Genomic DNA, 72,089 nt, shown 5'->3' on the forward strand with positions numbered 1-72,089 from the left:
GTCGCAATTTGCCTCCCCCCACTGTGTGGTTAGCCCCTCATCCCTCCCCCCTCCCCGTGGCTAACAGTGGGGAACATTTCTGTTCCGCTACAGGCAAACAGCCTAGCAGGAACGGGCACCTCTGAATGTCCCCTTAAGAAAAGCACCCTATTTCAACCAGGTGACCATGAATCTCCTGAGGATAACACAGAGAGATAAAGAACGGATGTTGTTTGAACGCCAGCAAACATACACTGCAATGCTTTGTTGTACAGTGATTCCCGAGTACATGCTACTGGCCTGGAGTGGTAAAGTGTCCTACCATGGTGGACAGAATAAGGCTGCCCTCCCCAGAAACCTTTTGCAAAGGCTTTGGAAGTACATCCAGGAGAGCCGCGAATGCCAGGGCAAATTAATCATTAAACATGCTTGCTTTTAAACCATGTATAGTATTTTAAAAGGTACACTCACCAGAAGTCCCTTCTCTGCCTGGCAGGTCCGGGAGGCAGCCTTGGGTGGGTTCGGGGGGTACTGGCTTCAGGTCCAGGGTGAGAAACAGTTCCTGGCTGTTGGGAAAACCGGTTTCTCCGCTTGCTTGCTATGAGCTACAACCTCATCATCATCATCTTCCTTGTCCCCAAAACCTGCTTCCGTGTTGCCTCCATCTCCATTGAAGGAGTGAAACAACACTGCTGGGGTAGTGGTGGCTGAACCCCCTAAAATGGCATGCAGCTCATCATAGAAGCGGCATGTTTTGGGCTCTGACCTGGAGTGGCCGTTTGCCTCTCTGGTTTTCTGGTAGGCTTGCTTCAGCTCCTTAAGTTTCATGCGGCACTGCTTCGGGTCCCTGTTATGGCCTCTGTCCTTCATGCCCTGGGAGATTTTGACAAATGTTTGCACGGATTCCTCTCCCCATACAGCGATCAGATCCCATACCTCCCGTTCAGTCCATGATGGGCTCTTTTGCGATTCTGGTACTCCATCATGGTCACCTCTGCTGATGAGCTCTGCATGGTCACCTGCAGCTTGTCACGCTGGCCAAACAGGAAATTGAAATTCAAAAGTTCGCGGGCCTTTTCTTGTCTACCTGGCCAGTGCATCTGAGTTGAGAGTGCTGTCCAGAGCGGTCACAATGGAGCACTCTGGGATAGCTCCCGGAGGCCAATACTGTCTAATTGTGTCCACAGTACCCCAAATTTGACCCAGCAAGGCGGATTTCAGTGCTAATCCCCTTGTTGGGGGTGGAGTAAGGAAATTGATTTTAAGAGCCCTTTAAGTCAAAAAAAAAGGGTTTTGTCGTGTGGACAGGTACAAGGTTAAATTGATTTAACGCTGCTAAATTCGACCTCAACTCCTAGTGTAGACCAAGGCTTAGGCAACAGGGTTTCCACCATTTCCTCTGGCAGATTATTTCTCACTCATAGATCTTACCATTAGTGGTCCCCTCCCCCCCCCGCCCCCAATATTCATCCTAAATTTTTGATGGCTTAATTTCATCCCATTACTTCTAACTGTATCCTTTATGAGCCTGAAACAATTCCCCTCCCTCCTTGATGTTTACACCCATCACATTTGGGTTTGAGCCTTAGCCCCCCCCCCACCCACACACAAAAGAAAAATCCATGAATTTGTACCTAATTTGATGACATTGACAAGGGCAGAATCAGAAGTTCCTATGTAAATTCTTTAGCCCTTTCTTCACAACTTTCTAACACAATGAACTTTTTTCCTGAGTCTCAATTCTATGTCACAGCCATGAACACAAGGATCCCACTATCCTAGATTTAGCGACTCAAAGACCAGAAGGGACCACTGTGGTCATCTAGTCTAACCTCCTGTATAACACACACCAGAGAACTTCCTCAAAATAACCCAGAGAGCATATTTGTTAGAAAAACATCCAATATTGATTTTAAAATTGACTGTGATTTTAAATGACCCATAGTAAATTGTTGCAATAGTTAATTACCCTTGCTGTTAAATATTTATACCTTATTTCCAGTGTGAATGTGTCTAGCTTCAACTTCCAGACACTGAATCATGTTATATTTTTCTCTGCTAGATTGAAAAGCCCATTATCAAATTTTGTTCCTCATGTAGGTACTTAAAGACTGCAATCAAGTCACCCCTTAACCTTCATGTTATTAATTTGTTTTAGGACTTCACACTCCCTCTTACTAAGAAACACTGTGTGAATTCTTATTTACAAACTCCATCTAACAAGTTCAGGCTTGCAAGAAATTGCTTCCCTTGCTGTATATCTTGTCTAGGCATTTAGGAAAGTCATGATTAGTGCATTTCCTATTCTGGGGTAATTCCTCTGAAGGGTATAAAATATCTTGGTAACACTTGAAAATGACAGTAAATTATTTATTATGCTAAAAGTAACCGCAGTTCCTAAGGCACTGCTAGACATACAGCATTACATCCACAGTCACATGAACCAAATTTGCAATGCAGAATGACATCGGAATGGAGCTCTTCTCTGCTGAGAGGGCTAAAAAGGATACTAAAAAGAATGCACTTCTGTTTGTTACAGTGGTAACTTCTGAATATGCAGGTCCTGAAAAGTCTCATTAACCTTTCAGATAAGCTTTTGGAAGTTATATATAAGTACCTATATTCAATTCTGTTGTAAATTTGTACAGAACTGGAATCCTTTTAAAGCATTTATACACTACGGACAACTATGTAAATCAGAAATATTGCCATATTACCATAACAACTACTTTGCAGTCATTTCAAGAAGAATCTGCACTTTGTTGTGCCTAAAGTAGCTATCTTGGACTAATATATACTTTTTTGCTTTAATGGCATTTTCTGAGATACATATTGAGAACTGGAAGTCATTTAGTATTTTATTTATGCTCTACCTTCATCCCATCACATAAACACTCCCCCAAAATGCTCCCTAATGGATTTGTATTTCCTTTCACTAGATATTTCAGGGCTTGTCTACACCTGAAAGGCTACAACGACATAGCTGTGCCCATGTAAACACTACCTATGCTGACAGGAGGGATTCTCCAGTTGGTTTACATAATCCAGTTCTTCCGTTGACCTAGCACTGTCTACGTTGGAGGTTAGGTCAGTTTAACTATGCCACTCAGGGGGGTGGATTTTTTACACCCCCTGAGCAACGTAGTTAAGCTGACTTAATTTTCTAGGGTAGACCAGGCCTAATTTACAAGTGCTCTGCAGTAACTGACAGCTGCTCTCAATTAAAGTAGCTCTGACTAGTAACATATTTAGTGTGTGGGGAGGGAAAGCATTCTCCCACTCAGATGGAGTACTCAGAGCACCAGAGCAAGGGCTATGCACCACCTCAGCTCCACTTAAGCCATAGTTTGAGGGATTAAGTAGGATGTAAGTGGTACAGAGTCCTGTGTTGCACAGAGATGAATTGCACTTTCAGGAAACAGAATGTTCTAGACATGTGGTGGGAAAACTGCGGGCCGCACGTGGCCTGTCAGGGTAATCTGCCGGCAGGCCACAAGACAGTGTTTACATTGACTGTCCACAGCTCCCAGTGGCCGCAATTCAATGTTGCTAGCCAATGGGAGCTGCGGGAAGCGGCGCGGGCCGCAGGGATGTACGGCCCGCTGCTTTCCGCAGCTCCTATTGGCTGGGAATGGTGAACCATCACCACTGAGAGTTGCGGGCGGCCATGCCTGTGGATGGTCCATGTAAACACTGTCTCACAGCCCACCAGCACATTACCTTCATGGGCTGCAGGTTGCCCACCACTATTCTAGACTGTGACATAACAGGTTATTTTTTTTAAAAAAGAAGTAGAAACTTCTTTATGAAAGTAGAGGTGCGACAGTAATATCTTGCATTTACATCAAATCTGTCATCTAAGATCTCAAAGTAAAACAAAAGTCACAAGTGTTTCAATTCATGGCCATGTGCAAACTGCAATCCTGGTTATATTGAACCTCCCCTCATGGAGAAGGTGTCTTCTGAAATAAATAACTTCCTTGTGTAAGAGGATTCCATAGTATACCCATATAAAATACGGAACCCTTGCAATATTGTGCAAATCCTGAATCCATACATTGCATGGATATCACAAAGCTCCTCCACCAAAATTCCACTTTCTAGGTGAGTTTCGCTTTTGACATACAAAATGGATTACGACCATGCTTTATTTTGAATTGCACAGCTCAAGCCTTTAAACAATAGATTGTCTTTGTCATAGTGACCACTGTACATAGGGGTCTCAGGTTGGGCACCCAAAAATAGAAGCATCCAAAATCACTGGTCATTCTTGAACCTATGTGCTTCGTGGAAGGTCGACTGCTCCTTCAACTTCAATGAAAGTCAGCAGTAGTGGAAGGCGCTGAATACTTGCCATATGTTGTTCAGCAGGATCAGGCCCAAAAGAAGCAGAGAGAGACACAAGTGATAGCAAAATTAAACCAAAAGCCAGGAAGAGCAAAGATGACAATAAAAATGAGGGACTAAAGAAGACAAGCCAGACAAACCAGGAAAACCTTTTGTCACCCTGCCCCCCCTAGCTTTTACCTAGAGAGGCTCCAGCCCGGCGCTCACCGGGGCAGGGCAGGCTCCCTGCCTGCCCTGCCCCCGCACTGCTCTAGGAAGCGGCCGGAACCCGGGGAGGGGGAGGGGGTGGGGGGTCTTTGTGTTGTGCTGGCCGCTTCTCCAGGTACCTCCCCCGAAGCTCTCATTGGCCGCGGTTCCCCGTTCCCGGCCAATGGGAACTTCAGGGGAGTACCTGGAGGAGCGGCCAGGGCAACACACAGATCCCTGTGGCCCCCCCAGATCCCGGCCGCTTCCCGGAGCGGTACGGAGGCAGGACAGGCAGGCAGGGAGCCTGACCCCCCCCGAACCCCTCCTGCAACCAAACCCCCTGCCCTGAGCCCCCTCCTGCACCCCGACCCCCTGCCCTGAACTCACTGCTGCACTCCACACCCCTCCTGCACCCCAACCCTCTGCCCTGAGCCCCCTGCCACACCCTGCACCCCCTGGGAGCAGGGAGGGGGCAGAATTGGGGTGGGGATTTTGGGGAAGGGGTTGGAATGGGGGCAGTAAGGGACCAGGTGGGGCCTCATGGAAGGGGTGGAGTGGGGGCAGGGCCGGGGCAGCAGGGGGGAGGGGTCAGTGGTGCAGCCCTGAGGCCAATGTACTAGTCCTCATGTGGCCCTCGTGGTCATTTGAGTTTGAGACCCCTGTTTTAGACAAAGTCAGGAGCAGTACAATCTGAAGGCATTTCAGAGATAGTGCAGAACCACAAACGTTCCTTGGAAAGGTTTATCAATCCAGTGTGCCGGAAGACTGTGGAAAGATGGGAGGGTGGCATTCTTGGTCCACTGGCAGTATGTGCTGTGAATGAGCAACAGATGGGGTCTCTAGCATCAATAGCACTTTCATGCAAACTTGCTCACATAGCAGGCGTCATGGTATTTATAGAAAAATGGTGGGAAAGGAGTTGATAAGTTTCCGTCAGTCTCGTTTGCCTGTTGTCACTAATGGGGTCAGGTTCTACCACTGGCAGCTCACCAGATTTCTGTGTGGGATTCAGCCGTTGAATCCCCAGGTGTCTAAAGCCTCCTCACCTCCCTCTGGATTCTGAACAGCATCTAGGCATTGCCCTGGTCTTTGGGCCCCGAGGCACCACTCTGGGGTGTCAGATTCTCTATCTAGCATCCAGTCAGGAGAGCTGCAACCTTATGATCCCTTGCCCAGGCCCTGGAACCAGTGCTGAACCCTAAGAATCCCACTGTAGCTGAAACATACCCTTTCCCAGAACTCCACCCAAAGGTGTGAGTCTCTGGTTTTCCTTTTTAATGGGCCACGTGGTAGGTGTCGCATATAGCACAGAAACACTTTGCACAGGATTCTAACACCCTTGTTCTTTACTAACAGATAAAGCACAGAGAGTACAGATCATTTAGAAAACAGCAAACATCCTAAATGCAATGCTCTTGACCATAGGTGCCGACTCCGTGGGTGCTCCAGTGCTGGAGCACCCACCGGAAGCTCCCTCCCCTTCCCCCCAGTGCCTCCCGGCGGCTCCGCTGATCAGCACCTCCTCCTCCCTCTCAGTGCTTCCTGCCTGCTGTGATTAGCTGTTCTGCGGCATGTGGGAGGCACTGGTGGGGAAGAGGCAGAGCAAGGGCGGGGCACGCTCAGGGGAGGGAGTAGAAGGAGGTGGAGAGGGAGTGGGGGCAGGGGCAGGGGTGGCGACTTGGCGGAAGGGGTAGAGTGGGGATGGGCGTTGGGCCTGGGGTGGAGCGGAGGTCGAGCACCCCCCGGCATCTAAGAAAGATGGTGCTATGTCTTTGGAAAAGCATCAGGCTTCCTTTGGAAAACCATCTGTGTTCAGGCAGGGTTTCCCCTGCCTCATGCAGCTCCTCTCTGCATGTACTAGTGAAAAATGGCTGAAGAATTCCAAATAGAGCAGCTTCTGCCCTTTTACAACCTTCCAGTCCCTCTATCAGAGGACCTCCTGCTTAGCCTCCTTAGGTGATCAGAGACACCTACCAGGTGACATCATTGCCAGACAGCCTCTCCCACTAGCCATTTCTTTGAGTAGGAACTATCTTATTGACTAGAATGTTTGCATTGGAATAGAGGACCATACTGATGCAATGACCATCTATTGTCACTTTACCTTGGAATTTCAGTCCAAGATGCAGGTAAAAACTCAGAGAGAAGGCAACTAGCCCCACATTCAAATGGAGTTTGCAGTTTGGTAAAGATACATACAGAGAACATAAGAACAGCCATACTAGGTCACACCAAAGGTCCATCTAGCCCAGTATCCTGTCTTCCGACAACGGCCAATGCCAGGTGCTTCAGAGGGAATGAACAAAACAGGTAATCGTCAAGTGATCCATCTCCTGTCGCTCATTCCCAGCTTCTGGCAAACAGAGGCTAGGGACACCATCCCTGCCCACCTTGGCTAATAGCCATTGATGGACCTATCCTCCATGAACTTATCTAGTTCTTTTTTTGAACGCTGTCATAGTCTTGGCCTTCACAACATCCTCTGGCAAAGAGTTCCACAGGTTGACTGTGCATTGTGAGAAGAAATACTTCCTTTTGTTTGTTTAAAACCTGCTGCCTATTAATTTCATTTGCGGACCCTAGTTCTTGTGTTATGAGAAGGAGTAAATAACACTTCCTTTAGACTTGTAGAAATAACTGTCAATTATACCCCCCTTACTCTTCTCTTTTCCAAGCTGAAAAGTCCCAGTCTCAATAATCTCTCCTCATATGGAAGCTGTTCCACACCCCAATCATTTTTTGCCCTTTCCTGAACCATTTCCAATTCCAATATATCTCTTTTGGGATGGGGCGACCACATCTGCACGCAGTATTCAAGATGTGGGAGTACCAAGGATTTATACAGAAGCAATATGATATTTTATGTTTTATTATTTATCCCTTTCTTAATTATTCCCAAGATTCTGTTTGCTTGATTGACTGCCGCTGCACATTGAGTGGATGTTTTCAGAGAACTATTCACAATGACTCTAAGATCTCTTTCTTGAGTGGTAACAGCTAATTTAGACCCCATCATTTTATATGTATAGTTGGGATTATGTGTTCCAATGTGCATTACTTTGCATTTATTAACACTGAATTTCATCTGCCATTTTGTTGCCCAATCACCCAGAGATTTCATAACCTCACACAGAACTCATGCGTTTTACACACAGCCCAAATCTGCGGAAAAAGAAAGGGACTGGTTTTCAACTGGTATATCATCCCCCAGGACACTAACAGCTAGAACTTCCATAGTCTCTGCTAGGCTGCATACTATCTCAATCTCTGTGTACAGTGAGTCTTTTAGTGTTTGTGGATGGACTGAAATTCTGAACACATGGTGTTTCTTGTTAACACTTACCATGCTACATTTATAAGCTTTCAAATGCCTTGTCATTCTGCTTTCTCACAGCAGGTGTTCCGTGTACAAACACAGCACTCCCTTGAGGAATTTAAGCTTTACGTAACTAATATTCAACTATAGTTGGTTCTGGTCACTGACTCAGAAAAATTATCATAGAAGGATTCTGTTTTTCTCATTGTATCTGATAGTGATTAAAATTGAGCCCTGGTGCCACATGAACACTGAGGGTAGAGTGGCTGGTTTAAATCAACCAGTTAGTACACATAACAAGCACGGCAGGTGTAGCTGCCTTGCAACGAATGATAGAGAACCAAACATGTATTTGGACAGACTCTCAAGCATACCCCCATATGGTATGTTATACAAATAGATTCTGAAGCTCCTATTCAATAGGTCTCCTAAAATGTATTTTAAAACTTAAAACAAACAATCAAACAAAAACTGAGCAGGAGAGGATCTATTCTCTCCTTTCCTCTCCCACCTTCAACAAGGCCTCCCTTTCTAGGCCTTTCCTCTTCGACTTTCTGCAATTTTTTCTTTTAAACTAGCTTATTTTGCGTCTCTCACCCTTACAGTTATGCCTGTTAAAAGCTTCTTTCCATTGCTGAGTTGCTACCATCAGGGCTCAGACATGTTCCAACACTGCTGGGGTTACCAAGGGGACATTTGCCCCCCATCCCTCCCCACAAAAAAATCTTCAAGGATGCCAAATGCATAAGTGCTGGAGATAGGGGATGGGGATGACCCTTCGCCCCCCACCCCCTATTAAAAACTGAACTTCAGGTCCTGACTGCTGAACATGGCTGGGAGGAAGTGTGCTGCAGCCTGGCCAGCACTCGGGTCCCACTCTGCTGCATGTGCAGGATGCTGGCTGGGTGGTACCACTCTGCTGTGCAGTGTCCCATGTGAAGTGTGCCAGTTGTGTCGTGTTTTGCGTGTGGCATGTGGCCAAGCCCTCATCTTCTGCCAGGTGCCGAAACTGCAGCCGCAGCTTCTCTCTACGCTGGGCACCGGCTGGGTCCGGGAAGCAGGATGGCTCCATTAATCAAAGGCCTGGGGCTCACAAGCTGGGAGGGCAAGAAGCTGCTGGGGAGGCAGGGGCTCTGGGAGAGCTGGACTGTGGGCAGGGGGAGGGGAACCAGACGCTCCCAGAGAGTTGGATTGGGGATGGGGGGGAAGGCAGGGACTCTGGGAAACTCAGGCTGTGGGGGTCTGAAGCAGGAGCTTTGGGGGAGTCTGGTGGAGGGGGAGGCTGGGGCTCCAGGGGCCCCAAAATACTCACTTCCCCCGACCCACGTAATGCAATCCTAGAGCTGGCTCTGTGCTCCAGGACCCTTTGAAGCTCCTCCTTCTTCAAGTGATGGTCAAGAACCTCTGGTGCTGGTTACTGGCCTCAGTGAAGGAGAGAAAATGTTCAAGGAACTGAGTTAGTGAAGTCAATAGAGGCAACAATTTTATTATTTATTTTAATGGAGGCAAACAGAGGGGAAGGGCTTAGTAGAACAGTACTAAACTATATTTATTCACATGACCCTGTCTCAGCCAATCAGATTGTTTGATCTTTGAACGGTTTAAAATACATGTGTCTATAGACACACATACTACACTATAATTAAGAGTAAGAAATATGCATAACACTGGAATTATGCAGTGCAGAAAGAAACTTGCCTCTAATGCATCTGTGGCAATTAGGTTTTTTTTTTCTTAGTACAGAAAACTTGTTCATTCGTACGTTAACTCAGCTGCTGCTCCTGAGACATTTGCTAACATCAAACATAATAATAAAAATGAAGCCCTCTAGCAGGGTGGACACCCGTTTGGGCCCAGAGGGATTTAAAATAGCCCTGGGAGAGGACTGGGGCAGGGGAAAAGCTGGGCTGATTGGCAGAGCAGCTGAGGGCCATGCCCCAAACAGACCCAGCGGGCCTTATAAAAGCCAGGGAAGCCCCGAGCAGAAGAGCACTCTCTCTCTCTCCTGAGAGGGAAGAACCTGGCTGCAGGGACCTAAGCAGAGTACCTAGATTAGAGCAGGGCTGGGGAGCTCCAGCCAGGAAAGCCCCAGGCTGTGGCCTAGCATTAGGCCCAACAGGTACTGGGGTTGCAGGGGACAGCCCAAGGTTAAACAGAGGCAGCAGGACCAAACCCAACCTTGCCGATGATGAGTGGCTCATACTGCAGCCTGCCCCAGGGCGCGGGGGCTAGCTGGTGACTGGTAGGAGCCTATGACTGAGGTGAAGTAGGGATAGTGGGGGTTCCCCTGGGAGGGGGAGACCCAGAGCTGTGGGGTACTGCCAGGAGGCAGCACCCAGTGAAAGGGGCACCGGGGACCTGGGAGGGACACGGGAGCCAGCAGTAAGGCCAGACACCAGCCTGAAGAGGGTGCTCTGGAGGGCTGGTGAGCTAATTCCCTCAGATGACCAGCAGGAGGCGCTGCCGGTGAGTCTGCGCCCCATGACAAGCCCCTTTGTATTTTCACAGTTTAAATGAATTGTGAAAGAGCTACCCAAAACACCACATACAGCGGCTGTGTTACTCAGAGGAGCAATGAAGACAGCTAATTGGTTCTGGCTTGCCCCACTCAGCATGTAGCAAGTGCCCTTTACGACAGTACCTGTGAGCACTTGCAGAAATCCAAAGTTCTCAACAATACTTTGCAGGTTCACTCTTGCTTATTTTATGTCACAGCAGACTGGCATATAAACAACTCAAAAGTTATTTTTTAAAGGGGCCACAACCTAAAATTAATACTGGTCTTTCCTTGCTCAAGAGATCCATGTTGGAGGTTAATTATGGAGAAGAAATGGGCTGAATGGCTTGAAATTTAATCCTGCAACTCCCAGACCAAATGGGGATGGGTTTGAAGGAGTCACCGTGACAAAGTTCTTTAACTCTCCAGGCTGCAGGTGTCAGGATATGTTGGGTTTTACAGAAGCTGAGCTGGCGCTGGAGCCATCATCTGTTGCATTCCTGGGCTTGTGCAGTTTGGAAAGGTGTGGATTTTTTTCAGCTGGGTGAAAACCAAAGTGCAGCTCAAGTAAGGAAAAGAGAAAAATTACCCCCTTTGCTACTTCTGTATATTGTACTCTTTTTCCTGTCAAATATATATGCTAAAATGATCATTGTAATAAACATTGTGAAAGAAGGTAAAATTGTCCCTTGTTTTACTTCCACAGTGAATCTGTATTTCTGTCATTTGTCTGCATCACAGACCTTGATGGTACAAAACAATATTCAAATCAGAAATGGCCTCTACCCACACTTTTGAAATCCCTGGCTTCTAGGTTAAGATGCAGATTAAAAACTGTAGCATACATGGCCAGTAGAGATGGATTTGGATTTTGTGTCCAGTTGTTATTGGGCTCCAAGCAACTTGGAAATTTTGAACCCCAAATTTGGGGTTATTTAGAATCTTGGATTTACACACCCGTATTAGAGCGCTAAATGGCTTAGCCCTCAGTACAAGTTACACTTGCACGGTGATGTGGACAGAAAGCAGGTAGGTTGAAAACTGAGTCTACGCCATGCTTGCATTTTGGAATATGTTATGTAATTACAGTATTGTGGATAATAATGTAATCATCCAAGTGTCAGGTCATGATGGCATTGTTGCAGCTGTGTTGGTCCCAGGGTATCAGAAAGATAAGGTAGGTGAGGTCATATCTCTTATTGGACCAACTTCTGTTGGTGAAAGAGACATGCCTTCAAGTTTTGTAAGCTTGACAATACCCAAGTGTCTCTTTCGCTGGACTTTGCCTAGGGGTTTCTTCCACCAATAGAAACTGGTCCAGTAAAAGATATTACCTCACCCACCTGGTCTCTCACATGACTCTGATCTGGGAGCTGTGTCACATTTAAAGAAGAGAAAACTCTATTTTTTCCAGATATGGTTCCATAACCAATCACACAATCTTTCAGGCTCCATCTGTATTAAGATACAAACAAACGTATTTGTGTACAAACAAGAATATTCACTGTTCATTATTACATACCTGCCAACATCTCCAGGCAAAAACCAAACAGATTTTCAGCTATCATAAACCACTGCAAAGTCTACACTGGTTATTTGCACCGATTACAGTTATGAGTGTAATAGTACCAGTGCAACCTTCAGTATAGACAGGCAAAGCTGCAGTTTTCTCACATGGGGCTTACTCAGAGTTTCAGGCAGGGGTAAACTCCACTAGCACAAAGTGGTCTGTCATTAGCTATTTGCTATTAACTAATCATGTGGTGTTCTCCTGTGGTGGTTTGTTTTTTTTTAATCAGTCATCCAATTAGGCAGCAGAAGCAATCAGACACTTGAAATAATCAACAAATAGTAAATAAGTAATGTGAATTATTCACAAACATCCCAGAGGATGAAATTTACTTCAATGAACTATTTAGCTGATATGTTCTCAGCAATAAGAATGAGTTAGTGAACCCCTAATGAAAGGAAACAAGGGCTAACTTCATCAGATAACATAGTCACAAAAAACTATTGGATCAGCCCTATTCCTAACCCTAATATCTGTAAATGTACAATGCTTACTTCCCAGCCCCAGTTACTACCATACAATGGAGTAGTTTTGAATGGAATATAAGAGTTACCAAGACAGGTGAATTAAAGTAAGATATGTTTTCCCAGCCTGCAGAAGTCTCTCTTCTCCATTGTGTCGAAGCCCCAAAGAGTAATTTCTTTTCTCTCCTGTGTTTGGAAGTGTTAATGAAGTGTTGTCCAAGCTATCATTTCTGATGTAAGGTGTGGGGCATTAAGGACATTGCTGTTTTGTCTTGAATGCAAAACCACATTTGTCTCACTTCTTCATTTTTCTTGATTTAAATTTAGTTATGTCGTTTTCCTTGTTTATAACGACTCTCCTATGGAAAACATATGCATGTGTTTGTGGCTAGGCTGCAATTGTTCTGAGTCAGAGTCCAGCTAGCATCACCTCTTGTTGAGGAACAGGTTGTTGTTTTTCCTGACAGAAGACTGGTACTGCCCAGCCAATGAGTTGGAGTCTGTTTTTGCTCAATGGATTTCCTGCCAGACACATGTACAAAGCTGCTTCTTCCTCATGTTGCAGATTTTGTTTTTCTCTGGTGACTTGTTTTGATCACTGTGTGTGTGTTCTGAGATTGAGGATAAGTCATGCTTCCCTAGCCAGGAGATAACAGAGCTTAGGCTGCTACTTGCAGGATCCTGATTTCCTCTCAATGTTGTTTTCTCTTGGTTTTGCACAAAAATGAAGCCTCTTAATCCCCAGATGCTATTTTTGCAGAGAGAGAAGGATTCTATGTATGTTTCTGTGAATGGATTCTCTCATTTGCTGATGTTGCCTACCTCTTTTAGTCTCTTTAGCAAAATAAATTAGGGGTGACACGCTCATCTAATATTTCTCAGGCCTTTTTCTGGCTATAGCGATGCATAGCGTGATATATTTCCAAGTACTTTTTTTATTTGCTGCAATATAGTTCACTTCAGAAACCAAACAAAGCCCGATAGCCACTGACCCAAAATGCAGCACAAAATCAGTTATATGCAGAAAACATTTGAGGCTTAAAAGCTTTTCCTAATTGTAGGGCAAACCTCTGCTCAAGAAAACAGAGTAAAAATGTCATCATCCAAATGGCTTTCTCCTCCTTGGAAAAACTAGTGAAGCGAATAATCAGTGCATAGCTCTTTGCTCCTTATAATTACCTCTGCGTTCAATATTGATATGGCAAGATCTAACCGTAAATATACGGTGACATCATATTTCAATTTTGAAGCCTCTTTGGTTCAATAAAGCAATAATTATGGTCAGTTCACAGCCAGCACAAGATTCCAGCAATTTTTAACCAAAGCTTTCAGAGAGATTGAATGAGGAGTTTCTTTGATATAGTTGCATTATAACTTTTTTTTATGAAAAAAGTTTTTTTTTTTTTTATTGAGATAAGTGGTAAGCTCCTTTTTTTTTTTTATTGAGATAAGTGGTAAGCTCCAATAGTCACTTGCTCTATGTAGCATACTTGAAAGTTGTCTCTGGATGCTGTTCTTTGAGATATTTGCATGGGTAAGTACAACTGAAACTTTGTGTCCACATAAAATAGTAGAGCTGGTTGGATATTTCCATTAACTTTTTTTTAAATATGGGAAATGTGATTTGTTCTTTGGGAAATACAAATTTTGCAGACTGTTTAATCTTCCATCCAGAAAATCAAAACAAAATATTTCATTTGAGGTTGGATCAACCCAAACTGAAACAGTTACATTTGTTGAGCTGAATTTTGGTTCAGTCTGACATTAATCTGCATCTTCTCGAGGTCTGTGGTGCCTCCTGGGAATTGTAAGTTGGGTGCCTCATGTTCCCTTTCCTTTTTATGGGCCAAGCTCCTTGGCTAGGCTATATCTCCCATAATGCACTGCAGTCTGCCATCTACCTGAGCCCCCACAATGATCATGAGAGTCCCATGACCACAGTGCATCACAGGTGAGGGATAGCTCAGTGGTTTGAGCATTGGCCTGCTAAACCCAGAGTTGTGAGTTCAATCCTTGAGGGGGCCATTTAGAGTTCTAGGGCAAAAATGGGGAGTGGTCCTGCTTTGAGCAGGGGGTTGGGCTAGATGACCTGAGGTCCCTTCCAACTCTGATATTCTATGAAAGTCTGTCTGGTCTGGAAAGCCTGGGCCCTTAGGAAGAGCTGGGTCAGGAGATACCCATACTACAACTCCCATTAGGCAATGCAGCAGCTTAGGCAGACACAATTTAATGTCAACATGACTCTAAAGGAGATGTTTCAACATTTCTAAATTGAAAATGTTTGAGGGAAAAATTGATATTTTGATTTTTCATCTTGATTGTGGATGAAAACAAATGTCAAAATATATCAGAATTCCCTGTGGGATAGAAATTCTGATTTTCTAACAGCTCTACAAAATAGTGAGAGACCAAGATTTTCAAAACTGTGACATTTGAAAGTCAGGACACTTTTATAGGTTCTAGAAACCTAACTTTAGGCGTCCAGTTTTGAAAATCTTAGCTATGCCATTTTATAATATCTTGTCCTTATACAATGCACTGACGTTTCTACAGTAATGATCCAAACCCATTATATTTTATAATAGAGATACTGAAGAGTGGTATCAGAGTAGCAGCCGTGTTAGTCTGTATCCGCAAAAAGAGAGTACTTGTGGCACCTTAAAGACTAAGAAATTTATTAGAGCATAAGCTTTCGTGAGCTACAGCTCATGCATCCGATGAAGTGAGCTGTAGCGTATGAAGCTTATGCTCTAATAAATTTGTTAGTCTCTAAGGTGCCACAAGTCCTCCTGGTCTGTTCTTTTTACTTTGGTCCTTGTTCAGCAAAGTCCATGAATATGCAGGGACTTAAGCACATGCTTAAAGTTAAACACATGCTTGAATGTATTGCTGAAGTGGGGCCTTAATGCATTTTTTGTCCAGTCATATTAATGGAATGCTCAGTAATGAGAGGAAGCTTTCTGTGAACGGGCAAAGATAATAGTGTGTTTTGAAATGTAAGTCTCTCCCATCAAAGTGCTGAATGACAGTTAATAAAACTCGGAATACTGTAGTTTATTTTTAACCATTAACCATGGCTAGGCAAATGCAGTCAGATAAAATGAAAACCTCTCTGACTCTTTACTGAAACTAAACCTCATTTGCGATTATAAAACATTGTTATAGTAAATTGTTCATATACTTTTCATCTTTGGGCACCTATGTACTAGTGAGGATCTGAAGCAAACTTTGCAAACTACCCAATGCAAGGTGAAAGCTTTATGTATTTATTTTTTTCTGAGCTTTGCAGACCAGTTGTGCATTCTCAAGATGCAGGATAATCATCTGAACTTTTTGCTGCATAGCTCAATGAAAGCTAAACTCTGCACCTTTTGAAACTGGTCTATCACTAATATTCATTGTACCATAAAGAAAATAAAATTGGCTAAACAGTTGAGTCATACATTTCCAAGATGTGCAATAACTTACTGAGGACAAAAGTCACTTTTCCCTTGATCATTAAACAGCCCTTTAAGTTTTATTTCCTGATATTTTACTCACGATTGTATAATACTTCATCTGGTGCAGAGAGAACCTGGTACATTAACAATTACTTGTCTTAGTCAACAGAGAAAGATAAATCATCCCTTTTTATAGGCAGGTAATTACCTCACAGGTAATTGATCATTTTTTTGAGGGGGGATGCAGAATCCATTTATTATCTAGCCTTGGTAAGAGACCAAAGGGTCTTACTGTAGAAATAGGGAGGTATGTTTCCTCTGAGTGACAGGGGCAGCAGAACAGATCCTATACCTCACCCAAAAGAGGCCATGTTTGATGTGCTATTTAAGGGCCTGCTCCTTCAGTGGTTGTTGAGAGTGCTCAGCAAATCTCAGGAGCAGGCCTTAACTCCCCTATGTCAGTTCCTGTACAGCCACAAGTCAGACTGAAACTGTGTTCTGAGGGGAACAGGATCTAGAGCAAAATTCAGCACTCACAACCACACTGTGGAAATCAACGGCTGTTCTGCTCTGATGGCAGTGGGAGACCTACACTTGTAAGGAGAGCAGAATAACAGTCTGGATCTCAGATGAGAATTTTGCCCATACTCCCCTCCTATTTAAATAATGTAGGTAGCGTTAAAAACAGTAAGTACCAAGTCCAGTTGTGTTTAATATAGCTGTACACATCTAGAAGTCTCTGACATGTAATTTCTGAGATGTTCTGCCAGTACAGGATTTTAATTCCATACCAGCAGTCTTGATGGAACTTATGTCTTATGAATGCCCTTGCATCTTACGTGTGATGCACATGCTACTGTAATATTAAACCACTGCTTTTACTCCACCGAAAAATGCTTTTCTCTGGCATTGCTTTGTGGGGAGCCAAGCAGTACCTCTGTCACTTTAAGAGGAGTCTCTATTGAGTGGCAGTAGCAGCACTGTTTTGTGTACCGTTTCAGGCCTCAAATGGTCAGTGAGGAAGACCACATATGCTGCTAGGCATAATGCAGCACAGTTCCAGTCCTTGCTCAGTGCTACTTTGAATTTAGTACATGACAGAAGCATTGTAGCAGGCCAGAGCCTGGTGGTGATGCAGCACTTTGCCAGTCTCCTCTTGTTCTTCAGACATGTACCTAGCAGTCCCACTGAAATCTATTGCCATTGCAATACGTATACTGTACAAAGGAAGGACCCCTTATTAGAGAAGCTAGGCTAATTAGCACCTTTGTTGGTAGTTAGCAGAGAGGGTAGGATGCTGTAATTTTATCAGATCCCAGTTATGCTGCTTTTGAGAGATACATAGGTGCCTGTCTCAGGGTAGAACTTGTGTCTTTGCAGCACAGCTCAAATAGTCCCTAATAAAGAAGACACACATTGTGGCTGGGATTCTCAAAGAAGCCTCAGGAAGTTAGGTATCCGAATCCCATAACTCCCTAAGGCTTCTTCTGAAAATACCAGCTATAAGCCAAATTCTTCTCTTGCAGAGTGCGCCAAAAGGAATCCATCCGTGTCCCGCAGATGTTTCTTAGGGAAGATTTTTGGGGAAAAAACAACTGGATGCCAGACATAGATAGGAGCTGAGGGTAAACCTTCATAAGCCTCTTCTGTGATACACAACACTCTGACACTCAGCTGTGCGAGACTGGAAAGCTAAAGTAAAATAGTGATGCATTGTTTTAGATGGTATGAAAAGATGGATAAAGCCTCACATGATCAAATACCCAGATGGTCTACAATAGTCCTGATTAGCTTCTTTTGTAGCAGGTTATATGTCAGTAAAGTTATTTTTTCTCAACAACGCTACAAAGGCATATTACAGACCAGATTCTCCACTGCTTTGCGTCTTGTTTCGCTATTTACATTAGTGCAAAGTGGCTGTAAAATACTACCAGATGGCAAATGCTACCATTCAGATCTATGTTGCATTTACTTTGCACAGGTGTAAGTGAATACACACAATGCAGGGCAGTGAAGAAATAGGTCTATTGTCTTTAGAAGCAGAGAGAGAGAGAGAGAGAGAGAGAGAGAGATTATTTCAGGTTTTCAGTTATACTGAGGTAAATTTCTTTCTTCAGCATATTTACATGTTCCCAAAGGAAGCACTGAACTGAAGTTTTGAACCATATGGGGGCAGCACAGGAACATATTCATAAAACACCCCTAACTTCCACTGTGTGTATAGCCTGAGCAGATAACAACAAACTAGCTTTACAGAGCTAGGGAAAGGTTGCTTATTACATGACCCATGGAAGATGTGGTTCAACCCACGGGAAGAAAAAATAATATTTTAAAAAGAAAGCTGCATCTTTCAAAGCAATGGGAAATTAACAAGATGTTAACAGACTCCTGACTTAAGCTACTCAGCAACTATTAAGAGGATTAGCTCTCTTTTTGAAAATCTTCTGCCAGAACCTGGAAATATCCTAGAATTTAGTTCACTCAAATACAGATGCCATGGGCGATTGCACCTACATTTACAACGACAGCATAAAGGGCCTGATTTTGCAGCCTTGACATGTGTCATCTTTTCTATTGAAGAGCTCCCATTGTGTTTGAACAACAAGTTTTATACCAGGTCCATAGAGTCTGAGAATTATTAAGATTGTGGTAAGATTGTTAAGAATGCTGAGATCTTGAACCTTATTGCCTGCAGTAAAGAAACCAACAGGAATCCTACTGTGAAAAAAAGATTACACACACAAGAATCATTAACATGTTTTGCAGGATTTAGACAAGACATCATACATACACAGATAGCTAATCCTGAATTACACAGTATACACCAGTAGTGTGCAACCTGCAGCCTGTGGGCCGCATATGGGCCCTCAGGGTAATCTGCTGGCGGGCCGCCAGACAGTTTGTTTACATTTGCACGGCCACCTGCAGCTCCCTGTGGCCACAGTTCGCTGTTCCCGGTCAAGGGGAGCCGCAAGAAGCGGTAGCCAGCATGTCCCTGCAGCGCACGCCACTTCCCGCAGCTCCCATTGGCTGGGAACAATGAACCGCGGCCACTGGGAGCTGCGGGCGGTTATGCAAACATAAACAAACTGTCTGGCGGCCCGGCAGCGGATGATGCTGATGGGCCGCAGACTGCCCACCACTGGTGTACACAGACTAGCATAAGTGTAACCACCAGTTGGAGGGCTACATTCAGGAATCATCCTATGGCCTGTGTTGTTCAGGAGGTCAGAACAGATGACCACAGGGATTCCCATCTTGCATTAAATGCCTATGAGACTTTTTGACCATGGTTCCTCTCTTTTTCAATATCTCTTTAAATAAAAAATAATATAAAGTCGTTCACTAATAATGTTTGCATAAAAAACAAAACAATCCGTTTTCAATGTAAGTGCAATTCATGCTAATGTAACCCTGCAGCCAGGTGAAGCCAGCGGCAACCAGGGCTGGGTTCAATATCTAGGGGTTTCTTTCCAACAATATAACACAGAACCGGCTCAAGCCCCCACCCCTGGGTGCCTCTGAGAGGCCATACTGCCCCACTCGCAAGCACAGAGTCTGAGTGTAGAAAATAAACTTTTAATGAAAGGAGGGATGTCACCTGACACTAATTAGGAAAAATACCCCAAGTGGGATTCATAATCATAAAACTGTGAGCAGGACACCCAGAGTGCATGGGGCAGTGTCTTCTCCTTCATCTGCTTGTGTCCTAAAGCCAACAGTTCCTTTTCTGTGCCCCTCTCTGCTCGCTCACCATACCCCACTCACAGTGGTTGTCCTTGGTCAGTGAGGACTCTGGATTCAAAGGTTCATATGAGTGAGTTCACCTCCCACCTGGGGAAGAAAGCACCTTGCTTGCTCCGCCATCTGAGCACTTGTTCTGGCTGGCCACCCTGCCAGCCCCTGCTCCTTGCCGTGTGGCTTCCCCACCAGTCACGGTTCCACTCCTGCCTGCTGTGTCTGCCAGCCACCTGCTCACTCTCACGGGCCGGGCCTGCTTGCTGTTCTCGCCCTCCACGCCTGCCAGCTGCCTGCTCACCACTCTTGCTAGCTGCCTGTTAGTCACCATCTGCTGCCACCTGTCTCTGCTCTGACCTCTGCAGGTCAGTCTCTTAGGCCTGGTCTACACTACGAGTTTAGGTCAAATTTAGCAGCATTATCTCGATTTAACCCTGCACCTGTCCACACGATGAAGCTCTTTTTTTGACTTAAAGGGCTCTTAAAATCGATTTCTTTACTCCACCCCCCAACAAGGGGATTAGCATTGAAATCGGCCTTGCCGGGTCGAATTTGGGGTACTGTGGACGCAATTCGACGGTATTGGCCTCCGGGAGCTATCCCAGAGTGCTCAGTTGTGACCGCTCTGGTCAGCACTCTCAACTCAGATGCACTGGCCAGGTAGACAGGAAAAGGCCCGCAAACGTTTGAATCTCATTTCCTGTTTGGCCAGTGTGGCGAGCTCACCTGTACAGGTCACCATGTAGAGCTCATCATCACAGGAGACCATGCAGTGTCAGAGTCGCCGATGAGCTCCAGCATGGACCGAACAGGAGGTATGGGATCTGAGCACTGTATGGGCAGATGACTCCATGCTGGCAGAACTCCGTTCAAAAAGACGAAATGCCAAAATATTTGAAAAAATCTCCAATGGCGTGAAGGACAGAGGCTATAACAGGAACCCGCAGCAGTGCCGCGTGAAAATTAAGGAGCTCAGGCAAGCCTACCAAAAAACCAGAGAGGCAAATGGCCGCTCCGGTTCAGAGCCCCAGACGTGCCGCTTCTATGAGGAGCTGCATGCAATTCTAGGGGATGCAGCCACCACTACCCCGACCCTGTGCTTTGACTCCGTCCAAGGAGTGGGAGGCAACACGGAAGCGGGTTTTGGGGGCGAGGAAGATCATGATGATGAGGAGGAGGAGGAGGAGGAGGAGGAGGTTGTAGATAGCTCACAGCAAGGAAGCAGAGAAACCGGTTTCCCCAACAGTCAGGATCTGTTTATCACCCTGGACCTGGACCCAGTAGCCCCTGAACCCACCCAAGGCGGGCTCCTGGACCCTGAAGGTGGAGAAGGGACCTCTGTTGAGTGTACCTTTGTAAATATTATACATGGTTTAAAAGCAAGCGGGTTTAATGATTAATCTGCCCTGGCATTCGCGGCCAGTTCAGCTACTGGAAAAGTCTATTAAAGTGTCTGGGGATGGAGCAGAAATCCCCCAGGGACATCTCCATTAAGCTCTCCTGGATGTACTCCCAAAGCCTGTGCAAAAGGTTTCTGGGGAGGGCAGCCTTATTCCGTCCTCCATGGTAGGACACTTTCCCACACCAGGCTAGTAGCATGTAGTCGGGAAGCATTGCAGAACAAAGCATTGCAGCGTATGGTCCCAGTGTTTGCTGGCATTCAAACAACATCTGTTCTTTATCTCTCTGTGTTACCCTCAGGAGAGGGATATCATTCATGGTCACCTGGTTGAAATAGGGTGGTTTTAGTAAGCGGACATTCAGAGGTGCCTGTGCCTGCTGGGCTGTTTGCATGTGTCTGAACAGAAATCTTCCCCGCTGTTAGCCAGGCTGGGGGGGCGGGGAGGGAGGGGCAGGGTGTGAAGCCAAGCCATCATCCCAGAGAATTGGGTGTGTGTGTGTGTGTAGGGGGGTAGTTGGGTTTCTGCTGCACGTGAACCTGGAAACCGCAGCCCCCTCCTTTTAAATTCCCAACACATTTTTAATGGCCAAGCCAACGGCTACTTTGTATGGGAAATGAGGGCACTGCTGTTTGAAACCATTCCCACATGTTATGAAGGTTAAAGAAGCCAAAAGACTGTGGCTTACCATGGCTGCCTGCAAGCCGAATTCTGTTGCTCTGCCCTATGTGTATGATCTCTCACACCAAACCGGCATACCCTCAATAAGAGGCAAAATGCAACCTTGTAATGAAAGCACATGTGCTATGTAATGTTAACAGCAAGGTTTACTGTGAAAGAGTGTACCCATTGTTCTCTAAAATGTGTCTTTTTAACTACCACTCTCCCTTTTTTCCCCCTCCACCAGCTGCATATGTTTCTCCGTCCCAGAGGCTAGCGAAAATTAGAAGGTGAAAAAAATGCACTCGCGATGAAATGTTCTCTCTGACCTTATGCTGTCCTCCCACACTGATAAAGCACAGCAAAATATGTGGCGGCAGACAATCTCAGAGTGCAGGAAAACACAATCTGACCACAAGGAGAGGTGGCAGGCTGAAGATGGTAGGTGGCGTCAGCTTGCTGAAAGAAGGCAGGAGTCAATGCTCAGGCTCCCTGGAGGATCAAACTCATATGCTCCAGCATATGGCTGATCTGCAGGAAAGACAGCAGGAGCACAGACTGCTGCTACAGCCCCTGTGTAACCAACCACCCTCCTCCTCAAGTTCCAAAGCCTCCTCACCCAGGCGCTCAAGAACGTGGGGGGGTGGCTTCTGGCCACCCAGCCACTACACCCCAGAGGATTGCCCAAGCAACAGAAGGCTGGCATTCAATAAGTTTTAAAGTTTTAAAGTGCTGTGTGGCCTTGTCCTTCCCTCCTCCACCACCCCTCCTGGGCTACCTTGGCAGTTATCCCCCTATTTGTGTGATGAATAAATAAAGAATGCATGAATGTGAAGCAACAATGACTTTATTGCCTCTGCAAGCGGTGATCAAAGGGGGGGAGGGGAAGGTGCTTAGCTTACAGGAAAGTAAAGTGAACCCGGGGATGGGGGCGGTGTTCCATCAAGGAGAAACAAACAGAACTTTCACACCGTAGCCTGGCCATTCCTGAAACTGGTTTTCAAAGCTTCTCTGGTGCGCACCCTGCCCTCCTGTACTCTTCTAACTGCCCTGGTGTCTGGCTGCACATAATCAGTGGCCAGGTGATTTGCCTTAACCTCCCACCCCACCATAAATGTCTCCCCCTTACTCTCACAGATATTGTGGCGTGCACAGCAAGCAGTAATAACAATGGGAATATTGGTTTCGCTGAGGTCTAACTGAGTCAGTAAACTGCACCAGCGTGCTTTTAAATGCCCAAATGCACATTCTACCACCATTCTGCACTTGCTCAGCCTATAGTTGAAGAGCTCCTGACTACTGTCCAGGGTGCCAGTGTATGGCTTCATGAGCCATGGTATTAAGGGATAGGCTGGGTCACCAAGGATAACTATAGGCATTTCAACATCCCCAGTGGTTATTTTCTGGTCTGGAAAGTAAGTCCCTTGCTGCAGCTGTTGAAACAGACCAGAGTTCCTGAAGATGCGAGTGTCATGTACCTTTCCCGGCCATCCCACACTGATGTTGGTGGAACGTCCCTTGTGATCCACCAGTGCTTGCAGCTCCATTGAAAAGTACCCCTTTTGGTTTATGTACTCACTGCCTTGGTGCTCCGGTGCCAAGAAAGGGATATGGGTTCCGTCTATCGCCCCACCACAGTTAGGGAATCCAATTGCAGCAAAGCCATTCAAGATGACCTTCACATTTCCCAGAGTCACTACCCTTGATATCAGCAGCTCAGTGATTGCTGTGATGCAGTAGCCAATGCAGCCCCCACAGTAGATTTGCCCGCTCCAAATTGATTCCCAACTAACCGGTAGCTGTCTGGCGTTGCAAGCTTCCACAGGGCTATTGCCACTTGCCTCTCAGCTGTGAGGGTTGCTCTCATCTTGGTATTCTTGCACTTCAGGGAAGGGGAAAGCAAGTCACAAAGTTCCATGAAATTGCCCTTACGCATGCAAAAGTTTTGCAGCCACTGGGAATCGTCCCAGACCTGCAACACTATGCGGTCCCACTAGTCTGTGCTTGTTTCCCGGGCCCAGTATCGGCGTTCCACAGCATGAACCTGCCCAATTGACACCATGATGCCCACACTGCAGGGGCCCGTACTTTGTGAGAAGTCTATATCCATGTCCTCATCACTCTCGTCACCGCGCTGCAGTCGCCTCCTCCTCGCCTGGTTTTGCTTTTCTTGCAGGTTATGGTTCTGCATATCCTGCTGGATAATGCAGTTAGTGTTTATAGTGCTCATAATTGCCATGGTGATCTGAGCAGGCTCCGTGTTCCCAGTGCTATGGCGTCTGCGCTGAAAAAAGGTGCGAAATGATTGTCTGCCGTTGCTCAGACGGAGGGAGGGGTGACTGACAACATGGCTTACAGGGAATTAAAATCAACAACATGGGTGGCTTTTCATCAAGGAGAAACAGAATGGCCCCCTTCAGGATAGAACTCAAAACCCTGGGTTTAGCAGGCCATTGATTTCATGGAGGGAGGGAGGAGAAAATGAATACAAAACAAATCTCATCTATATCTTGTTTTGATCCACTTCATCTATTGTTATACATCTTGCTGGCAGCAGACTGTGCAGTATGACTGCTGGCCATCGTCATCTCCTGGCTGCTCATTAGAAGACATTGCAGTACGACTGCCAGCAGGACTGAATCTCCATGAGATGAAACTTAAAAGGGAAATGACCTGGCTGAGTCACTCCCATGTTTGCCCAGGCGCACCTGAACGACCTCACCGAGATCGGCTAAAAGAGCACCCTGGAGCATGGCAACGACAGCTACCAGTCATACTGCACTATCTGCTGCCAAAAGGCAATGAGCTGCTGCTGTGTAGCAATGCAGTACTGCGTCTGCCAGCACCCAGGAGACATATGGTGACAGTGAGCTGAGTGGACTCCATGCTTGCTGTGGTATGGCATCTGCACGAGTAACCCAGGAAAAAAGGTGCAAAATGATTGTCTGCCATTGCTTTCATGGGGGTGGGGGGGGTCTGACGATATGTACCCAGAATCACCCATGACAATGTTTTTGCCCCATCAGGCACTGGGATTTCTACCCAGAATTCAAATGGGCAGCAGAGACTGCGGGAACTGTGGGATAGCTACCCAGAATGCAATGCTCCGGAAGTTGACAGTTGCCTCGGTACTGTGGACGCACTCCACCGACTAAATGCAATTAGAGCATTTGTGTGGGGACACACACAATCAACTGTGTAAAAACACTTTCTACAAAACTGACTTCTATAAAGTTGACCTAATTTCATAGTGTAGACATAGCCTTAGTGATTTTTAGCTCTTAGCAGGCTGTGCAGACACATGGGCCTACCACCAGTGATTTCAGCTCTGAGTGATTTTTAGCACTTAGCAGGTTGGGTAGAAACGCAGTCCCACCACAACTGATTTTAGCTCTGATGAAGTATTTAAAATAACAAAGACCAGGGAACTCTTGAGGAAGGTCCTCACCTCTCTTACTTTCACAGGGCTCTGGCATTCGAGCCCCTGGCTTAATGAGATCCTTTGACCTGAGGGTGACCGCCTCATTTGGGACAGGTTAAGCACAGTCCTGCTTCCCTGTAGTCATACAATAATGCCAACAACATTGGTAATAGCATTTCACTACCCCTGCATTCAGTACTAAAGTGATTTGTAACCCACCAGCAGCCAAAGTTGACTATTTTGACCAACACTGTTCTATCTGCTGGATATCTAAGCAGAGTGGATGTGTTCATGTAAATACAGTTTTCCCTGGAAGTCTCTCCCCCTCCCATCTAGCTGTCACGGGAGAGCTCATTTAGTTCATTTAGACCCTGCTTATACTAATATTCACTTAGAGCAGCCAGTTGGATAGTAAGTCTGGTAAATATTTCTCTGAACTGGATTGTTAGGGACTTAGTATAACATACTTCTGCCAAAACTTAGAAACATTACTTGGAAAACAGGTCCCCTGCTGGCTTTCAGGAGAGCAGGATATGCCACCATCAATAGCACACTTGGACTTTTGCGCTTGGGTGATGTTCTGTAAAGAAAACTCTTCTGAAATGTCTGCTAAATTGCAGCAGAATGAGAAAGGGGGAAAAATTCAATTTCAAGAGGAGATGAGAGTGTCTAAAACTGGCAAACAAACAAATTAAACCAATAAATACAGCATTGTGCTTATGATTAGTCAGGCTTCCCTTTATAAATCCTGATTTAAGGGATTTAAATTTCATTAGCCTAAACCTTTGTACCTGAATTAAGCTATTTTTTATGTAAACAGGGTGAAATTCACCCCTCTGCAAACGGTCAGCAGAGCAGCACACAGCAGGAGTTTGCCTGGGAGTTCGCCTGGAGTGAGCCCAGTGAGGCTTACATCTTGCCAACTTCTCTGAGGAAGCTCATAGTAGGAAAGTGATATGGAAGGGGGGGGGGGGGGTTCAGCTGTTGTGACCTGCACTGGATGTGCCATGTTTGTCTTTCTTCCACAGGACAGAAGCGACTTTGTCTGTACAAAGTGCAAGCTGGTCTCCATATTGGAAGAGAAGATTGAAAGTCTGGAGCAACAGATAACGACCCTGCGTTGCATACGAGAATCTGAGGATTTTCTGGACAAACGTCAGGATATGCTTCTACGGGCGCAAAGCTCTAAAGATTTAGAGCAGGTTGCACAGCGGAGCCAAGAGGCCAGTGAAGAAGCTTGGCAACATGTGACCTCCAGAAGAAGAAAGGGGAATGTCCGGGTTCCAGCAACGCAGACACAGCTAACTAACCGCTTTCATGTTCTCTCCACAGGTACCATTGCGGAGAGTGGACCAGACGATACGTCTGGGGGGAGAAAGCAGAAGGAGACTCCGCTGGTTGGAAGGCATGAGATGCGATGTCCTGAGGTTGGGGGTTCCACGACCACCACTCCCAAGAGAAGGAGGCGGGTGGTGGTGGTCGGGGACTCTCTCCTCCGGGGGACTGAGTCATCTATCTGCCGCCCTGGCCGGGAAAACTGAGAAGTCTGCTGCTTGCCAGGGGCTAAGATTCGCGATGTGACGGAGAGACTGCCGAGACTCATCAAGCCCTCGGATCGCTACCCCTTCCTGCTTCTCCATGTGGGCACCAATGATACTGCCAAGAATGACCTTGAGCGGATCACTGCGGACTACGTGGCTCTGGGAAGAAGGATAAAGGAGTTTGAGGCGCAAGTGGTGTTCTCGTCCATCCTCCCCGTGGAAGGAAAAGGCCAGGGCAGGGACCGTCGAATCGTGGAAGTCAACGAATGGCTACGCAGGTGGTGTTGGAGAGAAGGCTTTGGATTCTTTGACCATGGGATGGTGTTCCATGAAGGAGGAGTGCTGGGCAGAGACGGGCTCCATCTTACGAAGAGAGGGAAGAGCATCTTTGCAAGCAGGCTGGCTAACCTAGTAAGGAGGGTTTTAAACTAGGTTCACCAGGGGAAGGAGACCAAAGCCCTGAGGTAAGTGGGAAAACGGGATACCGGGAGGAAGCACAGGCAGGAACGTCTGTGAGAGGAGGGCTCCTGCCTCATACTGAGAATGAGGGGCGATCAGCAGGTTCTCTCAAGTGCTTATATACGAATGCACAAAGCCTTGGAAACAAGCAGGGAGAACTGGAGGTCCTGGTGATGTCAGGGAATTACGACGTGATTGGAATAACAGAGACTTGGTGGGATAACTCACATGACTGGAGTACTGTCATGGATGGTTATAAACTGTTCAGGAAGGACAGGCAGGGCAGAAAAGGTGGGGGAGTAGCACTGTATGTAAGGGAGCAGTATGACTGCTCAGAGCTCCGGTACGAATCTGCAGAAAAACCTGAGTGTCTCTGGATTAAGTTTAGAAGTGTGAGCAACAAGAGTGGTGTAGTGGTGGGAGTCTGCTATAGACCACAGGATCAGGGGGATGAGGTGGATGAGGCTTTCTTCCGGCAACTCGCAGAAGCTACTAGATCGCACGCCCTGGTTCTCATGGGTGACTTTAATTTTCCTGATATTTGCTGGGAGAGCAATACAGCGGTGCATAGACAATCCAGGACGTTTTTGGAAAGCGTAGGGGACAATTTCCTGGTGCAAGTGCTAGACGAGCCAACTAGGGGGGGAGCTTTTCTTGACCTCCTGCTCACAAACAGGGAAGAATTAGTTGGGGAAGCAAAAGTGGATGGGAATCTGGGAGGCAGTGACCATGAGATGGTCGAGTTCAGGATCCTGACACAGGGAAGAAAGGTAAGCAGCAGGATACGGACCCTGGACTTCAGGAAAGCAGACTTTGACTCCCTCAGGGAGCGGATGGGTAGGATCCCCTGGGGGACTAACATGAAGGGGAAAGGAGTCCAGGAGAGCTGGCTGTATTTCAAGGAATCCCTGTTGAGGTTACAGGGACAAACCATCCCGATGAGTCAAAGAATAGTAAATATGGCAGGCGACCAGCTTGGCTTAATGGTGAAATCCTAGCGGATCTTAAACATAAAAAAGAAGCTTACAAGAAGTGGAAGGTTGGACATATGACCAGGGAAGAGTATAAAAATATTGCTCGGGCATGTAGGAATGAAATCAGGAGGGCCAAATCGCACCTGGAGCTGCAGCTAGCAAGAGATGTCAAGAGTAACAAGAAGGGTTTCTTCAGGTATGTTGGCAACAAGAAGAAAGCCAAGGAAAGTGTGGGCCCCTTACTGAATGAGGGAGGCAACATAGTGACAGAGGATGTGGAAAAAGCTAATTGCTCAATGCTTTTTTTGCCTCTGTCTTCACTAACAAGGACAGCTCCCAGACTGCTGCGCTGGGCATCGCAACATGGGGAGTAGATGGCCAGCCCTCTGTGGAGAAAGAGGTGGTTAGGGACTATTTAGAAAAGCTGGACGTGCACAAGTCCATGGGGCCGGACGAGTTGCATCCGCGAGTGCTAAAGGAATTGGCGGATGTGATTGCAGAGCCATTGGCCATTATCTTTGAAAACTCGTGGCGAACGGGGGAAGTCCCAGATGACTGGAAAAAGGCTAATGTAGTGCCAATCTTTAAAAAAGGGAAGAAGGAGGATCCTGGGAACTACAGGCCGGTCAGCCTCACCTCAGTCCCCGGAAAAATCATGGAGCAGATCCTCAAGGAATCAATCCTGAAGCACTTACACGAGAGGAAAGTGATCAGGAACAGTCAGCATGGATTCACCAAGGGAAGGTCATGCCTGACTAATCTAATCGCCTTCTATGATGAGATTACTGATTCTGTGGATGAAGGGAAAGCAGTGGATATATTGTTTCTTGACTTTAGCAAAGCTTTTGACACGGTCTCCCACAGTATTCTTGTCAGCAAGTTAAAGAAGTATGGGCTGGATGAATGTACTATAAGGTGGGTAGAAAGTTGGCTAGATTGTCGGGCTCAACAGGTAGTGATTAATGGCTCCATGTCTAGCTGGCAGCCGGTGTCAAGTGGAGTGCCCCAGGGGTCGGTCCTGGGGCCGGTTTTGTTCAATATCTTCATAAATGATCTGGAGGATGGTGTGGATTGCACTCTTAGCAAATTTGCGGATGATACTAAACTGGGAGGAGTGGTAGACACGTTGGAGGGCAGAGATAGGATACAGAGGGACCTAGACAAATTGGAGGATTGGGCCAAAAGAAACCTGATGAGGTTCAATAAGGATAAGTGCAGGGTCCTGCACTTAGGACGGAAGAACCCAATGCACCGCTACAGACTAGGGTCCGAATGGCTAGGCAGCAGTTCTGCGGAAAAGGACCTAGGGGTTACAGTGGACGAGAAGCTGGATATGAGTCAGCAGTGTGCCCTTGTTGCCAAGAAGGCCAATGGCATTTTGGGATGTATAAGTAGGGGCATAGCGAGCAGATCGAGCGACGTGATCGTTCCCCTCTATTCGACATTGGTGAGGCCTCATCTGGAGTACTGTGTCCAGTTTTGGGCCCCACACTACAAGAAGGATGTGGATAAATTGGAGAGAGTCCAGCGAAGGGCAACAAAAATGATTAGGGGTCTGGAACACATGACTTATGAGGAGAGGCTGAGGGAACTGGGATTGTTTAGTCTGCGGAAGAGAAGAATGAGGGGGGATTTGATAGCTGCTTTCAACTACCTGAGAGGTGGTTCCAAAGAGGATGGTTCTAGACTATTCTCAGTGGTAGAAGAGGACAGGACAAGGAGTAATGGTCTCAAGTTGCAGTGGGGGAGGTTTAGGTTGGATATTAAGAAAAACTTTTTCACTAGGAGGGTGGTGAAACACTGGAATGCGTTACCTAGGGAGGTGGTAGAATCTCCTTCCTTAGAAGTTTTTAAGGTCAGGCTTGACAAAGCCCTGGCTGGGATGATTTAATTGGGGATTGGTCCTGCTTTGAGCAGGGGGTTGGACTAGATGACCTCCTGAGGTCCCTTCCAACCCTGATATTCTATGATTCTATGATTTACCTTTATTTTACAATATAAAATGCTGAAGGCAGTCCACTCTTAGAACCGAAGCCTGCAACCCTTTCTCGTGTGATTAGTTCAGACTCCCACAAGAACTGGCATGGTGCGAGTGTAAGGATTGCTGTCACAAATGGATGAAATTTCTCTCTGTGCAGAGGGCCAGCACAAATTCTATGCAATACTGAAAATCTATTAATCTTCAATACACAACCTCAATATGCAGCGGCAGAGGTGCCTAAGCCTTGTATGGGTATTTGCACAGGTATGAATTTCACCCTAACTGGTCAATTAAAGAGCAAGCTGGGAGAGATATAGATGTAGCCAAAAAATCTCTTCTATAATTCAAGTATCATTGCAAATATCAAGTGCTAGAATTAATTAACGCTGTTCCGCTATTCTGGGAGACATATTTTGTCCAAACATGAATCTTAATACTGATCCTATTAAGGTCAATTAAGCTTATGATGATTTGTTTTGATGACTATCCATGACACTTATCAAAATGTACTGTAAAGCTAGACATTCTAATAATTTGAACAATGACTTTGTTATTTAAATCACACTTCAAAACGAACCCCAGGCAACACATGTGCAAATCTAGATGGATACATCCCAAACCCCAAACAGATATGAGTGGTTCTAAAATGGCTTTCTAAATTCATATACAATTCTCCAGTCAGTTTTCACCCGCTAGCAATTTATGAATTCGCCTTTTCCTTCTTCTTTTCCGTGCCTTTGGGTTTTAACCTGCGTCAGAAACCAATGTCAGCTCGTTAGGATTTCAGTCATCAAGGGCTACATCACACTATTTCTGCACACACCAAACAGTATGTGGGAGAAGAGAGGCGGGGGGGGGGGGCCAGAGGAACATTGCCCCAGAGGAAGCACTGGAAGCATTTTTGCCTCTGTGAGCAGAATATACACTGAGTGATTCTGGGAGGCAGTGGGGCACACAAATTGTTGCACCTATAAGGGGTATAATATTCCCACCCCTATATGCCTGGCCAGCACTATCAGGTAGTGCAGAGGGAAATGCCCTATCGCTGCCCAATCTCTTCCCCTTCATGCTCCCTTTGGGATGCCATACTCCCCTAGGACAGTAAAATTCCTGTGCACCCCTGAGAACAGGGGCTGCAATTCTGCCCAGTTCTTTGGCAGCAGGTATAAAGGGGAGAGGCTCTTTATTCTCTCTCCTCCCACCGCACCAGCCACCTAATCTAGCCATAAATCATTAAATCAAGTTACTGCTTTTCTTTCTCTCAGCTTCTGAGAGCTCCAGCTGGGAGCACATTGTTTATTTAATTAGCTCTTTGCTTCCCTTGGACTCCCTCCTCCAGTAGATTACCGCTTCCTGTTTGAGAAGAAATGAGGGAAGCTCAGTTTACACAGGGTCTCCTTTGAATGTGATGAGTTCTGGCTCGGCACTCCCTGAATCTCAGTGTGAGTCCTGGGTTTGAATTAATCCAACATCTCAACACTCAGCTGATACGAAACCACGGATTGATTCCATGCCAAACACCACTGGGTTTTGCATAGTTTCCATTCTAACCACAAATTGCCCCAGACTCAATTCTAACTTGTGGTAGGTTCCCCGAGTGTCTTGAGTTTGTATCAAACCCTAAAACCAGAAGGGGCCTGCCTGATTTCTGGCATTGTTATGAAAGTTTCACACAGCTCTTGTTGTATACAAGAAGTGTCTTTCCCTCACTGAGCTAAGCAGCATTGTTCTTTGTCATGTTCCAGACTCCAGGCTTGTTTAATGTCAGCACTAGATAGTGAATTTTGCTAAGATGTGATTGCTAAATTTTACTGTCTTTCCCTCACGGCAGACAACACATGTGGCAGGTGGGAGAAAGCAGCAGCAAAGCTGAGCTCAGAGTATGAAAACATTAGATTCCCCTGAATAACAGTCCTGCTAATAGCAATAATGGCAACATATTGCCAAGAACCAATCCTACCCCATTAACATCAATGTTAATGGAATTTGAATCTTAGCAACAGGCATGCTTCTTAATAGTGATGTTTTTAGAGGGGATGTCCCACCTGTAATCAGTTTCCTGCATCTGAGCATGTGCAGCTGAGCCATGGCTTTGGCCATGGCTTCCAAATGCGTGGGCCTCTCTCTTGCTGATAAAGTTCGGGCCCTGAAGGCCCTATGTGAGTGCAGTGCTAAGCAAGTGAGAGTAGCCGAGAGGTTTTGGTGTCTCAAAGTCTGTTGCACACATTCAGAAGACCAGTCATAACATTTTACAGACGAACAGGGACAGCACAAACCAAGGTTGCAAGCCCCAATGTGAGGGAAAGACAGCTAATATTGGTGAAACCCTGTAACTTCAGTTTCAGCTTAGGCTTGGCCAAGGTCCTCAACTCTCCAGGCCGATGCTGAAACAGAAAGTGAGTCAGCTGGCGGCAGAGCAGGGGAAGGACTTTAACCCTTCAGCTGGGCTGACTCAGTCAGTGGAAAGCACAGTACAACATGGTTCAGTGTAAGGAGCATGGCGAGAAACAAGACACTGAACTTCCAGTAGCTGCTGAATGGTGGGCAGACGCCCTACCCAGCATTCTAGAGCAATACCAGCCACGTGACATCTTCAGTGCTTACCAGATGGTCTCTTCCACTGGGGCTTTCCTGACGGAGGCCTTGGCATGCTAAAAGAAGTGTTTGCAGGAGGGAAAAAAGCTGTGGACTGCATCACACTGCTATGTTGTGCAAACACAGAAGAGATGGACAAACGGCCTCTTATAGTGATCAGAAAGAGCAAGTGCCCTCATTGTTTCCCCCTCAAAGCTGCCTGAGATCCACAGCAACTCTGCCAATGCATGGGTAACAAGTTTGCTGTTTCAAAGAGTGGTTTAAGAACTGGAATAGGGAGCTATGGCTACAAGACCAACACATGTGCCTCTTAATTGCTCAGCTCATTCTGCTAAGGTAGAGCTATCACATACTGTGTTAAAATTCTTGCCTCAGAACACAACCTAAGTCATGCAGCCAATGGACATGGGTGCTGTTAAAAACTTCAAAGGCCACTACTGTGTTTGTCTGAATGAGCACATTATTGCCTCTCTAGATGCTGACCCACACCGCCAAGTGGTGAATGTTGCCAGAAAAACTGCTCTGAGTGACGCACTTCATCTTGCTAAGGAGTGTCATGGATTGCTGTTCTTCCACAGACTATTCCAAACAGCTTCAGAAAGGTGGAGTATGTCATCAGTAGAAAATGATGCCCTGGTGTGGGCATTAATGTGCTGACTGATGCCTGAAAAATCTAACTGCAGAGGAATCTGAGGCTGCTGTTGAGTCTGACAGTCATTTGGAGATGGAAGGTGAGCTTTCTGATACCGAACTTCTAGAGACAGTAGCAGCTATAAAGCACCAGTAGGCTGAAGAAGCACAAGAGGATAGTGCATCTGATGACGAACCTGAAGAGCTTTGTCTCACAGAGCAGCTATGTGTGGTGGGCATTTTTCGCAGGATATGCCAGAGTCATGGCTTTGAGAACAGTTCCGAGGCTGCACACAAAATTGAGAAGGATTTACAGGAGGAAGTGACCAAATGTAAAAAGTAGACAACACTGGACAAATTTTGTTATTAAACATTTTTTAGTTTTATTTATTTTTAATTTGTTGTAAAATCGTGTGCTGCTTTAATTTATGTGACTCATAAGGAGCACTAATGTAAGGAAAGTACCATTCAGCATACCGACATATTGCATTGCAAGTGTTTTGTAAGTTTTCTTTGGGGAGTTTTAAAAGCGTTTTTTTCTTTATACAGTACTGTAGAATTTCCTAAATTGGCTCTAAGCATTGTGGTACACTATAATGTATCCATTACTGTGTGTCATATTTGTTTTTCTTTAGTACTGAAGATTAATAAAACAGTTTCACAACTACTGGTCTGTACAATGTATCATTGTTCCATGCTCATTTTTCTCTGTTTCCCCCCCTGAAAACAGTACCTTCTACGTATTGGCAACTTCCAGGTAATAGAAACTTTTCATTAGGATCCAAGAGGTTGCTATTAAGCAGAATCTACTGTATTCGCCTTTTCTCTCTGGAGTTTAGAAGCAGGATTGCTGTAGGAATTAAGCATCTAACAGGGAGGACATAAACACAGAAAAATTACATTGTTTTAAAACTGAGAATGAGGAGGAGGCTCATGAGGTAAGGGGATGGAAGGGTAAACCTGAAGCAGATCCTGCCCTGAAGATCCTGCCACCTGAGTTATCCTTCTAAGATTGTTTTTTAATATCTAGCTAGGTGGTGCACAGATAGGTTAGATCTGCTTAAGGGGACTTTGTTGAGAGTTCTGTTCTTCCCAGTTTCAAGAAGCTCTGCTAGGATTTTTTTTATTTGTTTTTTGCTGATATTTGTGATTGAAAGATTAAACATTTAAGATCCATGATGGTTTCACTACAGAAAGATCAAAAGTATGTATATATTTCAGCTGTTTAAGTGAGAAGCATTCCTTAACGTGAAAACTGAAACACCACATGTATAGTATTCTGGTCTTCAAATGATTCTGAAATCACAGAGATAAGAAAGGTTTCAGAGTAGCAGCCATGTTAATCTGTATTTGCAGAAAGAAAAGGAGGACTTGTGGCACCTTAGAGACTAACAAATTTATTTGAGCATAAGCTTTCGTGAATGTATCTAGCAAGAGATAAAAGGCAAAAAGTCAAATTAATCCCTGGTGTAATTATTGATTTCCATGTGTCTGATTTTTCTCTGTGTCTGACACAAAGAATGTTACAGTTGTCTTGAATCTTGGTCCTTTGACATAAGAAAAGAGGAGGGTAGATTGGTTAGGTTTATCTTGATAACAAAAAGTGGTTTTGAACTTGTACTCTTTAAAAGTTAACAAACACATTGCTGCAGCATCCTAGCCCACATGTGTCTAGATTTAATAATGGGAGTGAACTGGTAATACAGATTAATTAAAGTCAATAGAAACCCTTCCATTGACTTCACTGGTCATGTGACTGGGTCTTTAATAATAGAAATTAGAGATGAAAAATATTTATTAGCTCATCTCTAGCCCATCTTTGTGCCAGTGCAGGAATGATACCAACTATATATTTTCTAGTCTTGTTTTTTAATCTAGTTCAGTCTTGTTTTACATATCCCATGTGATGAGACTGTTTTCCATTGGGAATCTTATCAGCAATTTGAAGATCATGCCTAGAATGCCACAGATCCAAAAAACAACAATCACAAGTTATTACAAGGAAAGCTCAAATTCTAGAACAAAGTGGCTACATAATACGATCACATCCAAACACCTAGAATAGATATGCAGAAGGGCGGAGGCGGGGCATAGCATGGGAAGGTGTGATAAGTCAAGGGGGGGAAATTGCACTCTGTCATCCTTTTGAATAGTTGAATAACTTTGTACAAGAAACATTTCAAATTAGTGCTTTCCTAGACAGCAGTAACTTGCATTCAGCAGCTACACATCTTGATGTAGCAAGTCATATGTTACTTTTTCAGTCTACAAAAGCATCCATGACCCAAGTTTCTGGCTGCTGTAAAAAATTCTAAAAACATTTTTTGAACACTTAAATCCACTTACCCACTACAAAATCAGACTCCACTCCTTATCAGGCAAAAGCCTGAGAAAAGAGACAGCAAACTCAAGACTTCTGTGGACTACAGGAACAGTTGCCTACCACGGTGAAGGGCCCTACATCCTGCCACCCAAACATTCAAACCTAGGGACTGCGAGCAGACACATCTCATCTGACCTCAGCTGTTCCTGGGGCACATTTATTGTATTACATAAGGAGTGACAGAGTCTTAGAAGTTTTGTCTGCACCAAGAAAACTATTTGACATTGTTAACAGTAGTTAGTAGCAAGTGTAGCTATCCCATGATGAATAAAATTTAACTGGCAACCTAGACAAAGCACCATTTCAGAAACTATTGTTAAAAGTGAAGGTTTCAACCCAGGTTAAAACCAAGCTTTAATGACATCTTCTGAGATGGTGCTGAGCCTGGCTTGTTCTGGTCTATGCTGTCAGTTAAACTGTATTCAGCACTGGTACAGCTGCAGCGGTTGTCAGCAATGGATAATTTTCCAAGACCCCAGCAGAGCCAAGACCCAAACCACTTACACATCACCACCTACATAGTGTGAACAATGCAGCTCCGTCAGCAGCCTGGAGGAGCATCCAAGGTGGCAAATAGAGCCAGACCTGTTTAAATTCCATTTGTTTTGTCTCCAGTGAAGAAGTGTGCAGCTCTGAACATGGTGGCACCTACCCTGCTTGGGGAGGAAAGATACTTTGATAAATACACTTCCACTTACAGGAGAGTTATTGCCATTAATCGCTGACATTTAATATCTGAAAGTGATTAGTGATACTACAGTATTACAGGTGATACTACTCAGCTTACCCATAATACTGAAGACATCTATAATACTGTGGTAATGCTGAGTACTTTCAAACAGTTAAATGTAAACATTATGGCCCAGATGTTAGGTGGTACAAATTGCTGCAACCTCATGGAAGTCAATGGAACGATGCTGTTTTACACCAGCCAAGAATCAGGCCCTATAACAGCAATTACTGCACCTTTGTGTAGATGTGAAAGATAGAGGGGTGAGGTTCACTAATAATCACTGTATTTTCCATTAGCTCCAAAAATTGTACTTCCAGATATTGTAACTCACTGACTCTTTAATGTAATTGTCTAAGAAATATCAACCTCTGGCAGTGATATCATAATATGGCAGGAAGTATTGCTGACTGACACAGGTAGTGGTTATTTTAATACCTGTACATCTCTTCTGGGAATAAAGTGTCACAGAATTATTTTGCTGGTTCTTTTTTAAAGCCAGAATAAAAAAGAAATTTGCAGGCTGACTAGTCACAGTGACATGTAATATACGGAATGATGAGCCACAGAAATGCAGCATGAATATTTAACTGGCAAACATGTGCTTGACTACAAAGTCAGTGTTTTAAGCAAATCCAACATGGGAAATATTGCAATTAAAACTGATAGCATTTAACAAGCAGAATCTCTTGTGCGCACTAGACTTCATTGACTGACAATTGACAAGGTTTTAAAATGCGGCATCCTGTACTGTATAATGAACAGTATGTAAAGCAAGGAGGAGCATATAGCCATTCAAGGGAACTAGTGAGAAATGAGAAAAAGGTGTTACAGTACATAGTTCCCATGTCAGAAGATTTTAAAGACATCAAAGGACTAAATAACTATTGACATGTGAATGTCAAAAAGTTTAGAGGTTCAGTTCACTTGGGATGAGCCCCAGAGAGACTGGATGCTTCTCAAACGTACCTAAATCTTTTGCAGTCTCTTCTCCCTTTCTTCCGCTACTCTCAACTGGTAATATTTGTGGAAGATTTTGATTATGGAAGGAGTTGGGGGCAGCATAGATCAGAAGGCTGGATTCTCTACCGTGGAAAATTCTGCTTTCATCCTCACCGAGAAAGGCAAGCAAATCCCAATTGTCATATTTTGGGTAGACCAGTAATGCAGGAAAGTTTCCTGGAATAGTGGAAAGGCCACGAGTGAAATATGCCTGAAGAATGAAGACTACCAGGTTGTTGTCTCACAGATGACACCCTGGCTGGAACTCAGAATTTCTGGTGGTGGAGCTGGGAGCCTAGACTCCGACAGTCCTGGGTTCCCAGGGCTTCTACGCTGCCTGTTCCAGAGCCTAGAGCCAGGGCTCCCAGGTGTCCAGCTCCACCACAGGGAACCTGGAAGCCCCAGTAGCCCAAGTTTGAACCAGGGGTCTCAGGTCCTCCAGGGTTCCTGCCACAGAACCCAGAGCTGGACCCCAATTAGAGCTGGGGCTTCCAGGGCTTCTAGCTCCACACCTGGGAGCCTGGAAGCCCTGAGACCCATTTTAAGCTGATGTTCCCAGAGCTTCCAGGCACCCAGCCACTAAGTCAGGCCCTGATTAGAACTGGGGCTGTCAGGGCTCTGTGGCAACCCCAAGGCAGTTTACACAGCAGAGCCACAGACCCTGGGAGCGCTGGGGTCCCCAGCCCTGGGACAGTCTGCATGGCAGGGTCACCCCTGGAGCTGCAGCCACTGGAACCTTGGCTCCCCAGCAGCCCTCCAGGAAACCAGGCAAGTTTCACTGGGAACCTGCCTGTGATTTGATAAAGTCTCAAACCCGAGAGTCTCTGTGAAACATTTTGGGTTCAACAAATCAGCATTTTCCTACAAAATGCTTGTCAAAGAATTCCTGACCAGTTCTACAGTGAACAGGGCTAGGGAGAAGGACAACTATAATGGTGGGGCATTGTGCATGGTTCTCTTCTTCATTAGGTTTCATTGGTTTAAACAGGATGTTTTTGTATTTGCTTTGGAAGAAGTGAAATTACATCCAAGGACTCCACATATTCATGGCACTTAAACTAAGTAATAAACTGCTTGTTTATGTATAATAGCAGCCCAGCAGACTGCAGAGAGCTACAGCTTGGAGGAAGGGAACGGGTTGTGGAAGTTAATTTCCTGACATCATATTAACAAAATACTGAAGCGTTTGCGTTTTTATCAAATGGGTGAAAATGTACGTTGGCTATTTATTAAAATTCCCTAAGGGCTGGATTCCATTACCACTGAAGCCAATGGGAGGAAGAGTAGGTTCTAAATGAGTGAAATCTCCTTAGCTGTTGCTTTAGGATTCTGGATAAAGTCTGTCTGAGCCGTCGACAAACAGAAGCATAAAGTTAATCATCACAAGAGCTGTCAGGAGACCGTCTGATAATGTACCTAATAATTAAAACAATCAATTATTTTCAGCAAACCTCTGACACAATTAACATTTTGCAGGTAATCCTTCTTTCCTTCCTACACTATCAAACACAGGCACAAGCAGCCGTAGATGATTCTGTGTTTTTCCCATTTGACATCTGTTTTGCTTGGCAGAGAGGGTAAACACTTTCTCAACCTGCCATTTCTTTCTTGATCCTTTTAGAGGTAAGAACTGCACCCAATCGACCAGCCACATGGCTTGAAAATAATGCAACATTGCCCTGAAAACAGCAGTGGCGCAATCATGGAAGGCAGGCAATTTTCAGGGCCAAATTCTGCCATCAGCAGGTTACGGAGGTTACCTGAGGACAGAATTTGGCACTTATGCCCGGGTTCTGCCAACCGTGCTCACACCAAGTACCTTACTCCGTGAGTAGTCCCAATGATCCATGGACTAAGGTAGTACTTAATGAGAAGGTGGCAGACTCTGGCTCTTACTCTTTTGGGTCTGACCTTGAGAAAAGCTGAACTCCTGAAAAGTGCTGAGCCTCCTCGGGAGCTGATAGTGCTCAGCACCTCATAAGACGCAATCAGCACCTTGCAGGTTCAGGCCATTGTACTTCTTGGGTGAAAAGTGATGTTATATTGTAACTCTTATCAGCAATAATCAAGGATATAGGATGAAAGCTTGGCTCAAATTAAATCACTAGCAAAACGCCAATTGACTTCAGTGGGGCCAGGATTTCACCCTACTGCGTACGTCCAGTGCTGCTGGACCCAGACCCTCTGGGTATAGTCTCGGGCAGCTAGTCCAACCCACTGTGCATGCTACACCTGGCCACACTACTATTTTTAGCGCATTAGCTCAAGCAGAGCTAGTGCATGTCTGTATACCAGCACTGGGAAGTACACTCCCAGCTGCAGTGTAGACGTACCCTGAGAGTCATTAAAGGGAACAAGCACAAACATGTAGATGGAAGTATAACCTTACTTGTAAGGAAGATTTTCTGTGTTCTTGAAAAGGGCCATGTAAGAGAAATTGACAATTACCTTGAATCATTGTAAATTGAAGTTCGAATTACACCAATGACAGCAGTATATTTTTGGCCCAGTGACCAAAACCAACTGAACCGTGAAATAACCGAGCAAAGAAAAAACATGGAAGAGGGCCAGAGTGGCAGTAATGGGAAATTTTAGCTGCCCAACGATACACTGGAGTATATGAACTGGAAAAAACAAGGCTGGGGGATAAATCTGTGGGGCTGGCAAAACAGCATTTTTGACTCAAAACAATATCCACTGACAAGGAAGGAAGCCACTGTTAATTGCTATAGATGATTCAGAACTGAGGTCAGATGGGGAGAATATGGGAGAAATTATTAAGGTAGATGCTTATATGATGCCTTTTATCAACTTCTTTGGCGTGAAATAAAATCTAGAAGAAAAAGAGAGACTTCTTTTTGGAATGGCTAATTTGAAGGGGCTGTCTAGGCTAGGATAAAAAGGTGGTTTTAAAAATTATTAGACATCATATTTTAAAATCCTAGTGTGGATAGGACAAGATGTATTTTAATGTGTTAGCTGATTATAGTGTTAACCCTAGTGCACGGGTCTCCTCAGCCAGCTAATGTGTGTTAAAATACAACTTGCCCTGACTACATTTGGATTTTAAAATCTGTTAGTTAGATAGACACTTAAGGTATGTTTACACAGCAAAGAAAACCCCACAGCTGGCCCATGCCAGCCGACTCAAGTTTGTGGGGCTTGGGCTATGGGGCTGTTTCATTGCAGTGTAGACTTCTGACCTCGGGCTGGAGCCCAGGCTCTAGGACCTTGTAGGGTGGGAGGATCCCAGAGCTCAGCCTCCAGCTGAGCCTGGAATTCTACACTGCAATGAAACAGCCCCACAGCCCAAGCCCCTCAAGCCTGAGTCAGCTGGGATGAGCCAGTCGCAGGTTTTTCTTTGCTGTGTAAACGTACCCTAAAAGAATGAGACAACAGGGGAAAGAAACAATGATGAAATCAGTGGTGGACCTTAAAGAAAAGTAAGTTACACACATGCTTAAATCTTTGCAGGGTCATGGCCATAGATACCCAAACTGCATATGTAAAACAGAGAGACACAAAGCAGGCTGCTCCCTAAAAATCATAGAGGCACAACTCACCGCTCCTTACTCTAGGCTGTCTGTCTGCAGCCTGACTGCAGCTGCTAGATTGAGATTACACAGTTCCCTCCAGAGCCCTCTGCCTGCATGTAGGACATGAAACCCCCTGAGAATTAACAGTTTTCAATACACCACAATCTACTTGTGGGTGGTACCTCTAAGTGTCGTATGTTCATAGGTTCCAAACTAGTGAGACCTTCTGGGTATAATACATTTTCATGTGCAATTATTGCAATTGTGTATGCAAATTGGCTATTTTCAAATGAAAATAGCCAATTTGCATACACAATTTCAGTAATTGCACCTGCAAATGTAAACCAAACTGTGCACAGACTATGGCACACCTCTTTAAAAAAATATTAGGAATAGAATGAGTCTCTCTCTCTTTTGGAAACTATAAAGACAGGATACTTAGAGAGGTAAAACCCATATGTAGATTGTGGTGTATTAAAACCTGTGTTAAAACTGTGATCACTTTAACATTTCAGGGGTTTTTCTTGTCCTGCTTGCAGACGGGGAGTGCTGTAGGGCAGCATGCACCCTGGGGCTAGTAGCAGTCAGTTTGCAGATAGCCTTGAGCAAGGTGGGGTGACTTGTGTCTCTATACTTAAGGGAACAGCCTGCTTGTCAAGTTTTCAGTTTTCAGTTCTGGCATGTTATCATTCTGAATCCTAATAAATAAAGTGCTGCCACAACCTGTCAGCAAGATTATTTGTGTTTTTAATCTAACTTCCGTGCATATGTCATGAACCTAACATAGATGGATGGCAGAATATTAGAGGTTTTACTTGTTACTACAACTAAATGGTTAATGGTTAGCTGACACAGCTGTTTATTCACAGGCACCGCAAGAACAAACCTTGGTAATCGTGTAACAACCCACGCCTGGCCCCTCTCCCCACACCTTAGTGTATCCTCATTGAGGACCCAGATTTACTATGCAAAATCTGGAGCTTTAATGAGTATTCTCTCATCAGTATTTACCACTGAGCTCCTAAGGCTGCCAAGGCATGCAAGAGAAAAATAGCTCATAGAAACACAAGGTGAAGAGATAAAATGAGGAAATGAAGGAAGCGAACAGTACATTTAGAGTCAGTTGTTCCCATGCATAGAGGACCACCATCCAGTTTATTTCTTTTGTATCTCTCATCCTCTGACAATTTTAAACAGTACAATCCAAATGTATGTGACAGGATAACTGCCACATTTAAAAGGGTACTTTTGTTGCCCAATTGTTTCTTATTTTGAGCTTGATCTTGACATTTTTGCTTAGACACAATTCCTGAATAAGGAGAAAAGGCTAAACTCTTTACGATTTCTTCATCCTTCGCCACAGGTAACACTTTTGCATAAAATATAAATATTTATGAAGATAAAAGGAATAAATCACTGGGTGGCATGGAGTCTGATTTTTACCTCATGAGCGAGTACAGTCCTGCTAACTATAAAGTTAAAGTTCTCCCCTGCTATTGTCACTCCAACCTATCATGAGATTGGCGTTAGACAGCTGCAACAGACTTTTTTAATATTAAAAATGAAAAATAAGGTTTGTAGTTGTTACTTGAGTGCTTTGTACGTGTCTATTTTATTATGTGATATTTTAAAAGCAAAATACAAATAAGTATTTAATTGTAATAAGTCTTACAGCATCTCATATACAATACCATATGTGGTTCTGTCCATTGCTATCTGACTTTGACTGTTTTCTATTAGAAGTGGCAGGAAGCCTAAGAAAAATGGGGAAAAATTGCTAATTGCTTTACTTTCTGTTTCCATGGATATGTTTCATTAATTGGTACAGTAGTTTCAAACCATGTGATTGGTACATTTTAAGTCAGTTTGTGCACTTTGGGCCCACTGATCAATGAAAGCAGTATTGTAATTTAAAACAACTACTATTCCTTTGCTGCACAACCCCTTCCCCAACACACAATACTTAGTATATTAGTGTAGGAGGAATAAAGAGGAGATCAGCTGTAATAAAGAGGAGACCAGTAATTGGAGGAATAACATACTGAATATCAGTGTAAATGGGGTACGATCTGAGTCTAAAATGGGGAAAGAACAAGTTAAGAATTACTTAGACAAGTTAGATTCTTCAGGCTGACAGGGCCTAGAATAAACATCCTACAATACTCCAGGAACTGGCTGAAGAGATCTCTGAGCCATCAGTGATTATCTCTGAGAAATCGTGGAGTACAGGAGAGATCCCAGAGGACTGGAAAAGGGCAGATATAATGCCTATCTATTAAAAAACGGGGAATAAGGACAACCAGGGCATTATAGACCAGTCAGCTTAACTTTGGTACCTAGAAAGTTAATGGCGCAAATAATCAAGCAATCAATTTGTAAGCACCTAGAAGATAATAAGGCGATAAGTAACAGTCAAAGTGGATTTGTCAAGAACAAATCATGTCAGACAAACTTAATATACTTCTTTGACAGGATAACAAGCCTTGTGGATAGGGGAGAAGCAGTAGATGTCATATCTCTACTTTAGTAAGGCTTTTGATACTATCTCACATAACCTTCTCATAGACAAACTAGAGAAATATAGCCTAGACAAACCTACTATAAAGGTGAGAACACAACTAGTTGGAAAACCATACTGACAGAATATTTATCAATGGTTCACAGTCAAGCTGGAAGGGCATATTGAGTGGGGTCCCACAGAGATCTGTCCTGGGTCCAGTTCTATTCAATATATTCATAGATTATTTGGATAATGGCATAGAGAGGTTGATGGCATAGAGATGGCAAAGTTTGTGGAAGATACCAAGTTGGGAGGGGTTGCAAGCACTTTGGAGCACAGGAATATAATTCAAAATGATCTTGACAAACTGGAGAAATGGTCTGAAATAAATAGTATGAAATTCAGTAAGGACCAGTGCAAAATATTATATTTGAGAAGGAATAATCAATTGCATAAATACAAAATGGCTGCATAGGAAGGAGCACTGCAGAAAAGGATCTGGGAGTCACAGTGGATCACAAACTAAATAAGCAAAAAGAAAAGAAGTACTTGTGGCACCTTAGAGACTAACAAATTTATTAGAGCATAAGCTTTTGTGAGCTACAGCTCACTTCATCGGATGCATTCAGTGGAAAATACAGTGGGGAGATTTATATACATAGAGAACATGAAACAATGGGTGTTATACACACTGTAAGGAGAGTGATCACTTAAGATGAGCTAATACCAGCAGGAGAGCGGGGGGCAGGGGCGGAAGAAAATCTTTTGTAGTGATAATCAAGGTGGGCCATTTCCAGCAGTTGAAAGAATGTCTGTGGAACAGTGGGGGTGTGTGTGGGGGGAATAAACATGGGGAAATAGTTTTACTTTGTGTAATGACCCATCCACTCCCAGTCTCTATTCAAGCCTAAGTTAATTGTATCCAGTTTGCAAATTAATTCCAATTCAGCAGTCTCTCATTGGAGTCTGTTTTTGAAGTCTTTTTGTTGTAATATTGCCACTTTTAGGTCTGTAATCGAGTGACCAGAGAGATTGAAGTGTTCTCTGACTGGTTTATGAATGTTATAATTCTTGACTCCAATGAGAGACTACTGAATTGGAATTAATTTACAAACTGGATACAATTAACTTAGGCTTGAATAGAGACTGGGAGTGGATGTGTCATTACACAAAGTAAAACTATTTCCCCATGTTTATTTCCCCCCCACCCCCAGCCCACTGTTCCACAGATGTTCTTGTCAACTGCTGGAAATGGCCCACCTTGATTATCACTACAAAAGGTTTTCTCCCCCCGTTCTCCTGCTGGTATTAGCTCATCTTAAGTGATCACTCTCCTTACAGTGTGCATGGTAACACCCATTGTTTCATGTTCTCTGTGTATATAAATCTCCCCACTGTATTTTCCACTGAATGCATCCGATGAAGTGAGCTGTAGCTCATGAAAGCTTATGCTCTAAATAATTTGTTAGTCTCTAAGGTGCCACAAGTACTCCTTTTCTTTTTGTGAATACAGACTAACACGGCTGCTACTCTGAAAATAAATAAGAAACAACAATCTAATACTGTTGCAAAAAAAGTGAACATCATTCTGGGATATATTAGCAGGTGTGTTGTAAGCAAGACATGAGAAGTAATTCTTCCAGTCTTCTCAGCACGGATAAGGTCCCAGCTCGAGTACTGAGTCCACACTTAGGGAAATGTGGACAAATTGGAGAAAGTCCAGAGGAGAGAAACAAAAATGATTAAAGGGCTAAAAAACATGACCTACGAGGGAAGATTGAAAAAAAAATGGGTTTGATTAATCTAAAGAAGAGATGACTGAGGGGGGACATAACAGTCTTCACTTTTTAGGCTTCTGTGTACTGTTTACTTTCTGTGGACGCAATTTGATGGTATTGGCCTCCGGGAGCTATCCTACAGTGCTCCATTGTGACCGCTCTGGACAGCACTCTCAACTCGGATGCACTGGCCAGGTAGACAGGAAAAGCCCCGCAAACTTTTGAATTTTATTTGCTGTTTGGCCAGTGTGGAGAACTCATCAGCAGAGGTGACCATGCAGAGCTCATCAGCAGAGGTGACCAGGGAGTCCCAGAATCGCAAAAGAGCTCCAGCATGGACTGAACGGGAGGTACTGGATCTGATCGCTGTAAGGAGAGACGAATCCGTGCTATCAGAACTCCATTCCAAAAGACGAAATGCCAAAATATTTGAAAAAAAATCTCCAAGGGCATGAAGGACAGAGGCTATCACAGGGACCCGCAGCAGTGCCATGTGAAACTTAAGGAACTTAGGCAAGCCTACCAAAAAACCCAAGAGGCAAACGCCCGCTTGGGGTCAGAGCCCCAGACATGCCACTTCTATGATGAGCTGCATGCAATTCTAGGGGGTGTCCCTACCACTGCCCCACCCCTGCATGTGGACTCCTGCAAGGGGGGAGTCTCATACAACAGGGATGAGGATTTTGGGGACGAAGAAGAGGAGGGGGAGTTTGAAGATGAAAATGTTCTCCCCGACAGCCAGGAACTGTTTATCACCCTGGATCCAATACCCTCCCAACTTGGGCTCCTGGACCTTGAAGGCAGAGAAGGCACCTCTGGTGAGTGTACCTTTGTAAATATAATACATGGTTTAAAAGCAAGCATGTTTAATGATTAATTTGCCTTGAAGACTTGGGATGCATTCGTGGCCAGTACAGCTACTGGAAAAGTCTATTAACGTGTCTGTGTATGGGGCAGAAATCCTCCAGGGACATCTCAGTGAAGCTGTCCTGGAGGTACTCCCAAAGCCTTTGCAAAGGGTTTCTGTGGAGGGCAGCCTTATTGCGTCCTCCATGGCAGGACACTTTACCATGGCAGGCCAGTAGCACATAGTCTGGAATCATTACATAAGAAAGCATGGCAGTGTGTGGTCCCAGTGTTTGCTGGCATTCAAGCAACATCCGTTCTTTATCTCTCTGTGTTATCCTCAGGAGAGTGATATCATTTATGGTCACCTGGTTGAAATAGGGGAATTTTACCAAGGGGACATCAGAGGTGGCCGTTCCTGCTGGGCTGTTTGCATGTGGCTGAAAAGAAATCATCCCCGCTGTTAGCCATGCGGTGGGGGGAGGGGTGAAGCGATCATCCCAGAGAATTGGGTGTGTGTGGGGGGGGTTTAGTTGGGTTTGTGCTGCACGTTATTTAGTTGGGTTTGTGCTGCACGTTAACCTGAAAACATCAGCCCCTCCTTTTAAATGGCCAATGTGTCTTTTTCAATTTTAATCTCCCTTTTTTCCCTCATGCAGCTGCAAATGTTTCAACTCTGTGACTAGCATCTCCATCCCAGAGGCTAGCGCAGATAAGAAGGCGAAAAAAAACACACTTGCGATGAAATGTTCTCTGAGCTCATGCAGTCCATCCAAACTGAAAGAGCCCAGCAGAATGCGTGGAGGCAGACAATGGCAGAGTCCAGGAAAGCACAAAATGAACGCGAGGACAGATGGCTGGAGCAACAGGAGAGGTGGCAGCAACATGATGAAAAAAGGCAGTGCTGAGGCTACTGGAGGATCAAACTGACATGCTCTGGCATATGGTTGAGGTGCATGAAAGGCACAGACTGGCACTGCAGCCCCAGTGTAACCAACTGCCCTCCTCCCCAAGTTTCAGAGCCTCCTCACCCAGACGCCCAAGAACGCGCAGGGGGGTCCTCCAGGCACCCAACCACTCCACCCCAGAGGACTGCCCAAGCAACAGAAGGCTGGCATTCAATAAATTTTGAAGTGTTATGTGGCCTTGTCCTTCCCTCTTCCCCTCATCCACCACCCCACCCAGTGCTTCCCTCCTTCCCCACCCGTCCCGGGCTACCTTGGCAGTTATCCCCCTATTTGTGTGATGAATTAATAAAGAATGCTTGAATTTGAAACAACAATGACTTTATTGCCTCTGCAAGTGGTGATCGAAGGGGGGAGGGAGGGCGGTTGGCTTACAGGGAAGTAGAGTGAACCAAGGGGGCGGGCTTTCATCAAGGAGAAACAAATAGAACTGTCACACCGTAGCCTGGTCAGCCATGAAACTGGTTTTCAAAGCTTCTCTGATGCGCACCATGCCCTCCTGTGCTCTTCTAACCGCCCTGGTGTCTGGCTGCACGTAATCAGTGGCCAGACAATTTGCCTCAACTTCCCACCCCACCATAAACATCTCCCCCTTACTCTCACAGGTATTGTGGAGCACACAGCAAGCAGTAATAACAATGGGAATATTATTTTCGCTGAGGTCTAACCGAGTCAGTAAATGCACCAGCGCGCTTTTAAACGTCCAAATGCACACTCTACCACCATTCTGCACTTGCTCAGCCTATAGTTGAACAGCTCCTGACTACTGTCCAGGCTTCCTGTGTATGGCTTCATGAGCCATGGCATTAAGGGGTAGGCTGGGTCCCGGAGGATAACTATAGGCATTTCAACATCCCCAGTGGTTATTTTCTGTTCTGGAAAGTAAGTCCCTTGCTGCAGCTGTTGAAACAGACCAGAGTTCCTGAAGATGCGAGCGTCATGTACCTTTCCCGGCCATCCCACGTTGATGTTTGTGAAACATCTCTTGTGATCCACCAGTGCTTGCAGCACTATTGAAAAGTACCCCTTTTGGTTTATGTACTCGCCGGCTTGGTGCTCCGGTGCCAAGACAGGGATATGGGTTCTGTCGGTTGCTCCACCACAGTTAGGAAATCCCATTGCAGCAAAGCCATCCACTATGACCTGCACATTTCCCAGAGTCACTACCCTTGATAGCAGCAGCTCAGTGATTGCATTGGCTACTTGGATCACAGCAGCCCCCACAGTAGATTTGCCCACTCCAAATTGATTCCCGACTGACCAGTAGCTGTCTGGCATTGCAAGCCTCCACAGGACTATTGTCACTTGCTTCTCAACTGTGAGGGCTGCTCTCATCTTGGTATTCTGGCGCTTCAGGGCAGGGGAAAGCAAGTCACAAAGTTCCATGAAAGTGTCCTTACGCATGCGAAAGTTTCGCAGCCACTGGGAATCATCCCATACCTGCAACACTATGCGGTCCCACCAGTCTGTGGTTGTTTCCCGAGCCCAGAATCAGCGTTCCATGGCATGAGCCTGCCCCATTGCCACCAGGATGGCCAAATTGCTGGGGCCTGTGCTTTGAGAGAAGTCTGTGTCCATGGCCTCATCACCACGCTGCCATTGCCTCTTCGTCTGCTTTTTCAGGTTCTGGTTCTGAATATACTGCATGATAATGTGCAAGGTGTTTACAATGCTCATAACTGCCGCGGTGATCTGAGGGGGCTCCATGCTTGCCATGGTATGGTGTCTGCAGGAGAGCAGGGTTTCAGGGGAAGCAGTGGTTGGACGACAAGTTTTGCAGACCTACTGCACCGTCTGCTGCCAGGACACAACAGCTGAGTGGGCTGCATGCTTGCCATGGTATGGCGAGACAAGAGCAGCTGAGCAGAGTTGCAGAGGAAGCAGCCCTGCGAGACCACCAGGAAAGCAGAGTGCCAGCAGAAGCACTGGATGACGATGGTCATATAGAGAACCTGCAATGTGGATTCATAGCATCAGGAGAGCAGAGTGGCAGCAGAAGTAGTGGATGACGACGATGACAGTTAGCAGTCCTACTGCACCACCTGCTAAAAGCAGTATGGCACCCGCACGGAAAAAAGGCGTGAAACGATTGTCTGCCATTGCTTTCACAGAGGGAGGGGCGACTGACGACAGGTATCCAAAACCACCCACGACAATGTTTTTGCCCCATCAGGCACTGGGAGCTTAATCCAGAATTCCAACGGGCGGCGGAGACTGCGGGAACTCTGGGATAGCTACCCACAGTGCAACGCTCTGAAAGTCAATGCTAGCCTCAGTACTGTGGTCGTACTCCACCGACTTAATGCTCTTAATGCATTAGTGTGGTGACACACACAATCGACTGTATAAAAGCACCTTCTAAAAATCGACTTCTATAAATTCAATCTAATTTTGTAGTGTAGACATACCCATAGTGTACTTAGATTTCCAGAAAGCCTTTGACAAGGACCCTCACCAAAGGCTCTTATGTAAATTAAGTTGTCATGGGATAAGAGGGAAGATCCTTTCATGGATTGAGAAGTGGTTAAAAGACAGGGAACAAAGGGTAGGAATAATGGTAAATTTTCAGAATGGAGAGGGGTAACTCATGGTGTTCCCCGAGGGTCAGTCCTAGGACCAATCCTATTCAACTTATTCATAAATGATCTGGAGAAAGGGGTAAACAGTGAGATGGCAAAGTTTGCAGACAATACTAAATTGCTCAGGATAGTTAAGACCAAAGCAGACTGTGAAGAACTTCAAAAAGATCTCACAAAACTAAGTGATTGGGCAACACAATGGCAAATGAAATTTAATGTGGATAAATGTAAAGTGGATAATTGGAAAAAATAACCCCAACTATACATACAATATGATGGGGGCTAATTTAGTTACAGCTAATCAGGAAAGAGATCTTGGAGTCATCGTGGATAGTCAAAAAAGCAAACAGGATGTTAGGAATCATTTAAAGAGGGATAGAGAATAAGACAGAGAATATCTTATTGCCCTTATATAAATCCATGGTACTCCCACATCTTGAATACTGCATATAGATGTGGTCTCCTCATCTCCAAAAAGATATACTGGCATTAGAAAAGGTTCAGAGAAGGGCAACTAAAATGATTAGGGGTTTGGAACGGGTCCCATATGAGGAGAGATTAAAGAGACTCGGACTTTTCAGCTTGGAAAAAGGAGACTAAGAGGGGATATGATAGAGGTATATAAAATCATGAGTGGTGTGGAGAAAGTGAATAAGGAAAAGTTATTTACTTGTTCCCATAATATAAGAACTAGGGGCCACCAAATGAAATTAATGGGCAGTAGGTTTAAAACAAATAAAAGTAAGTTCTTCTTCACACAGCACACAGTCAACCTGTGGAACTCCTTGCCTGAGGAGGTTGTGAAGGCTAGGACTATAACGGGGTTTAAAAGAGAACTAGATAAAGTCATGGAGATTAAGTCCATTAATGGCTATTATCCAGGAAGGGTAAGGAATGGTGTCCCTAGCCTCTGTTTGTCAGAGGGTGGAGATGGATGGCGGAAGAGAGATCACTTGATCATTACCTGTTAGGTTCACTCCCTCTGGGGCACCTGGCATTGGCCACTGTTGGCAGACAGGATACTGGGCTGGGTGGACCTTTGGTCTGACCCAGTATGGCCATTCTTATGTTCTTATGTACTGTGATATATGGCATGTCTTTCAAGTACATTATTTCTACATAGAAATAATGTACTTGAAAGACATAACATATCACAGTAGTCCACTGTGGAAGTAGTGGAAAAATAGTCCACTATAGCCAGCTAATGATGTCTTCTGAATTAGCATAAAGCTACAGCTAGTTTCTTCCAAGGTCTGTCTGGTAGAGGTGTTTTTATTAAAGGTTCTTTGTGGTGTGTTGGTCTGTTAGTTCTTCAACGTTCACAATGCAGATACTTTATTGTTTATGTCCTCGCTGATGCCCGGCCTCCACAGAGACTGGCTGACCCATTCACAGAATTTAGTTAATCCTTGATGTGCTTCATGGATGAGGTTTAGTATTTGTCCTCTCAGTTTTTATGGAATTACGATGCCATCACCTTTAATCATGAGTCCATTTGACTCACTTAATTGTCCATGTAGCCTCTTGTCATTTCCTTGGTGTCCTTTAGATACTTGGGCCAACTGGCCCTAATGTAACTTAGAACGTCTTGAAGTTGTGTGTCTGGTGAGGTTGCTTTTTGTAGCGAGTGTAGTCTCTTTTCTGACACTGGTCTGTATGCATCCATAGCATCCACATATGCCTTTACATCATCTTTGAACTCATAGGTAGCTGGGTGAGATGCTGGGCTTATTGACAGCGTGTCTGCTACTACCATATTTTTCCCAGGAATGTACATAGCAACTGAGTTAAATCACATTAACTTTATCAATAAATGTTGGCATCTCAGCAGTGCTTGTGTAACTTTTCGTTGGAGTTTACTTCATTGCCCTTCTCCAATGCCTAACTACCCAACTCCCATAGAAAACCACCTGGCGACCCAGAATTCAGTCACGGAGGATTTTCAGCCAGGATTGCACAGGATAAACCTCCCCACAAATCAAATCCAAAAGAACAAAAGGAATGAACTTAATTCTTAACTACCAACTTTTATACAATCTTTTAATAAAGAAACATAATAAATAATAACAACTTAATTTTTACAACATAACATAGCTACTTTATAAGCTAGATACATTATCTTCACAGTTATACATAAACATAAAGAAAGAAAAACAATTAAAGCTAAACCAGTCAGTTCACACAGAAACACAGTGAGAAGAAACTCAGAGTTCCCAAAAGCTTAGGTTGAGTTCACCTGAGTCTCAGTTAGTCTTTGATCACCAAATCTATACAATCTGCTGAGTCAAAAGCAACAGCTTCCCTCCACTTGCTTGTAGAAATTTTCCATTCAGTTAAGTATATAGATTTTAAAAAAAACCTGTTATAAGAAAAATACAAAAGTGAGAATAGCCAAATAAATGAGTCTTTGCCCATCATCACATTTAAATAAGAGAAAAGTTGGTGAATCAGACTAGTTGAGAGAATTTAACTAAAACAGGTTGGCTAAAATCAAACAACATTCAAGTAAACAATTAACATATAAGAAATTATTTTTCCCTCCCAGTTTCCCCTTTCCTTAATTAACACTGCCAGGGTTTCCTTGTTGGAAGGTTAACAATAACATTAACCTGCTGCAAAATGCTTCAGAGTTAGTGAAAACAACCTGCTTTCTGCTTCTGGGCTCAGCATCTCCCAGTCCACACAGTGCACATAGCCTTTTGCGAAGCAGCTGCTCTGACTACTTGCCCTCATGGAATCGGAGTTCAGCAACTGGGAACCTATTGAACATACCCAAAACTACCACACCCAATTCCAGAAATTTCTGCATGTGGAGAGCTAATTGTGCATTTGCCTAGCAATAATGACCCAGACACAACTCATTCCTACCCACCCTCCAATGGATCTCTTAAAGAGATATCTGACTATTAGGCATGTGGGTTACACTTGATCCAGGTATTTTCTGATTATGAGGGTTACAAGTGGTTTATGGTCTAAGTATAAATGAATCCAATCCACACAGATAAAAGTTCTCATATGCCCATATGTTTGCCATGCACTTCTTTGCAATCTGTGCACATAGTTTTTCTGCTTCTGCGAGTGTGAGAGAGCAAACCGCAAATTGGTTCTGCTCAGAGCCATGTTGTTACAACAATGCCCCACTTAGGCCATAACAACTTGCACTCATACTGACCATTGTGAGGTTGCCCACATCGTAGTACTTGAGAACTGGAGATGTGGAGATCATTTCTTTTACCTTTTTGAAGGCAATTTCTTGATTTGGCCCCCATAGTCAAGACATGTTGGACTTTACCAGTTTATTCAGCAGTTGTCACTGTAGACCGATCTTGTAGGTATTGACCAAGGTAATGTACCATCCCCAGTATGCATCTCAGTACATACATTTGTGAATTTAGCTTAGAAATTGCTTTTATTTTCTCAGGATTGATTGTATCTTTGTTTATTGTTTGTCCCAAAAACTCAATTTGGAGTAGATGGAAAATGCACTCTTCAGTTTCAGTTGGAACTGATTGATTAGGCTTAGGCATTTGTTGTGGGTTTTGTTGTGTTCTTCAGTTGAATACCCATATATCAAAATATTGTCCATGAAAACAACAACACCACTTGTGTTCATTAACAGTCCCACCATCTTTTTTTTTTTTTTGGAAAATCTCAGGTGCACTGGTAATCCCAAAAGAAAATCTTTGAAAGCAAAATCTCCTAAAGGGTGTGATAAATGTAGGCAGTTTAGCACTTTCTTTGGCTAAAGGAATTTGACAGAATCCGCTTGAGGCTTCCAACTTGGAGAATATTGTAGCTCCTTTCACTCTGGGGAGAAAGTCATCTGGAGTTGGGAGGATATTTTTTTTCTCACAGCTGCTTAATGAAGTCTTTTGAGATCCACACAAATTCATATTTTCCCATTTTTCTTTCTAACTGGTACCATTGGTACACACCATGCTGCTGACTCAGAGATTTTCTCAGTTATGTTTCATTCTCTTTTAACTCAGTTTCTCCTTTATGAAGTAAGGAATAGGAATCCTGTGAGGTGTATGTAAACTGTATGGTTCAGCATTGTCTTTTAAGGTTATTTGTATTGGATCATCTTTCATAAGTCCAATATCACCAATACTCCATCGAGGTTTTCCACTTTTATTAGGCTGTCAGCAGCAGTGGAGAAGGCTGTTGGTGTGTGATACTTTGATCAAATACAAAGACAAAAGCTTTGCATTCAGAGTGCAATTTTTTTCTATGGTGAACTGGCCCATGCAATTCAGAACACCTCCATATCTAGTCAGGGCTGTGTCAGGTGACTTCAGCTCTGGAACTGGTTGAAGGTGATTGTAAGTCCCTTCTGAGATAATTTTGACATCTGCTCCTGAGTCATATTTAAATGTAATAATGTTTCCATGAATATTCAGTTTTACTCTCCAGGCGGGCTCTGTGTCATCACATGTGATAGATCCCAGAAAAAATGACTCTTGATTATCTGTTATATTTGCCAACTCCCTAACTGCTTTGGTGTGGCAAACAGCAGCAAAATGTCCATATTTCATGCATTTATTAAATCTTGCACCTTTGGCAAAACACACATCTGTTGGTCTATGAAATTTTCCATATCTTGTGTGTTTAGGCTGTAAGACTTCAGTGTTTGACTGGAATTTGTCCCTCTTAGTCTGGGTGTTATCTCTCCTTGCCTCAGGGGTCTTATGGTAATGACTTGTAGCACTCATGCTGTATCTGTTAACAGCTTCTAGGCTAGTTTCTTGTTTTTCAAGTTTGGCAAGTTGTTTTGCTGTCTCACCACCTCAGGCTGCTTTGTTATAGGGGTAAGTCTGTTTATAACTGTAGCTGCCATGAAAGATGTTTATCTATTAATCCAATAACCAGCCTGTCCCTGATATTTTTAAGTTTTGCTGTTCCAAAATCACAGTTTTCAGCCAATGTGTGCAGAGCTCAGATATAAATTTCAACATTTTCCCCTGGTCCTTGAGTTCTCTGGTGAAAATATGCTCTTTCATCAACCACATTTCTCTGAGATACAAAGTATAAAACATAGCCAGAACCCTTTCATAGTCATCTTTGTGACTGTCTTCAGTAAAGTCAAAGGATTTAAAGATATTCTCTACCAGATTCCCCATAGCATAAACTAAAGAGCCTATCTGTATATCTTCAGTTCCTTTATGAAATTTAGCACTTTGAAATCTTGCAAAATACTGCTTCCAATCTGTCAGTTGGGAAGGTTTGTCAAAGCTGAAGTTCTCTGGAGCAATCAAGAATGGCAGGTTGATGAGATCATCCTTTGTTCATTTTGTTTGCAACCTTTGTTGTTGTTCCTTCTGTTTCTGTTCTCCTCTGGCACTAGTTTACTTTTGACACCATGTCATGTACACCTTGTATATAGTAGGCTGCAAGGCTGCTACTAGCAGGTCAGTCTTTTGCATCAGATGTGGACTGACTACAGAGCCTCCTTCTCAGAGAGCTACACCCGAAATGTGTCTTTCATAAGATCCTTTAATGCTCTAACATATATGGCTGAGGTTAGCTTAAATAAGGTACGTTACACACAGTTCCACCTAGTGGCTGAACAGTATAATACAGTTTAGCATTCCATTACACTCTTGACTCCTCATGCATCAGAACCTGCATCAGAGGCTCTTGCAATGACTCACATCACCCCAATTGGTGGTGTCTTCTTCTTAGGAAAGGCCTCATGGTCTGTTACTCCTTCCAATGTCTTCATGAGGTCCACTTAGCAAAGCCATTATCCACCAGTCCAGGATGTTCTTCAAGGGACAGCAGGGACTGATACCCTGCTTAGTCACAAGACTCACCCTTCAAGTGACTGTGATGTGGGAGAGGACAGAGTGTGAATAGGTATGTGTATGTTGGGGCAGTGAAGACTAATTTTGGTGTGTCTGGGTATCAGTGAGTGTGAGCAGATGTGGTGCTTTTGAGAGACAAGAGAGCTTTTGAGAGATTTGGGAGTGGGGAGAGGAGACAGAAAATACAGATATTGAAGAGATGGGTGAAAAGAGAGAACTAGCTTAAAATTCAGGAAGTGCAGAAGAGCTGTGAAGGACAAGAGGAGAAAGGAGGGAAAGTTTGTTGGAGAGGACAAGGGAGATGACACAGATTGAAAGGAAATGGGTGAAAGTGGGAAAGAACACAACATAAGCAGAACAGGAGGGAGTAGGAGGGAGAAAAGGAGGTATGAACAATCATACGTTATTGAAAAATAAGTTTGAAGAAAAATGGAAAAAGTGGGAAGAACATATTATACTTAAGTATAGAGTTAATTAGAGAAAAAGTGCAGTGAAAGAAGGGAGAATGCACACACTGCTTCTCTAGTATGACATCAGTAGATGGATACACAACCCTCGGGAGGAGAGTGTGGCAGTATCTGAGGCAGTACTGTGGTGGGGGGGGCAGCTACTGGGGATTTGTCATGTTTTGAATGATAGTGCTCGAAAGAAAATGAAATTAACCAGCCATTGGCAAACAAATAAGCAGGCACCAGCTCAGGCATCTATGACACACCCCACCCAGTAGAAAGGAGATTCATTTAATACCACCCTTTCCCCCCTTTTTTAAAAGCTAAATTCCAGAAGATAGCATTCTTTGTGGAGTTTCCCAAATGGGACAACATTAGAAAACAGGATGATGTAAATAAAAATTTTGCTCTTTTTCCTATTATTGCCATTGTTATACAGGTAGATAGATTATAGATTCTGTTCAATGGTATACTGTTCAATGGCATACAAGGGATTTTGTTTCATTTTTTGTTGCTTTTTGCTCACCTTGTGGGAAGCCCATCACTTATGTTAGGAAGAGGACCATTCTGGTCCATTCCCATGTTTATTTCTTTGGGTGAGGATGAAGGTATTGCCCTAGTTATAGCATCAGGATTATGAGAGAGGGTGTTGGATTTCAGGAGACTTCTTATCTTGGTCCCTTTCCCACTATACTCCCTAAAAGGAAGCAGAAGAAAAGAGAATGGGAAGATATAGAAAACTTTTGGCCATGACTCCAAGTGATGACACGAGGCATACATTCTCTTCTCCATGGTCTCTGTTAGTGGTTCCTGCTCTAGGGGTGAACTTCACCACTGTGCAAGGAGACAGCACAAAACCTATTCCCCACATGAATCCTATTTTGAGAGCTTATGTGGGAGATAAGTAGTGCATAGGGCTTTTATGGGCCCTCTGCACAGAGATCTTCACCCCTAGAGGAAGTTAAAGATGCAGACCAGCATCTGATTCTAAACCTGTACCTCATTTAGCTCCTAGTGTATCACTAGAGATAATTTTTTTTCTGTAACAAAGACTGCAACTATCCAAGTGTGAGTCCTTTGAGTCTAATTTCTGATTTGGTTTCTAATAAAAGAGCAGCTCTGTAACATCATATTTAACTGCAGAAGGAGCGAAATATTTTGACAAGCAAACCAACTAGTTTTAAGAACAAAAAGACTCAAACTGGGGTCCTGATTAAGGAAAATGTTCTGGTATATCATAATTTAAAGAAAAACTTTATAAAGTCAACAAATGTTAATACACTTGGGATTTCTGGAATTTGAAAATTAGATAGACAGACAGATGAATGCACAGATATATTCTTGCAGGTTTTCATCTGCAAAATTATACAATATATATTTTAAAATTCTTCTACTGTCCATATTTTCCTAACTTTAGCTACAAGAACACCCATAGTTACTTTGACATCATAGAATGACAGAAAACAGAAAATGAACCTGCAATTCCTCAGTAAAAGAATTTCTGGATATTTTTTCACTCAGCTCATATCCAGTGAAGAAATATTAGCTTTATGTTCTGAATGTACTTCATTAAGGGCACGGTTAGTAGCATCTTGCTTCATGGAGTAGTCTCATTGACTTCACTCAGACTACTCATGCAGTAAGATGCTATTGAATGAGAGAGATGGGAGCAGAAACCAGCCGTAAGTTTTCAGACCTTGGTATTGTCTGCAGAGAAATTAAATGTATCCGAAGAAAAGAATATATTTAACTACTATGATGAGATTGGCAATCAGATACCACAGTGATGAGTGTGATGCAAAATGATAGATACCAATACCTCAGCATGCAGACTACATCAGTGAAAATCTGACCCTGTTTCCAGAGATAAATTAATAGAATCCATTTTCTAAAATAATTTCCTAAGAAAAGGAGTAAACTGCCTGGCAGCAGGTCACACCCATACAGAGTAAAACATTCCATTTATAGCATTAAGCTGAAGATCTGTTACAAAAGAATTTAATAGAATCCAGTTCATTTCCCACTGTTGAGTACATTTAAAATTACAAATAAAATAAAGGGAAATCCATAGGTCTCACATTTTAGGGGCTGTTTCTCAAACTGGTTGGAACAGGTGAGAGGAAGGATGGATAAGAAAAAAGAACATGAGAAGACAAATACTGCACTTTCCTGCATGTTGGCAATGACCAGAAGTAATACGTACCCAACGTCCATTAAAGCCAATGGAAAGACATACATTTACTTCAATAGTCATTGGCTCAGGCCCAGCATCAGCTAGTTGATTTAGCAGGCTAACATGCTAAATTGCTTCAGAATGTTTTTCTCTTTGTCAGAGTAGGCAAAGACCTTAAGGAAGGTTTTCTGATTGCTGGGTATAGTTCACATTATCTAAACGGTTACCTAAATAGGGTTAAAATCTTGTTATTTCCTGGCTTCAGTAGTAGAAGAGTCTTGAAAGAAAATAGCAGCTTCAGCTTCACATGAAGGGCTGAAATATTTTAGTTTTGTCAGAGTAATTCCGAAATTGGATTGGCCTGGGCCAATTCCTGTCCTTCATCTCAAACCAAAAGTACACTGGGCCCTCTCGCTCTTGAAATGGACTTATTAAATGTCTAAATCTAGGGCTGAGGCAGTTGTGTCTCAAAATAGGACAGAATGGTCTTTCCTCCAGGGACCCCTCAGGGACACTAACTAGGCAAATAGCTTTATGCCACCCACTGGTCTGCCACCTTGTCTCCAATTTCTCAGTCTGCCTTTCGGTGCTTCCAGTGGCCCTATAACACCAACTAGATTGTCTCGAGTGAGAGAGATCTGATGATCCGGCTCTGCTATCCTCTCAGCCATGGTCAGTCATTTTAGTAACATGAATGTCAATGGAGTTGGTAACTTTTCCAAAATTCTCCACCATAAGAGTATGAATGCGAGAGGAAATGTGGTTGTTTCTGTTAGAAAGGGAAAGCTCTCCACAGCTCCTGCAGGAGTGTCAGAGTCTGTGCAGCTCCTCATTGTACCTAGGCAGACAATGGGAACCTGTTCTATTTGACCACACCCTCCCAAAAGAATCCCTTCTATCAGCTGTTTTGTAGAAGGATTTTGCCAGGTTTAATGATAATCTGAGATCTGAGGTAAGTAAAAGAGTTGAAATGAGCATGAGGCATGAGAGCTCACAAGACTGTGGCTTATTCAGAATATATCAACATGATACCCGCCCCTTAGCATTTGTTGTAATATTTGGTTGAGGCAGTTTTGGTTAGGGCCAGCCAGTTTATCACTCATTGCTTTGTGCTCATGACATCACTGGTCATCAGGAAACAAAGTGTCAAGCAGTCTTTGAATAGCAAACTGTTTCCTGGGTCTTGCCAATGTCACAGGCCTGCTGACTGGTTGGAAGCTGGGATTAGCAAAGCAAAGACTCATGGCAATGGCCCAGCAGAGAGAAAAGGCGGATATGCAAAAATAATTAAAATAAAACCTGATGTTCTTCTTGACGGTTGGGAAGCCACAGTTTGTGCTGCGTGAGGGATGGTCTGAGCTGCCAGCTGCGAATGTGGAACTTGAATATGTCAGTCAGGAACATAAGGAGCAGATCCAATTAAGAGAAATGCCAGACCTGTCATCTTCCTCATCTCGTTCCAGTTTGCATAACTGTTAAAAGGAAGGATGATTTACATCCCACATTTTGGGGAAACTCTTGGGGAATTAGCTTTTTCAGTTTTAGGTCTGCACTGAAAGGGATAACTTTGCAATAATGGGCACCCAAGTTGTATGTACAGAATCGGTAATTGCATGCATGCAATTTTCCATCCTTTTATTTAGAATTGTGCATACAATGTACAGTGCAATTGTACATTATGTAGGCTTCTGTGTGCAGCTTAAGCACAGATATAAAAACTTTAGCCTCAAAGAGGGAGATTCTATTGACCTGAATCTTCAAGGGTGTTCTCAGCTGTCTTTATTTCAGTAGGAGCTGAGGTGCTCAGCACCACAGAGGAGTCCCTTGGCAGGGGTTGGGCTGGAGTTGTTAGTATGGAAAAAGCCACTTTCCACATTTAGCTCTATATTTTAGAATGATATTCTCCCATTGCTGGAGAAAGAGGAGAATGACTCTCCAAGGTGAAATTCACTCCTATGCAGAGGGCCAGCAGAAGACAGATCTCATTTAAGTCTTGTTCCAGGTATGTCTTGCAGCATGACCTGAAGATGGTGTGACAGACTCAACTTTTTTTCTCTCATTTGTCTATAGGCAATCTGTTCTAAAGAGCTGTTGTGAAATTCTTCCCAGAGGGAATTAAGCCAGGCATATTTTGTTTCCAATGCCCATCACTCAGTGTCCTTTCTCTTCCTTGTGCTTATAAAGATACCCTAGGTGGAGGAGAGGATGGAATTCCTCTTTATTGCTGTTAGCATATTACAAATACAGCAGGTGACACACTAGTATACACTGATAATTGGACAAGTAGATTTGCCTATAAGAGGGTGTGACACTTCACCCCATATTCTTCATCAAGATATTGTTATGATGTGAATATGGTATAACTAAGATATGTTTTATGCAAGATGGGTCATGTGAGATATCATTGGAAAGGTTATGATTTACTGAATGTGATTATCCTATATGTATGCATGTATCATTTCTGTATCTGAAGTTAGGAGTATTGACTATGTATCAATTGCAAAAGTGTTTGTACCTGGGGAACGCCCACCAGACAAAATGCAATCAGCCTGGCTGGTTAGTTAATAAACCATTAGGGAGAACAATAGATCTTCGAAGATGCTAATTTCCCAGGTTCCTGAGAAGCTTTCTGGGGTGTTGCTTTGACACTGCAGGGTAATGTGATCATGTTACCTGGTACTGGATACCATCTTGGACTGCTGGTATTTTTCCACTAGGAGGGGGTGGCGGTCAAACTGGGAAACAAAGAATTCCCGCCATATGTAAATCCTATTTAAGGCTGGGGAGTGAGTTAATCAGATCAGTTCTTCACTGAATCCCTGCCCAAGATGACTGCTAAAAACACCGAAGACTGAACTGGGGAAGAGCTCAACCCAGGCTAGAAAATGTTTGGCCTGTGAAGTGAATATCTGCAATTCTAAGCTACAAGCAAAAGAAGTTTGTCTTCAAGAATCTCTGCAACCTACTTAAAACAACTTTTAGGGTGAGAAATTACTACTTGTAGCCAATTTCTTTAGTGTATTAAACTTAGTTTCTGTGTTTGCTCAGTAATCTACTTTGATCTGTTTGCTATTGGTGCATATCTTCGTCCACATTGAGGGAACGAGCGGATTTCATGAGCTTGAGTTTTCAGTGCAGCGCAAGACAATACAATTTTGTGTGTACGCTCCGGGAGTTGGGGGTGCACTTGGGTGCTGGGAAATCCCCAGGTTGAGTCTTCGCACATAGAGCTGATCTCAGTGTCTGTGTCTTTCTGCAGCTGGGTGTGTTCCTACCTGTGTGTGGGTGCTGGAGGAGGCTTGAGGACCTGGCTTAGCAGGACAGGTGAGGGAGCCCAGGCTGGTGGAATGGGCGAGCTCAGTGGGACCCCAGTATATCAGGTGGCATGCTGGAGTGGGGGATAACCCATCACAGAGGGGGCTTGTAAAAAAGTTCCCTAAGGCTTTTCGCCCAGATGGTGGGGGAACCTAATCACACCCAGTTATTTACACTGGGAGTCTTCAGCCCACGCCCCAGCTCCTTACTATTTACAAGGGGCCCTTGCCCTTTGTGGCCTTCTTAAGGTGCTCTGGCTTACCTTGGGAGTTTGCTGCACTCCCCATAGGGTTGGGGTGAAGCGTTCCTGGCTAGAAGTTCCCTCTGTGGCTTCAGGAGTCCCTGCAACATTCTCTTGCTTAAGGGCACTCCACCTCCTTTCCTCCCTTTTAAAGACCTTCTCCCCACCACCAGGGCTAGATTACCCAATAGGCAGACTAAGCACGTGCTTAGGGCACCAGCAAAGCAGGGGGCACCAAAAAAAAATGATATTTTTTTTTAAATTTGAAATTTGAGATTTCCAAAAAAGCATCGAAGTAGTCCTCATGGGAAAAATCAGAACTTTGTTAGACTTTCTTACACTCCACTACACACTCTTCCCCCGTTTGTCTGTTCTCTTTTTATTACTTATCCCCACCTAAACCAGGGGGGCGTCCTACTAACGTAGATCGAAATAATGCGAGGAAATCAGATCCTGTCATGTATTGCAATAAATTTATGTTTTATTATTGATATATTCTTCTGAGTTATACATACTTGATTTGGTTTTTTTTCTTTCTATATATATATATATATATATATATATATATATATATATAAAAATTACACAACGTACACTATTTGTATGTATAGGTGTGTATATATATATATATATATATATATATATATATAAAACCTATACATACAAATAGTGTACGTTGTGTAATTTTTTTTTTAAGTTCAGATAACAGAGATAAGGGGCAGGATGAAATGTAACCAACTGAGTGGAGCACAAAAAACTAAACTGGTGGAAGAAAAGAAACAAAAAACTAGTGAAATTTTCCAAAATCTTCCAAAGCTGACATGATGTTTCAAAGCGAATCCATCAGAAGCAACATCTTTTCTCAGTAGCACAGACATCATTCCAAAACCTGTAGGTGTTTCAGAGACTGACCCTTCTTCTATTGGTGAAACAAACACCATTCCAGAACATGTGGATGTATCAGAGACTGTAACTGATCATCCTACTCCTGGTGGTAAAACAGAGATTGTTCTAGAAGGTGTGGATGTGTCAGAGACTGAACCTGCTCATGCTGTAAATAATAGGAGAAAAGATCTTGGTATGTGGGTTGATTTCAGTACCGATGATGTAGCTTACTGGATAGATCATGGACCAAATGACCGTCAACACCACACTGGGCCATTTGAGAAATCATGTCGGACTTTTACCAATGGCAAACAAATGAGATATTGTCCACAAAACATATTTTTCGGCATGAAAGCGAATGGTGAGAAATACACCTGAGAATGGCTACTGTATTCACAGTACTGTTTTGTTTGCAAACTTTTTGCATATAAACCTTCAACATCCCAGTTTGCTGCAGATGGATTTAGTGACTGGCGGAATAGTGTTTTAATTGAACAACACGAAAATAGCACTACTCACAGAGATTCAACGTTGACATATTTAAATCGAAGACAGGGCTTTGGATTGACACAAAAATTGGAAGAACAAATTAAAGGGGAGTGTGAATACTGGCAACAAGTCTTGCAGCGTGTTGTAGCTGTTATTCAAACATTAGCCGAACGTGGTCTGCCTTTCCGGGGATCAAATGACACATTTGGATCATTGCAGAATGGAAATTTCTTGGGATTGTTGGAGCTTGTGGCTCAGTTTGACCCATTTTTAGCAGGCCATATCTCAAAATATGGGAATGCTGGCAAAGCTAACCCATCATACTTAGCCAAGACAATATGTGATGAACTCATTGGTCTAACGAGTGACAGAGTTCGTTCAGCTATTGTGGATGAAATAAGTACTGCTGGGCACTTCAGTTTATCTGTCGACTCTACACCTGATCTTTCACATATTGATCAATTGAGTATTGTACTAAGATATGTCTCCCCCACAGATGCAAAACCAGTTGAATGATTTATAACATTCCTCAATTTGAAAAGCCACACTGGTGAAGAAATGGCAGATCAAGTACTGCATTATCTGTGCCAAGTTTGCAAAATAGATGTCTCAAAGTGCAGAGGTCAATCTTATGACAACACTGCCAACATGTCAGGGCGTTATCAAGGAATGCAGAAGAAGCTTTTAGAACAGAACAAATATGCCATATTCATACCATGTGCTGCACACTCTCCCAATCTTGTTGGCCACAGTGCTGTTGATTGTTGTCTGGTGGCAGTACGTTTTTTCTCAATGGTCCAGTTGCTTTATACATTCTTCTCTGCCTCAACACACTGATGAGCAGTTCTTAAAACATATTTGGGCAATGATTGTGTGTTGAAATCTCTTTCTAATACTCTCTGGGAGGCACATGCAGTGGCAACAGGTGCAATTCTAGAGTCCTACTCAAAGATTGTGGATGCATTAGAAAGTATCGCTGAAGACCAATCACAAAAGGAAGACACTATACGAGAGGCAGAAAACATTGCAAACAAGATGCAAGAACTAGAGTTTGTATTCATGGTGACCATGTGGAATGAAATTTTAGAACACTTTTACCACACAAGTCAAGCTCTCCAAGAAAAAGAATTGGATTTGAAAACATGTGCAGACCTCTGTCAATCATTAGCAGACCACTTACACCCTTTGAGGAATGATTTCAAAAGATTTGAAGACATATCAAAAGATATCTTGCCTGATATTAACTACAAAGAAGCCCAGTCTCACAAGCGAATCAGGAAAAAACAAGCAAATGATAGCAGTGCAATAGAAACAGCATTGAATCCTAGAGACAAATTTTGCATATCTACTTACTACGCTATAATTGATACACTTGAAGCTCATATGAAGAGGAGAGGTGAAGTGTACAAAGAAGTATCAAGTAGATTTTCTTTTCTAAATGATATGGACTTATCTGACAAACAATATTCACAAGGTTCCCAAAAGCTAGTTGACTCAGACCCTGTTAACTTGAACATGAATCTCTGTGGAGAAGTACAGCAGTTCCACTGTTATATGTGCTGTGACAAAGTTCCTGCTCTACCTTGGTGGGTCTTGCCCTTATTGGTGGATTTGCTCACCTTTGTGAAAGTAGAATGAATTCTATTGAAATTATAATTCATTAAAGAAATGCTACTTGAAGGGTTTGTTGAAGTATAGTTGTCAGGAAGAGAAACATTAAGGAGTGTGAGACAATGGGCCCTCAAACTAATTAACTTAGAGCTCCTACTGAGCTAGGAGATTGGTAAACGTTAGCATGCAAATAAGATATGTATGTATATTTGTCAGTTTCTGCTTCCTTTTGTTTCTTATGTTAAATTGGCTTTGGCTTGTCTGTATAAATAAGTTAGCTTGAGCTTTTGCAGGGACTCACATATCTGGGTGCACTGGCAAAGCGCTTTGCTAATAAACAGAGTGGTCTGACAAATTATGTGAGTCCTGAATCTGACTTCGACACCTTGGAGCTTCACGGCAGCCCTCAGCTTGGCCGTTTTTCTGAACCCACAGTCCAGGTCGACTCCTCCTGTGTCTGACCAGGAGTTGGGAGGATTTGGGGGGGAACCCGGGCCCACCCTCTACTCCGGGTTCCAGCCCAGGGCCCTGTGGAATGCAGCTGTCTAGAGTGCCTCCTGGAACAGCTGTGCGATAGCTACAACTCCCTGGGCTACTTCCCCATGGCCTCCTCCCAACACCTTCTTTATCCTCACCACAGGACCTTCCTTCTGGTGTCTGATAATGCTTGTACACCTCAGTCCTCCAACAGTCCGCGTTCTCACTCTCAGCTCCTATTGCCTCTTGCTCCCAACTCCTCACACGCACACCACAAACTGAAGTGAGCTCCTTTTTAAAACCCAGGTGCCCTGATTAGCCTTTCTTAATTGATTCTAGCAGCTTCTTGATTGGCTGCAGGTGTTCTAATCAGCCTGTCTTAATTGTCTCCGGAAGGTTCCCGATTGTTCTGGAACCTTCCCTGTTACCTTACCCAGGGAAAAGGGACCTACTTAGCCTGGGGCTAATATGTCTGCCTTCTATTACTCTCCTATGGCCATCTGGCCCGACCCTGTCACAGCGCGCAAAGTTTAATGAAACAGGAAAAATAAAATTCAGTCACATTGATCTTCATGACACAATATTGAAAGATGTAATACAATGTGTATTTACAAATGTAGAGATCGCGCTACGTATTTTTCTAACATTGATGATTGCTAACTGCTCCGCAGAATGCTCTTTTTCTCAGCTGAAAAGAATAAAAATTCCTCAGAGAACAACAATGTGTGAGGACAGACTTGATTCACTTTCCCTATTGTGTATGGAAGCAGACATGCTTTGTCGAGTCAGCTTCAATGAACTTATCCAGAATTTTGCAACCAGATTCTGCGATCAGAAAATCTAGAAAGAAGCTATTTTAATTTCAGCATACATGTAAGTTTTGTGTCATTTCGAAAAATAAAATTTTATTTTATGGCATAGTATTGTTTTTATTTTGAATTACATATGGGGAGCACCATAATCTTTTTCAGTGCTTAGGGCCTCTAAAGGTCTTATTCTGGCCCTGCCTACCACATGACTGACAGGTCCAGAGGGATAGGGCTAGCCCTGTCCCTACGGCCTCTCTGGCATCCTCCTTGCCAGTGTGGGGTCTATACCCCTTGCCATGTGGCTGTATTTGGTTTAGTTCCAAGTGGAACTACTCAATGTAAACCATTCAAGAGAGAGAGTACACATGGGAAATATGTTGTGTGACTTTAAAACGTAAAGCTTTGCTGCTCTGAGATCCCCTCTGTGTCTTGTGTTGAAAATCTTCATGCTACAGTGCCATGACATTACACTAGGAGAGCCACACAGCAAATTAGCATATCATCTCCCAGATATTCCCTTTAGAGAAATTTGAACAGAAAGACAATCAGTCCTACTGCACCTGGCATCATTAGTATTTAATGCCATTACCTGTGGGTGCAATTTTACAGAAAATTTTCATTTTTTATTCTCAAGGGTTTTGGTGTATTTTGCACCTGTACATATTTCTGAGCAATAACCAAGTGCTAATTGGACAGTGGCAGAGCTGAGAAAGAATTTAGAAGAGCTGGTCCATTTCTCCATCCAGGTATTTTTGTAGGGAACCAGGGAATTCTTATTGCATGGTGCAGAATGCTGGCTCCAAGGCTACAGCAGTGTATAGATTTTCTTCAACATTTTCTAATTTGAAAATGCTGCTTGTGTTTCATTTATACCACCCTCCAAGAAAACTCTGTGATGGGACTTCTATCTGTGTTGAGTACAAGTCTCCTCTTAGACTGGCTCAGCAGATGTTTACTCGGGTATTCTGCACTTCCTAAAGATGGACTACAAGCCGTCAGGAACAGTATCCCCGATAATGTCACAGCAAACCTGGTGGCTGAACTTTGTGACTTTGTCCTCACCCATAACTATTTCACATTTGGGGACAATGTATACCTTCAAATCAGTGGCACTGCTATGGGTACCCGCATGGCCCCACAATATGCCAACATTTTTATGGCTCACTTAGAACAATGCTTCGTCAGCTCTCGTCCCCTAATGCCCCTACTCTACTTGCGCTATATTGATGACAGGCAGGCAGGGCAGAAAAGGTGGGGGAGTAGCACTGTATGTAAGGGAGCAGTATGACTGCTCAGAGCTCCGGTACGAAACTGCAGAAAAACCTGAGTGTCTCTGGATTAAGTTTAGAAGTGTGAGTAATAAGAGTGATGTATTGGTGGGAGTCTGCTATAGACCACCAGACCAGGGGGATGAGGTGGATGAGGCTTTCTTCCGGCAACTCGCAGAAGCTACTAGATCGCACGCCCTGGTTCTCATGGGTGACTAATTTTCCTGATATTTGCTGGGAGAGCAATACAGCGGTGCATAGACAATCCAGGAAGTTTTTGGAAAGCGTAGGGGACAATTTCCTGGTGCAAGTGCTAGATGAGCCAACTAGGGGGGGAGCTTTTCTTGACCTGCTGCTCACAAACAGGGAAGAATTAGTGGGGGAAGCAAAAGTGGATGGGAATCTGGGAGGCAGTGACCATGAGATGGTCGAGTTCAGGATCCTGACACAGGGAAGAAAGGTAAGCAGCAGGATACGGACCCTGGACTTCAGGAAAGCAGACTTCGACTCCCTCAGGGAGCGGATGGGTAGGATCCCCTGGGGGACTAACATGAAGGGGAAAGGAGTCCAGGAGAGCTGGCTGTATTTCAAGGAATCCCTGTTGAGGTTACAGGGACAAACCATCCCGATGAGTCGAAAGAATAGTAAATATGGCAGCTTGGCTTAATGGTGAAATCCTAGCAGATCTTAAACATAAAAAAGAAGCTCACAAGAAGTGGAAGGTTGGACATATGACCAGGGAAGAGTATAAAAATATTGCTCGGGCATGTAGGAATGAAATCAGGAGGGCCAAATCGCACCTGGAGCTGCAGCTAGCAAGAGATGTCAAGAGTAACAAGAAGGGTTTCTTCAGGTATGTTGGCAACAAGAAGAAAGCCAAGGAAAGTGTGGGCCCCTTACTGAATGAGGGAGGCAACCTAGTGACAGAGGATGTGGAAAAAGCTAATGTGCTCAATGCTTTTTTTGCCTCTGTCTTCACTAACAAGGACAGCTCCCAGACTGCTGCGCTGGGCATCGCAACATGGGGAGTAGATGGCCAGCCCTCTGTGGAGAAAGAGGTGGTTAGGGACTATTTAGAAAAGCTGGACGTGCACAAGTCCATGGGGCCGGACGAGTTGCATCCGAGAGTGCTAAAGGAATTGGCGGATGTGATTACAGAGCCATTGGCCATTATCTTTGAAAACTCGTGGCGAACGGGGGAAGTCCCAGATGACTGGAAAAAGGCTAATGTAGTGCCAATCTTTAAAAAAGGGAAGAAGGAGGATCCTGGGAACTACAGGCCAGTCAGCCTCACCTCAGTCCCCGGAAAAATCATGGAGCAGGTCCTCAAGGAATCAATCCTGAAGCACTTACACGAGAGTAAAGTGATCAGGAACAGTCAGCATGGATTCACCAAGGGAAGGTCATGCCTGACTAATCTAATCGCCTTCTATGATGAGATTACTGATTCTGTGGATGAAGGGAAAGCAGTGGATGTATTGTTTCTTGACTTTAGCAAAGCTTTTGACACGGTCTCCCACAGTATTCTTGTCAGCAAGTTAAAGAAGTATGGGCTGGATGAATGTACTATAAGGTGGGTAGAAAGTTGGCTAGATTGTCGGACTCAACGGGTAGTGATCAATGGCTCCATGTCTAGTTGGCAGCCGGTGTCAAGTGGAGTGCCCCAGGGGTCGGTCCTGGGGCCGGTTTTGTTCAATATCTTCATAAATGATCTGGAGGATGGTGTGGATTGCACTCTCAGCAAATTTGCAGATGATACTAAACTGGGAGGAGTGGTAGATACGTTGGAGGGCAGAGATAGGATACAGAGGGACCTAGACAAATTGGAGGATTGGGCCAAAAGAAACCTGATGAGGTTCAACAAGGATAAGTGCAGGGTCCTGCACTTAGGACGGAAGAACCCAATGCACAGCTACAGACTAGGGACTGAATGGCTAGGCAGCAGTTCTGCGGAAAAGGACCTAGGGGTTACAGTGGACGAGAAGCTGGATATGAGTCAGCAGTGTGCCCTTGTTGCCAAGAAGGCCAATGGCATTTTGGGATGTATAAGTAGGGGCATAGCGAGCAGATCGAGGGACGTGATCGTTCCCCTCTATTCGACATTGGTGAGGCCTCATCTGGAGTACTGTGTCCAGTTTTGGGCCCCACACTACAAGGATGTGGATAAATTGGAGAGAGTCCAGCGAAGGGCAACAAAAATGATTAGGGGTCTGGAACACATGACTTATGAGGAGAGGCTGAGGGAACTGGGATTGTTTAGTCTGCAGAAGAGAAGAATGAGGGGGGATTTGATAGCTGCTTTCAACTACCTGAGAGGTGGTTCCAAAGAGGATGGTTCTAGACTATTCTCAGAAGATGAAAGGACAAGGAGTAATTGTCTCAAGTTGCAGTGGGGGAGGTTTAGGTTGGATATTAGGAAAAACTTTTTCACTAGGAGGGTGGTGAAACACTGGAATGCGTTACCTAGGGAGGTGGTAGAATCTCCTTCCTTAGAAGTTTTTAAGGTCAGGCTTGAGAAAGCCCTGGCTGGGATGATTTAATTGGGGATTGGTCCTGCTTTGAGCAGGGGGTTGGACTAGATGACCTCCTGAGGTCCCTTCCAACCCTGATATTCTATGATTCTATGATATCTTCATCATCTGAACTCATGGAAAAGAAGCCCTTGAGGAATTCCACCATGATTTCAACAATTTCCATCCCACCATCAACCTCAGCCTGGACCAGTCCACACAAGAGATCCACTTCCTGGACTCTACAGTGCTAATAAGCGATGGTCACATAAACACCACCCTATACCGGAAACCTACTGACCACTATTCCTACCTACATGCCTCCAGCTTTCATCCAGACCACACCACATGATCCATTGTCTTCAGCCAAGCTCTACAATACAACCACATTTGCTCCAACCCCTCAGACAGAGACAAACACCTACAAGATCTCCATCAAGCATTCTTACAACTACAATACCCACCTGCGGAAGTGAATAAACAGATTGACAGAGCCAGAAGAGTACCCAGAAGTCACCTGCTACAAGATAGGCCCAACAAAGAAAATAACAGAACGCCACTAGCCATCACCTTCAGCCCCCAACTAAAACCTCTCCCACGCATCATCAAGGATCTACAACCTATCCTGAAGGACGACCCATCACTCTCACAGATCTTGGGAGACAGGCCAGTCCTTGCTTACAGACAGCCCCCCAAACTGAAGCAAATACTCACCAGCAACCACACGCCACACAACAGAACCACTAACCCAGGAACCTATCCTTGCAACAAAGCCCATTGCCAACTGTGTCCACATATCATCTATTCAGGGGACACCATCATAGGGCCTAATCACATCAGCCACACTAGCAGAGGCTCGTTCACCTGCACATCTACCAATGTGATATATGCCATCATGTGCCAGCAATGCCCCTCTGCCATGTACATAGGTCAAACTGGACAGTCTCTACGTAAAAGAATAAATGGACACAAATCAGTCGTCAAGAATTATAACATTCAAAAACCAGTTGGAGAACACTTCAATCTCTTTGGTCACTCGATTACAGACCTAAACATTGCAATTCTTCAATAAAAAAACTTCAAAAACAGACTCCAACCAGAGACTGCTGAATTGGAATTAATTTGCAAACTGGATACAAATAACCTAGGCTTGAATAGAGACTGGGAGTGGATGGGTCATTACACAAAGTAAAACTATTTCCCCATGTTTATTCCCCCCCTCCACCCCCCCACTGTTCCTCAGACGTTCTAGTCAACTGCTGGAAATGGCCCACCTTGATTATTACTACAAAAGGTTCCCACCCCCCCGCTTTCCTGCTGGTAATAGCTCACCTTAAGTGATCACTCTGGTTACAGTGTGTATGGTAACACCCATTGTTTCATGTTCTCTGTGTATATAAATCTCCCCACTGTATTTTCCACTGCATGCATCCGATGAAGTGAGCTGTAGCTCACAAAAGCTTATGCTCAAATAAATTTGTTAGTCTCTAAGGTGCCACAAGTACTCCTTTTCTTTTTGCGAATACAGACTAACACAGCTGCTACTCTGAAACATGTATCAGACCAGAGGTTCATCTAGTCCAGTATATTATACACCGTGACAATGGCCTGTACCAGATACTTCAGAAGAAACTACAAGAACCCTGTAGTGTACAGTTGCTGAATAACCTGCTCATAGTGGAAGTTTCTTCCTAACCAGCCTTAGAGTTTATATACCTTTGTGATGCTTTCTGGGAGTTCCCAGAGTTGTGAGGCACCTTGCTACCACCTGCCCCTAGTGTGAGGAAGTCTTGTCTGTGCCTGCCATGGGTCAGTTCCCGAACTCCACTAACCACATGCAACACAAGCACTCCCCTCCATGTCTTGCAGGCCCCACTGTCACTCTACAGGTTAGCGTTAGGCACACCCCAACCCTGGAGCCCTCCAACCTTCTCCCTGAAGTGTCCAGCCCCTTGTCCACTAGAAACTTGTAGTTACCAGTTCGATGCTCCCAAAGAAGCAGTACAGCCCAGCTTACCAGTTATACCTCAGATCACTGCTCTGCATAACTCACAGCACTTGAATATGTTTGTAGTGAAATCAAGTGTAAGTTTGTTAAACAAAGCATAGAGATTCAAATAGCTGCAAATGTAAGAACTGGAAACAAATGGTTACATATAAAATAAAATAACATTCTAGAGCCTAGTCTTAATTAACAAGATATTGTACTCTTATGTCTAACCAAGTGTTGTGGCACTTTACAGACAGACTGGCTCTGATCCTCCTTTCATCAGGCACGGTCACTGTCATCTTGCCTCCTTAGTGAAGGATTCAGCATGTTGCTTTTGCACTTCAAGATATATCAGATCAATCCTTTGTCTTTATTCATAAGCAGGACACATGCACACACATACGCACACACTGATTTTTTCATCTTGTATATCTCTTCTCTGTAGATTTTGCACTCTCTTCTTTTGCCTGGCTTAGCTTGCAAATAGGCAGCCAATACACAATATACAAATGGCCAGACAGGGAGATCGGTGTTTGCAACCTACTGCCTGA

Source organism: Natator depressus, chromosome 1 (genome assembly GCF_965152275.1).
Source record: "Natator depressus isolate rNatDep1 chromosome 1, rNatDep2.hap1, whole genome shotgun sequence".
Lineage (NCBI taxonomy): Eukaryota > Metazoa > Chordata > Testudines > Cheloniidae > Natator > Natator depressus.